Source organism: Zingiber officinale, chromosome 7A (genome assembly GCF_018446385.1).
Source record: "Zingiber officinale cultivar Zhangliang chromosome 7A, Zo_v1.1, whole genome shotgun sequence".
NCBI classification, from domain to species: domain Eukaryota; kingdom Viridiplantae; phylum Streptophyta; class Magnoliopsida; order Zingiberales; family Zingiberaceae; genus Zingiber; species Zingiber officinale.
The window spans coordinates 1,281,206-1,344,888 of record NC_055998.1 but is presented as its reverse complement, the minus strand read 5'-3'; the positions used below and the strand labels follow the sequence as shown (position 1 = coordinate 1,344,888).

Below are 63,683 nucleotides of genomic sequence, written 5' to 3'. Positions count from 1 at the left end.
GAAGAGGTGACTAATCCAAGGATCCAGCCCTCACTCACTCATCCACTATGAAAATACTCCTTTGCGGTAACTACCGAAGGTGGAGAAGCCTTGTACAAGCTCACACACAAAGATATACAAGAAGAACAAAATACAAGATAATGCAATATCAAATCTTATAAGATTTACACGGCAGAAACCCTAGCTTACTTTTCTTCTTGCTTGAATATACCTCTTGACTTACTTGGAAGTGCAACAACACTCCTCTCTAAGCCTCCAACATTTGGTGTGGGTCGGTAAGCTCAGTGGAGAACGGATAGTGATGATCGGAGAGAAAGCGCTCGAAGTCGTGTCGAAGAAATCGCTCGCAACAGCTTTAAACCTACGCAATGGTCGGATCCCAATCGATTGAATGACTCTCAATCGATTGGGGAGGCTTTGAATTGATCGGTCGATCGATTCAGATCACCTTTGTGCTCGCTGGAAATGGATGAATCGATCGACCAATCGATCCAGCCTTTCTCGCATCTGTGCGCGAGAAATCCAGTCCCCAATCAATTGGTCGATCGATTGGAGATGCCCAATCGATCAGCTGATCAATTGGGAAAGGTTTTGTGCTCACGACAAGTACTCCCAATCGATCAACCGATCGATTGGGTCAAATCTTTTTTGCGACACACATCCAATCAATCAACTGATCGATTGAACTATGGTTTAATCGATTGGTTGATCGATTGACCCACCTTTGACTTACCTAAACTCAAGTCCAAGGCTCCCAATTTCAACATCCAATCAACCGTGACTTGTTGGACTCTCATGCTAGTATCCGGTCAACCTTGACCTGCTAGGTCTTCTTCACCAAGTGTCTGGTCAATCCCTTTGACCCACTTGGACTTTTCTCCTCGTGCCAAGTGTCCGGTCAACCTTGACCCACTTGGACTTCCACCAGATGCCCGATCACCTTTGAATCATCTGGATTTCCTCGTGCCAAGTATTCGGTCAATCCTTTGACCTACTTGGACTTCCACCAGATCTCCGGTCACCCTTGATCTATTTGAATTTCCTCGTACCAAGTATCTAATCAATCATTTGACCTACTTGGACTTCCCAACACCAGTCCAATCAACCTTGACCCACCTAGATTTCCACGTGTCTGGTTTCACTCACCAGGACTTTCACTCAGCTTCACTCACTAGGATTTTCACCTCGATTCACTCATTAGGATTTTCCCACTACCCGACTTCACTCACCGGGACTTTCACCTAACTTCACCCACTAGGATTTTCACCTGACTTCACTCACCAAGATTTTTCTCTGTCTGGCTTCACTCACCAGAACTTTCTATCTGTCCGACTTCACGCACTAGGACTTCCCATCTGCCTAACCTCCAGTTAGGACTTTCCCAGTCAAGTATCCAGTCAACCCTTTGACCTACTTGACTCTTCTTCACATCTATCTGGTCAACCTTGACCAGAGGGAAATTGTATCAATAATTTCTCCAAACGGATGATTGCATCTGCAATCTTCATGTATTGTCAAACATCGAAATCCAAACATCAAGACTCAGGCTTAAGCCTAGTCAACCTGGTCAACCTTGACCAGGGGATATTGCACCAACAATAGTGGGTCATATTTTGGAAATACCTTGACATTCGTACACAAAGGAAAAGTAGCACTATAAAGGAGAGTCTCTATCTACAGACGCATGTACTTTATGTTGGAATAATTTGCACTAACGGTTTAACTCAGATTTTGATGAATAACAAGTGAGTTAAGTTAGGTATTATCGTAGTCTAACCTTGTTACCGAATGTGCAGGGTTGACTAACCCTAGTCAAGATGTTTGATTCCTGATTGGTTGAAGACTGGATGTGTGATTCTGGTAAGTCAAGATGTTCGATTCCCCATAGGTTAAAGTCTAGATGTGGGATTCTGGCAAGGGTTGGGATATGTGATTCCTAATTGAGAAGACCGGATGTACGATTCCAATAGATCAGGATGTGTGATTTCTGATTGGAGAAGACCGGATGTGTGATTCCGGTAGATCCGGATGTTTGATTCCCGAAGTCTAGATGTTTGATTCTAGAAAGTAACTCTACAACTGGTAAGTAGAGATAAGTTACTAGAGAAGAGTGACTAAGGGAGGACGCGTCTCTATTTGAAGGGACATTAGGCGTCGGTCTAATGTAAGTTCATTTCGAAAATCTAAATTGAGACTTTGACTAGATCACGATCTCAGGGAGACATGGTCTAATTACTATTCATTATTATTATTGTACTAACATTTATCTTGCAGGTTATTGGACTAACACTTTTTATATGATAAAAGGAGCACAAAAGGCTTCAGGTGAACAATGCCCAAGACATCTTTAAGCAATGGAAGGCGTCTTCGGTGAATAATAGGGGGTCTAAAATAAAGTAAAAGTCAAGGAAGACAGGTGACATGGTGGTCAGAGTCGAGGAGGGATCAGTACTTGAGGCTAGCATGGTCAAATGCCTTGACCAAATGGCTTATCTGATCGAACCAGATGTCCGATTGGATCTTGAGTCTCTCAGGAACTACAGAACCCCGAGCTGCATTAGTGTTCTTCGGAGCTGAGTCTTTTGGGTTACTCAGAGATAACTCGGCCAATTACCTCAACCCGGTGGTCTACCCGCTTGGACCTATGGTTCGATCGGACGTGCTGGACAGATGGCTCGACCAGACTCTATAGCCGAGTTGAGAGGTAGAGCGAGAGGGGGGGGGGCATCATTTCGTAATCGACTAGATCTCGTCCGCAAATGAGGTCCTATCGGACGACAGAGGGGGTTTGATCAGCTTGCCAACAAAGTACATCAGATATCCATCAATTTAACGACCTAATATTCTTTTTTATCGTCTTATATAATAATTGTTGATCCTGTCCGAACGTTGAATCAACGGACGCTGGGCACGTGGCGCTCTCCGAACTGATGACGTGGATCTCTGACCGACCGTATAGATCTCCGGCGAACCTGCAATGAAGTCAGGCCGGGAAGGGGTTCCCGGCGACGACCCTCCGACGCTCAAGTCAGGCAAGAGGAATGCAGAAGTGGCTTCGAATGCGAGAGAATGCGTACCTCCGGCGAAGTGTGAGAACCCTTATATAGAGCTGTGAAGAGGCTTATGCACACATACCGAGGCGAATACGTGTCCTCTTATCATACCTCAATATGGGCTTGTCAGAGGAGCTTGTCTAACACCATACTGCTACAGTCCGAGCACCTCTCTGATGGGACGGCAGAACCTTCTGTCGTAAGGTTCAAGTCAGCATATGACTTGGTCGTTGGACATGCCTGTTGTCAGAAGATGTTTCCCGATGTTTCCCTTGCCATTTTGTCTCTTCTGTTCCCGCGCCGAGCGTCCGACCGCTCGGCAGTCCCATCACATCCGACCGGACGTAGGTACTGATCCGCTCGGGAGATTCCAGGTCGTGTGCTCGGATGAAACTGTTCACAGCAATACTGCTTTATGCCTCGGCCGAACGGGCTACCCGCTCGGCCCGGCGATCCTGTTCACCATGAGCGTCGGAGACCCGACTACCCGTCGGGTTGCCTTTGCTTCCGCTTAGACCCCGTTCGGCCGGTCGGTCCCCCTTTTCCGATCGGCCATTTGACCTTTGACCTCCACATGACGTTGACTTCCCTCAAAGGGATCCCCTGAGCTTACCGGCGGATCAATTGTCATAGAAATAAATGAATATTTCTTATACTTTTTTTCGAGAAAAACTTCTATTCTGTAAATCACAAAATGTTGAGTTGATTTTTGAAAAGTGTGCAGAATCATCGGTCATTTTTTAAAAATACCTTAAGATTCATGGAAAAGGAAAAATACTACTATAAAACAGAATCTTTTTCTACAAATACATGTATATTACATTATGTAAGGTTACACATTCAAATTCTATTATTCTTTTTTAATGTATAATGTATAGGTTCATTGCCCAAATGGTACAACCCATACTGATAGTTTTCCAAGGTTCCTCGTCGTTTTTTCACAATTTCTAGGTTTATTTCGGCTACATATGCCTCTTGGTATTCTTTCTGAGTACTGACACCATATAAACCTCTTTTTTATATCCGATAAACAACAAACTTGGCGACAAATGTGCTAATTTGAGATCCAAAATAGTGAAAATGTGTTAGAAAGACCATAATTCTAATATCAGTGGATATTATAGAACCACATTGATCTATCTGAACAAATGGACTTTGCTACCAATCAGTCCATATATATATATATATGTCGACTGAATTTTTTCCTTTTATTAAAAAAATTATTTTTAAAAACAAACAGGATGATCACGGCCAGTATCAAGTGTTGGTGATTCATGTATTAATTATTCCCGCGTTATATCGATGAACAGTTGCATACTTCCTCACCATTACAATAACTCTCCGCTGCTCTTGAACTTTGTCGTCACCGGCCCAGCCGGAGCTCAAGATCCAATTCTGCGTCCACCACGCCGGACATCCCCTTCTTCTCCACTTCATCCTCGCCGAGGCTCTTCGACGCTCGAGAAGAGGGTGACATGCAAGCGATTCCGTCGGCGGCGGCGACAGCAACGTCGAAAGGGAATTGGGCGCAAGGAGAGGAGGAGTTGAGCCTGGTCTTGCCCTTGCGGTGCAAGTTCATGTGGCCTCCGAGGGCTTGCGCGTTGGAGAACCCTCTCTTGCAGAAGGTGCAGTCGAAGGAGCGAGAGGAGCTATTAGCACTGCTCCGGCCGTCGACGTTGCCGCCGCCGCAGCTCTCTTGATCCGGTTTGTTGTAGAGCCGACGAGGAGTGGCTGGATCCGTAATCTCCATGGCTGGTTTGCGGGCACACTAGGAAGGGAGATGGAGAGGAGAGAAAGAGAGTTGGTCGTGGTTTTGTCTTGTTCTGTGACGTCTGTCGTGTAATTTATGGAGCAGTTGGCAAGAAGTCATGAAGAAAGAGAATGACGTTGTTCATCAATTGTTCACAGAAGTGTGAAGGGCACCAGAACATTATTGAAGTGTAATCCCTACTGTCATCCTCCACCAGATTAAATAGGTGTGTGTGTTTTCCATTTCTCTCGAATCAACTGAATTCTTTTGATAGTATCATCTGTTGTGCTTTGTTTTTCAATTTGGTGGATTCTCCGTAACAATTTTTCGACAACTGTCTGTTCGATGATTTGTCCCTGGCGTTAAAAATTTACACGAAATAGTTATCAGCAGGTATTATATTACAGATGGCAATCAAGGGCTTTCTATAAAACAGAAAACAAAAACAATAGCACAATAAAAAAACCTCCTTGTTGACGCATTCACCTCATGTAACAATATACCTATTCCGATTACTTGTCACGTAAAGGGAGTCTCCTTCGCTAAAATGGTCACGCAATGTTCACATGTCGATATTGGAACTGGCATCTTGTGCTCTCTGAAGATGTACCATCAATGTATAATTACTCATCTGCAAAAGGCAATTGGTGTTTAAGCATTCTACAAAAGAGAATATCTTCGAATCGAGTTGGAAAGTTATGTGAAGAGCGTTTGCCAGGTCGTATAGCATTTGAACTAGAAAACTTATAACGATGAGCAACTTGTTATTACCTCCAGTGCCCGGACTTGTTCTTCATACTGGCCAATCACATGCTTCAAATGTTGCACCTCCTTAATCTTCTCCTCATTCTCTGTATTCCGCTCATGCTGGACTGCAACAGCTTTCTTTAGGATTTGGTTCTCTCTCAATAAACATTGCAGTTGTTCTTTCGAGGAATTGTTCTCGTTCTGCTTGACCCAACAAAAATAGATAAAATGGGCAATTAGCAGATAATATCATGAATGGCATATTTGCGGAGACCATCAACCTCCATGGCGGTCGAGGTGCGGGTAACAACATCTCCTTTAAATACTTCCAGGATCTTCATAGCACGACTTCGAACGTCATCCCAATCCGCAGCATCCATCATTTCCTGTACAAATAAATCTACCCAAGAAGATCCATTTTGGGACTCTACAGGTTGAGAACCTACGCCATTCTGAGAGAACCCAACCTTATCTTCAAATGCCTGAGACCTCGAAGCACCTGAATAGTGTAATGCAATAGAAGGTCAACTTTTAAGCAATGCCCATAGCTTCCACATACCAAATTAGCGTATCACCAGTGAACTCAACTGACATACATATATCGACCCTTGTCAGAGTAAATGAGCAGGTACTACTAACCTTCCAGAGCACTCGATTTTAAGATCGAGTTAACTCCTTCAAGACTCACGGAACCATCACCGAGGCACAAAGCATTGAGACTCTTGATGGCATTGTCAATTTTGTGATCATGAGAATTCAGAACTGTTTCAACAACCTGGGGTAAAAAGTTACAGATAAACACCTTAGTTGAAAGGTATGGAACGGCAAGATAAAATTTTATCAACTGAAAAAGTAGGAAACCTCTCTCAAAATTTGTAATTACTACTCATTCAACACATCTTCAAAAAAAATAACTTGAGTAGAAAAATAGTGGTGTCCCAAAGCAGCAAGAAATACATTTTGAAACATAAAATTTGGCGTTCGTCCATAAAAGCAAAACAGCATTCAATGCCAAATTGGGCATTTATTCATATAAGTAAAACAACATACAAAATGGAGACCACATATAAATATTTGCTAAGAACTTGCAATTAAAAGTTAGGCTGATATATAACAAGTTTTCTTGGCCCAGTGAGTATAAAAAAGTGAATAGCGCAGTAAAATAAATTCGAAATGGTATGGCATATTTTCCAATGAGTGTTTCTAAGTTTCCATTTCATGTAACCTTTTTTGTTTTTTCTAAAATCACACCCCTCTTTTTACTTATCCAAGATACCTCTAGCGTGTGATTTGGGAGAACAAAATAGCACGCATAGTTTTGAAGAAAGTGAAATTTAACTACGACCACTAAAATATCTGCCACGGGATACCCATGGCTTGGAAAAATTAGCCTCCTTTTTCTTCCTAAATATCTTTAGATGGCTCAAATTTAAGTATTTTTTAGTAGAAAATATTAACAGGTTATAAGAGTGAAAGTTGTAAAAAAAAAATCTTATTTAGTTTAATTAATTGGTTAAAGGAGTGAACTTATTTTGGCCAAAAACAATATATACCAAAGGGGGGAGGCATAAGAAGAAGATTCCTCTTCATTCAAGTTGACAGGAGCAATTTTTTGAGTTAAAAATGCTCAACAAGGTGTTTTTGCAAAAACTTCTTGATGACCCTATTCACCCATTTAAAATAATTTCTTTGTATAGCTTTCTGTCTTGCAAATTTACTATTACATTTTTGTTAACAAATATGATTAAGCTTGAACCATCAAAAAAAATTAAAAAGAAAAAGGAGCTTAAACCAGGAGGGCCTCTTTTGCAGCAGATTTTCCAACGGAAGCACCTGCGTTTTCTTTTCTTTCCTCTAAATTCATCCGCATGCTTTGTTTTTTCCAAATCATACACCAACGGTATTCTGGGTATGCAAAACACAAAAACAAAAAAAAAAAAAAACAAAGAGAAGCATGCTCGAAGAAAAAAACAATCTAGGGTGTGTGATTTGGGGAAAAGGAAACTTAAATGCATCAGTTGGAAAAATTGGCATCAAAAGATCCTCATACTTGCACTTCCACAACTTAGCTGTGAAAAGTGTGATGCAGTCAGACGTTGTCGTATGAAGTTATCTCAAGGGTTGCTCTACAACTTGCAAAATATTCTAAATTCCTTGAATCCAAGATGAAAAATAATTAGGAAATTAATAATAATAAGAATACTACAACAACAACCAAGCATTATCCCATTAAATAGGGTCGGTTATATGGATCATTCTACGACATTGGACTCTATCCCCTACTATATCATCATTTATATTTAAATAAATTTTATTTTCTTTTATTGTTGCTAACTAAGTCATTTTTTATTTTCCACTTCCTCATTCAATGTGCACATTTGTCATAGTTTCACATTGCCTAACTGGATTATTTATTGGTCATCTAAGTATACGCTTTCCTTTAAGTCTTGGGGGCATTTTACGCTCATAAAAAAACATCTGACACTCTCCTCTATGTCAACAATTCCGTTTGTATCCTATATAAGACATCTCTTTCAATCCTCCATCATTTTGTAAAAATGATCCTAAATACTTAAAACTCTCAGTTATAGATCACTCGTCATCTCCTGTCTTAACAATTGTCTTATTACGTCTATAATATTACTAAACATAAATTATAGATATTATATTTTTAGTGTACTAAGCCTAAAACTTTTCACTTCTAGTATTTCCCGCCAAGATTCAAGTTTAGCATTTACTCCTTCATGTGTCTCATCTACCAAAATACTATCATATGCAAACAATATGAACAACATTACCATATCTTGGATGTGTCTAATAAGTTTGTTAGAATTAGTGTAAAAAGATAGGGACTTAAAGTTGACCCTTATTTTTATGGGAAACGCTTCGGTCTTCACTCTTGTCATTACATGCTCGTATATATCCTTAATTAGTTCAATATACATTATGCTAACACCTCTCTTTTCTAAAATTCTCCATATAATTTTCCTTAGAACTCTATCATAATTTTTTCTAGGTTAACAAATATCAAATGTAAGTATTGCTTCTGTTCCTGATACTTGCTAATTAGTTGCCGGAGAAGAAGTATTTGGATTGTAAATGAACCGAATGTTCATTAACAAGATTAGTGTTCGATTTGGTAAGAGATTGTTTATATTCGTTCAATATACACAAGATCAATTAAATGAACATGCTTAAACAATTCATTTAACTATACGAACAAGCTTAGACACATATGTATTCATCTCATTAACATTCGTGAATCATGTTCATCAATAAAATTCTTATCAACTTGCTATATAAATAAATAAAGTTTTAAAATGAACAAACAAATTCGTATTATCAAACTCAATAACTAATCAAACAAGCTTAAAATTTAAAAGTTTCAAATAATCAAACAAACTTGAATTGAGAACTCAATAACATCCAAACGATCAAGTTTAAGCCAAACTCAAACCAAGCTCAAGTTCATAATAAAGAAATCAAGCAAAGCTTGAACATTCATTTTAATAGCTTGATTCTCGGTCACCTTATCAAACAAGTTAGACAACCACAAAGCTTGGCTTGATTTTACTTGTTTACAGCCCTAGATTATACCTTTTAGGTGGATGGTAATCTGATTAACTCATAAATCCTGTTTCTCAAACTATTCTCTCTGAAACTTCACAAACCCACATGAAAAGAGAAGAGTGCATTTTCCTCTCATGTTTGTAGCTCAATTACAGAAACCCAAAAAGGTTTGAGACAAAGACGAAAATTTCAACCAATCAACGTTATCGCCAAACTTTCTCCAATTGTCCATTCCTGGAAATCAATGTAATTTCGATAGGATAAAGAGCACAAAAGAAAAAGGGGGTCAAGACATCAGTCGTTGATCTTAATATTACAACTCGTCAGTCAATGACTCATAGAGTTCTAACAATAAATAAAATAGCAAGGACACAGATTGAAGCTAACAGACAAAGGGTGCGAACACAGAGAGATAGAATAAAGAAGAATTACCTCCCGATCCATGGAAGGGAACATGCGGAGGAGCACTGAGAGTAAATCCTCAGATCCGTAGCGTCCGCAGCGCGATCTCTTGGCCGACGGAGGCGGCGAAGCTGGAGATCCGAAAAATTCCTCCAACCCTAGACGCTTCCCGCAGATCCCAGCAGACATGGCAGCCACGCTGCTGACTTCGATCGAAGCTCCTCCCAACTCCGCCCTCCTTCCGCCCCCTCTTTCCTTCCACCTTCAGCCCCCAACTCTCCACTCACCGATTACTTCTCGGCCGCGCTCATCTCCGGTTTATCCGCATCTGCGTCAAACGGGCCGGGACCAACATAATGCGGTAGCCGGGCGGGGGTTTCAGGCCGTGCCAGGTGGCACGCCCTGCACACATCCAGCTCAGACGTCGAGCTCGATCTGTGCCTACGCGGTCCCACACCGTACAGGACCAAGCTCAAGAAAAAATAATTTTTCGGAATATAATGAGAAATTAATAATCTCATTATATTTGGGTAAATTTGTAGGTAGTTTTCATTGACAAATATAATTTTACATGTACTCCTTGTTGGAAAAAAATTTCATTTTTACTCCCTAGTCTAATATACTTACCTAATTGTCTCTGATATTTTAAGTATAAAAAATCTAAAAATAAGTATAAATCCTCTTAAATTCAGTACATTAAATTAGAATTTAGTATATTTCCTATCAAATTGAGTACGATTCTTTTTTCACCTCAATTGGATGGAAAATATACTAAAATTTCTTTAAATGATACAAAATTGGATGAAAAATATACTAGATTTTTTTCAAATGGTACTGAATTTAGGAGAAATTATATTAAATAGGAAAAACGTCGTACTCAATTTAATAGAAAATATACTCGATTCTAGTTTAAAATGCTGAATTTAATAGGAATTATACTCACTTTTAGACTATTTATACCTAAAAAAATATAAAGGGCAATTTTAATAGAAAATATATTCGAATATACTAGATTTTCTTTAAATGATACTCAATTGGATAGAAAATATACTAATGATACTTAATTGGATAGAAAATATACTAGATTTTCTTTTTATATGGTGCTGAATTTAGGAGACATTATATTAAAATAGGAAAAAAATATGCTCAATTTAATAAAAAAATATACTCGATTCTAATGTAAAGTGTTGAATTTAAGAGAAATTATACTTCTTTTTGGACCTTTTGTACCTAAAAAATTTGAGAAGCAATTAGGTCACAATATTTGCATGAGGGAATTGAAGCAAACAAAACTTTACATGCAGAAAGTGGAAATAAAGTTTTTTATGAGTAAGAATTACATGCAAAATTCAAGTTATGATTGAGAATTTTTCTCTACTTTACTGTTGTATTTTTCTTTTTTTTTTATTAAATCTTCGGTTAATGTGCTTTATCCATTTTCCTGAAAAAAAATTCTCGTCGTGCTTCTTTACAAATATAGAAAATTTAAAATTTTCAAATAACTTTTGGAATTAATTTCAAAATTAGGTTTTGATTCTTTTCAAAAAATTATTTTTTCAATATTTAAAAACAATTTTTTTTATTTTAAAATTTAACTTTAATTATTCATTTTACCTCTTCAAATGCTTTATTCTAATGCGAATGAACAAAGTTAGGTGCATATCTTAGATTTCAAGTCCATTTCTACTTAATTTAATAATAGATAAGATCTTCACCTTAATTTAATGAGAATTAAATCTTTCTACTAAATATAAATTAGTATTCACCTCAATTATCAGCATTTTCTGTTTCAACATCACTGTGATACGTACCTGTTAAAAGTTCCAAAGGTATTCTAATTCAAGATGTTCACGGTGGAATTAAAGTGTATATTGTGTGTATATATATCGATCGGGTCGAAGAAGAATCAACGTCCTTTCACAGTATCGCTGCTCTTTCCACACAGATAATCCTGACGCCAATGGCACTCTCGAATCATCCTCTCTTGTCAGCCATCACTTCAGCTTTCCGCCCATCCCCTGCATTTGCCATTCCTCTTTAATCTTATTGGCTAAGGATCTATCTCTCTCTCTCTCCCTCTACTCTACTAAACGCACACTGCGCTAGCTTAATTCCGTGTTATAAAAAGGAGTACAGGAGAGACCCATCGCCTCTTCCTTTTCCCTCTTTCTTATTGATTTCTTCTTCCTCATTCCTTCTTTTTCTCCTCCTCCGGCATCTGCTTGTGGCTGTGATTCAGCACAGCGACTTGTGGCCTCATCATCAAAATTGCGTCAAAAAGGAAAGTCTTAAAGGAACAAAATTAAAGGGAGGAAGGAAGGAAGGAATTAGTAAAGAAGAAGATCGAGAAATCCAAATAGCAAACATGGTTTTTCCATCCGTTCCTCTCTATCTTGATCCACCGAACTGGAACCAGGTGAGTGGAATTACGAGCTTCCCTCCTCCCTCTCTGTTCCCGTTTTCTTCACTCCCAAAATTAAAGCCATAAGAAGAAAAATAATTAATTCTAAAAATTCTTACGACTTTCTTTTAGTGCGTGCCTTAATTATGTATGTGCTGATTGACTATTAATTGCAGCAGCAAGCTCGTCGGCAAGGAAGCAGCGGTGTGGTTTCTCAGCTTCCGCCTGCGGGAATGGCAGCGGCGCAGCGGACGGAGACGGGGATGGCGGCCGGGTCGATCCGGCCGGGGTCTATGGCGGACCAGGCGCGGCTCGCCAAGATCCCGCAGCCGGAGCCGGGGCTCAAGTGCCCGCGCTGCGACTCCACCAACACCAAGTTCTGCTACTTCAACAACTACTCGCTCTCCCAGCCGCGCCACTTCTGCAAGACCTGCCGCCGCTACTGGACCCGCGGCGGCGCGCTCCGCAGCGTCCCCGTCGGAGGAGGGTGCCGCCGCAACAAGCGCAGCAAGCCCGCCGCGGCCAGCTCCTCCAAGACCTCCGCCGCCGCCGCCACGCAGGCCTCCGCCGCCTCCTCCGGTGCAATCGCGTCGTCCCATTTCGTCTTCCACTCGCAGTTACCCTTCATGGAGTCCTCGTTGCATCCGCTGCCGCCGGACTTCAACTTCGGGACGACGAGCTTCTCCGGCATGCAACCCCCCGTCGACGCCGCCGACTACCACCTCGGCGGCGGCATTGGCGCCGGCGTCGTGGGGCTCGAGAGCTTAAGGCTTCAGCAAATGCAACAGTTTCCTTTATTCGGAGGTGGGAATATACTAGACCACCACCTACCTCCGCCGCCGCCGCTGCCACTTCAGTCGATTTCCGGGCAATACTCTTACGGCGGGGAAGGGAGTGGATTCTCCGGCGGATTATTCCCTGGGCAAGCTACAATGTCGAAGCACTCCAATTCCGAGCTCATCTCCCAGCTCGCTTCTGTAAAAATGGAAGACAGCCAACACTCGCATAACTTTCCGAGAAACTATCTCGGTGTTTCTCGCGACGACCAATTCTGGAACGGTGGCGGCGATGTCGGAGGCAGTGGCGGCGCCGCCGGTGGCTGGGATATCCCGGGATTCAACTCGTCATCAGGGTAATTAATTAATTTATATATATATATATATATATATATATATATATATATATATATATATATATATATATATATATATATATATATATATATATATATATATATATATATATATATATATATACAAATGTAATTGTGTGCATGGCTAGCTCCGATCCGATCCGATCCTTTGGTGGCCTTTATACCAGTTTTAACATGGAAGCTTAGGGTTTTTGGAATCGATCGGTTACTGCCAGAAAAGTGAACAACTGGAAATTTTAATTAACTTGTTCCTAGATGTAGGTTCTTGATTTAGATCGTGAATTGGTACTGTTAATTTCTTTTCTTTCCGTGTAACTTAATTACAGTTTGGTTAATATTTATTAGATTGCTACCGTGCATCTTCATTAATTTGGTGTTAATTTCTTTTCTTTCAATGCGTTATATTTCATTGTGTAATATTCATCAACATCGATACGTTCAAAATTCAAGGACATGAACTTTTTAATTAATTAATTAAGTAAGTAGGTATTTCAATCCTTCATCAGCATTTTAATTTTAAAGAAATTACTATGTGAAGTTTTGTTGGATAAGATCGAGGTGGATCAATTTTTTTTTTCAAATTATGTACGTTCATTAATTTTTATATTCTCATGTGGAATCATAATTTTTCTTTAAACTTAGAAACTTCTATATATATGCTGAATTTAAGGCCAGCTAATTCGGACTCTTTCTAGAATTTCCATCTTGTTTTGTGCCACTTCAACAAAAAAAAAAATGATCTCTACTTTCAAGAAAATTTCCTTGGAAAAGCTTCCTTCTTCAACCTTGTTATATATTTATACAAATCTTGCTTTAATGAAACAATATATTGCCAAATGAAACCTTTTTTGACCCTCTTTTTTTCTGTATGATTATTCCTTGCAGATTAAGGCTCTCATGATCCAAATTTTGACCACCATTCCATGCACGCATGCACATGTTCTTCTTCGTGAAAATTAATTAAGAACTTATATTAGTGGTGATTTCACTAATAGTGTAGCAATTGTGTCCCTTAATGATAATATGGAGAGGACAACTGTAAGCTTGAGTATGCACGCAAAGATTTGTAGAAATATTATCAGCACAAGATTAAAGCTCAACTTCTATCATCAATTGGTAATTCAAGCATGAGTGAATAATCTATGCATGCAAACTACACTACACTACACATGTAGATGATATAAGAGACAGAAAGACAACCTCTTTATTTGCTCAGTGTCTTGTTGGTTAGATAATTTCAGGGCTCTTCCTCCAATAAGAGAGAGGACACAACCGCCAATCTTCTTTCTCTCTATATATCATCACTCCGGTCTTACTCTGTTTCCCTTTCTCAGATTAGTGAAAAGGATTCGCCATATCTCACAAAAATCAAAACCCTAATTCCAACTCCTAGGCTCCATGGGGTTGCAGAAAAATTGCACGCATGTATGCTAGGAAGAAAGAAAGGTGTTTGATGAAATGGCCAAGAAGGAGAATGCTTCATGAGGAAGTAGCTAGCGATTTGTTCGAGAGGGGTCCAGGAATCTGGGTCCTCTCGCCTTTCCCAAACACCAAGGCCGTTCTCCTCTCAGCTCTCCCTCAAGAGAGAATAAAGGTGGCCCGAGGCCGTGATAATGAACAAATAAAAGGAAAAGGAAAAAAGAGAGAAGTTGCAGCTCGGTTTTAATTGTCAGATGTGATCAGTGAGGGGTGGGTGTGGCTGGCACATACAAACGTAGTAGAATTGGAAACTGGAAATCTGAGAGGAGATGGAGCCAAGAAAAAGCAAAAAAAGGTCAGGCAATGTTAATGTACGAGAAGTACTGCAAACTGATTCCAAAGCAAGCAGGTGTGCATTGCACTAGTGCATCTCTCTGTGTGTATGTGTGTGTGAGAGAGAGAATTACATCAAGACAAGTTTATCAGCATGGCATGCAGTGGAGTGGGATGCACACAATGTGTCTGAAATAATGTAGTATTCTTCTGCTAGGGAAGCATGAACTTTGCAACTTTTGCTTTATTGATTAACGATGAGTTGGACCTCCTGATCTCCTTCCTACTCTGTGAGACAGGAGATTGGATATTTGTTTAAAGGAAAGTAGTATGTATAGTAAGGCTAGAACATTCGTTTTGTGTTAATTAATGAGTACTACATGTCTTCTTAATTCTGACGTCTGATGTGCATGTACATATATATACTGATATTGATATCCTATTGTAGAGTACTGTTGTATGCTTAACGAGGAAGAAACTCCTCTTGCTTCAACGTGCTCGATCACGTACGTAGTGGGAAGTGATGCAGAACTGGATAAGAGAAACAGTTTGTGTGAAAAGGAAAATCAAACTCGAATTCGAGGTATAGTAGAATTGCAGAAAGCAGAATGGGGAGAAGCTTGTTGAAACAGAAGTTAATTTGATTCATGAACTTCACAAAATTATATCAAGTATGATTCATTAACCCATGTTCTCATAGTGGTTATGTATGCGTTAAGATTAATGAGAAAACCCAATTATTTTATAACAAATGAATTTGAAGAACTTATGTACGTGTTCATTACAATAATGAGTTTAAGAAACGTAAACAAGGCTTAAACATGATTGTGGAAGTCATAGAAGGGTTATCAAGGATATTAAGAGAAAGAATGTCTTATCATTCTATAATTTAGTATTTTACAGAGGTTTATATATGTTAACTCTGTTGGAAAGAATATTAACCACTTTGTTTACAAAAACAAAACAAAAACAAACAACGTTGGTACCTGAGCACTGAAACAACATTGGTAAATGTCTTAAACAATATATGTACGTGTTGTGATGCTTCATGTAAAAGTAATGGCGAGAAGGCCAAGGAAATGACAAGGCATGCAGCGCCAAGACAGAAGGGAAGCTAAATGAAGAATAAACAATTGAAGCTACTTAAGAAGGCTCCTCTATGATTGTCGATTTGATGGTGGAATCTTGGAATGTTGGGAGTAACACTGGCTTGGAATTCAAGGAGGTCCTCTCCATTGTGCCATGGACAGCGTGCTTGTGGAATCTGATGTGATGTGTGGGGGATCATCTTTTACTTTGTTTATGAGGAGGGCATAGCTGGTGTTGGATTTACGTGCATCATCCGCCCACTCAGTTTCAGAAATATATAAATATTCTGACGCGTAGATGATTCGAAACACCAACCAGAACTGAGGTAAATAGATTCAGCTGAGTTGAGGTTTGAGTGTTTAAATTGATTTGATAAGGTAATTATCCTAACTCAAATTTAAAATAAATTAATTCTTTAAAATTATTATTTAAGTTTAACTTGATTTATTTAATTAATTTTATATATATTAAATGAACATATTTCATGAACATGATTCATTTACCGTCCTAACCAGAACACAGTGTTCGTTCATGAATCATTTCTCTTTTCTTTCGGCTGTATAATAAATTAAGTTGTGCTATCTTTTAGATAATGATTATATACATATAATTTTCGTGTATATATATAATGAATCCAGTCAAAAGGTCCACAAGTTTTTCTGTGAGGTCATGATCACTTTCGAGTCAAAAAGACACAAGTAGACAAAGAGCAGAAAATAAACACGCACTTTATCCATGGGGGGCACTGTGTTGTCGAACGGCCAATAAAAATTCCCTTTGAGTCCGACGCAGCCAGTGCTTGCAGCTCGGATGCTCACAGATTTGGTTCTTCTTGTTCCTACAAAAGTCTGATCCTGTGAACGTTCCTCGTTTGATGCAAAATGTGATAGTACTCCTTCCAAGTGTTCTTGGTCATTGGTCTCACCGTGAAATAAAGAAAGATAAATCAGATACTGAACGATTTCCTAAATGATAGAATTATTTGCTATACCTACGACTCAAACTCTTATCTATAAATACAAATTTACTATATACCAACTCAACTACGCCTACCCGTGGAACAATCAACGTTCCTCTTTGTTTGTACAAAGAATTGCTTGTCCGTTTAATATACGTAATTATAACAAGAAGAAAAAAAATATATATAAAAATGTGTACATAGGAGATATTCCTACTTTCTATAGAGTAGTTTTTCTATATAAAAAGAAAATCTATAACAGATATGATGCTGATTGAGGATTACTCAAATCTCCATGGGATTCCTTCCTTAGCCTATTTCTTTAGGAACTATTATAATAATAATAATAATAATAATATATTTAAAACATATATATTGTAATTATATATGCCCTGGTTCCCCATTACTTATTCATCTGCAAATTTAGAGGATAAAATTAAACCTGAAGTTTTATCCTCTGCAAATTTACGATGACTGTGTTGTACATATATATCACGCACATTAAATTCAATGCATTAAATTTGATGTTGAGTTGCTTAGATCGAAATAATATTCTTTAGACTTGCAATAATATAATCAATAATATCATAGTAAAATGTATTATCGGTTCGAAGAGCTGATCAAATATATAATTTTTCTTTAGGCTTAGAGTGCTTATAGTTTAACTTTAATAAAACAATTTAATTATGAAAATGAAAATTTCTATAATGGTATAAAATAGCTACTATATTTTGGTAGGTTAGGAGCTCGACCTATTGGATGTGAACTTGTGTTATTGACCTAAGCTCATTAAAGGATTCAAGATCAACACAATCCAACATGTATTTGGTCAGTAAATCCTCATATGCCTATAGCGAGTACGATTGATTATATCAGTCTAATTTTACAAGAAAGACTTATGTTCACTAATTTTGACAGGCTCCGTTCTATTTTAGAACAGTTGCTTGCGATCTATTTTCGTTTGAACCAGTTGAACCAATCAATCTAATTTTCCAAAGACGGGTGAAAGATGATACAATTAGGTCACTCGGCATGTTACAACAAATCTGGAGCTACTTGGGAATTGAAAACAATTTAGCAGGTGTTGATGAGCAGATGAAAATTACAGTATATGATGTTAGAGGCATGAAGAACACCTGTTTATACAGAATTGAGGATTTTTCCTAACTCCGAACAACAAAGCAATTTTTCCTTCTGTATCTCTCATTTCCATCCTGGTTTTCGATTGTTTTAATATTTGAAAGGGTTAGGGAAAAATAACATTGAGTTGTCAAACAAGTTGTTTGGCCTATCGAATGCCATTCTCAACACCTGGTCGGTACTCTCCAATTCCAAGAAGATCCTACGTAATATAAGCAACCAAAAAATTACAGGATATTAATGCAAGTAGAGAGAGAGATATATCAAAGTCCTAGCAACATCAACGAATCATCTAACATATTTGTTTTTGTTTTTTTTTTGAAAAAGAAGAATATTACTACGATCAGTGCTTAATCCACGTGAAGTAAAAAAGAAAGAACATCTTAAGCTACTGGGATTTTTTTTAGGGCTGTTTAGAAGTTCAACTTCTCCAGCTGTTGAGATACTGGCTTTGCATTACAATGAGCTAAATTGACTACTTTATATCATTTCTCTATTTGCATATTCAAAATATTTTATACTAATGAAGTTTGTAAAAAAGAAGCCCAGGTGAATTAGAAATATCACCTGACAAGCTTTATTTTTAGCTCGGGTTTCAGCTGTACTAGGAATGTCATGATTTGGCTTCATAAACTTCTTTTCACGCCGCTCGCATGAACCCCAGCCGTCTGCAAACCTACCGCATCTAGAATCCGCAACAAGGGAAGTGACATAAGATCGTGTTATGCATGAGATTTGGAGCTAGTTAATTGATTAAGGTTGGACGTACTTCATATATGCACGAACAATGAATTCAGCACGTTGAACATTCCTGTTCTCATCAAACTCAATCGACTTGTCCCTAATCTCAAATGAGAGATTGAAGAAAAATGAGATTTTTCTCCATCCTGAAAAGAAATACATCTGATTCAATGAATGTGAAGCAAGCTTTATTAAAATAACTAGTATGAACTTCCACAAGTTACCTGACTTCTTAATAAATGGATGTCCTTGTATCACGGTGTAATCAGTTTTCTCTAAAATCTGCACATGAAAATACATAAAGGATGTAATTGGTTTCAGTTAGAATTTAACTTCGAAACCAGGTAACATGTGAAACACTACTTGTATTAGAATAACAAAATAACCAAGTGGCCATACAAGATATGTGAAATTTTGAAAGTGGTATAGACTAGAAATTCCTTTGACTTGAGAAACTCAGGATAAACTAGTGGTATTTGCATATTTTCATCAAAACATATACCACAGGATGAAGAAAAACACATATTCTGCTAGGAGAAAAACTAAAGTGGAAGAAGACAGGAAAACAATAATGATGGAATACTTGCAAAGAAGTTATTCATTGAACAAATTGTGATAAACTTTCCTCTCATTTGCATTCCCCTCTCATAGATTATGGTGCTAGAGGATATATATATATATATATATATATATATAGTGTAGAGACATAATCTTGATACATGACTGCTTTTCGAACACAACCCCTTAAACTTAATCTTCACATTCTTTGCAATTGTTTGTACCCCTCCCCATCCACAATAGCCATCCATTGACTCTTGCATTTCTTTAATACCCTAGAAATTGAAATTTGAAAATAATCTTGAATCATATTTCTCAATATTCTTAAATAATATACATCAGTAGACGGATTAAGCTATCAAAAAATAAAACATCTTCCCTACTTCAGTCTTCATATATGGCCCATGTCAGTATCACCAATGTCTCCTCACAATTCTCTAGTTATTAATGAATTGTCTTCCTTTACAATTTCCTTTCAAACAAAGGCAAAAATGCCTTCATAGTTCAATAGAATGAGCTATTGAGTGTTTTTGAGCACTTTCTTATACACTATTTGGTTGCATGCATCAAATACTTTCAATCTTTTCAAATAATTATTCTTAACTCTTTTTCCTTCTATATGATCAAATTTCCCTTCTATGCAAGGTGAATGTAATGTTATCAGATCTGTTTCAGAAAATAGGACTGACTTCCTTATGAGTTCCACTTGAATGGCAGGCAGAGATTTTGTTGAGCCACCATGAAGATTGTATACTAGAACCACCAGAGAATTGGGACTTTGGGAGGGTGCACAACCAGAGCAGTTAATAATGAATTAAGCTTTGGGCTAGGCTCTAAACCTATAGCAGCTTATTTAGTAGCACAATATATTAGCCATGGCTCTAGAGCTTTGTCTGCTATTGCTTCAGCTTTTGAAGCAGGTTTTGGCACTGAAACCTTTGCGCTCTGAAGATGGCTTGAAGACTCAGATTGCTGATCTTCTGAGGCTGCTGACATGTTGAGTTTTGTTTGGTTTTGCTTCGAAATGCCTATTTATATTATCTAGACAGTCTATATTGTTCTCAAACTATCAGTTCTACTATCAACTTTACTTAAGTAAATTGAGTGAGCTGTTCTGTCCCCTCTAACTGTTTTTTGGGAAAAGAAAGTGAGTGTGAATTGCTTAACTAGACATGGCTCCATTATTGCTTGTCTTAAAATCACTTGGTTAGATAGAAACTAGAATCACATAAGTTACAACACTCTGTCCTTCCAAAATTTTGTATCTGTTTTATTAGTTTAGGTTTTCATATGCAAAATACACCTATTCCTCAAAAACAACTTTAGCAGAAAGGTGAAATGAGCATGAACTAGGAATCCAAGGAAGGTACTCCATTGAAACATTCATCTTAGCCTGTATGCTGATAAAGCAAAGATTGGTTTCTCAAACATAAAGTTGGACTGAATGATTAGGCCAACTGATTGGGATGACAGTAGTTTAACTCCACAGATCGTGTGAAAGAAAATTGAAATAAAATAAAACAACCTATTTGTCAGCAGAAAAGAAAGATGGAATTTCGGTCAGGTAAAGCACATTGACAAGAATTGGAGGTCAGCCGATCATCACATGTGCAATAAAACAGAACAAGAAAACAAGACAAAAGATTACCGCCATGGCAGAATTTTGGTATTTCTTAAAGGAAGACACTGAAGGGAACGGCACATGTAAACCGACATTGGGTTCCCTGTTCTCCCTCTCCACGCAGTTCCACCCCTCAGGCGGCGGGCTTTCCACCACTGGAATCATTGCCTTCTTCACGTACTTTGACGGATCTGGAGATGCAAAGGTGGGAGACGACACCGCCATCATTGGGGTCCGCTGCGGGTGCCGGACCACGACCATCGTACGCTCTTCCACAGCACTAGATTCCATGAAGCGCGGCATCTTCTGGGGCCGGCGATGGTCCCAGAGATCCTCCTCCACGACTTCCCCGTCCACCGGAACAATGGAGGACTCTTCCGCCCTCCGGATCGGCCTAGGGTTTCTGAACGGCTTCGAGCCCTCGATGAGGCCGAGGGGAAGCAGCGGCTTCCGAGACCTGGAAGATGCGGCTGATTCGATCGCAGCCCACAGCTCGGCATCGTCTAGGTCAGGATCGTCCATAGGAAAGTGGACGCCGGCGGACATCTGCGGCGGCGGAGACGACGAGTGTTTTGAATTCAAATGGACAGGAAAAGCAGGAGATTGATCCGATCTTGTGCATAAAATATACAAATAAATAAGATCCAACGGCTGATATTTCTTGGCTGTTAGATCTATGCGTACCTGACGATGCACCAAGTTTTTCAGTAGAGACGAATCAGAAGATGGAATTAGTTAAGAAACACATTAAATTAGACAAAAATATCATAAATTCACAACAAATCAATCAATTTTCTCACGTCAAACGGACTAATGTCCTTCTTCTCCATTAGATACTCTCGGACTATGGTATAATAATAAGATATTCAGATTATCATATAAATATTTTTTTTCAACTAAAAGATGTTGGGCTCCTACATTGTCATTACGAGCGCTTCCTGATTTATCCTAATGGTCGATGAAAAATTTTCGTGGGACTAGACCGATATTTCAGACTCCCGCTATGAATATTTCTCGATTTATCCTAGTGATCAATAAAAAAACTTTCGTTAAATTAAATCAATCATCCCAAATTGACATTACCCAATTTGATTAATCTTTTTTATTTACTTCTCCATTAGATACTTCTCATTTCAATGTAGGTATTCCAACAAGTTCATATCTACTTGAGCGAATCATGATAAACTTATTTCTCAACCGTAAATTAAAATTTAACTGAAAATATATTAGTCTTAATGAATTGAACTGAAATTAGTAAATTCCCGTAACGACATTAGCGATTACGTTTAGACCGTCCACGTTTCAAACACGTATCTCGATGCTTATCCCACTACGCCAAGAACGAACCCAAATAAAATCTCCGACTGAATAGCGTCCCCGCTTCGTCTTCCTTCCTCAAATCTCTCTGTTCTCACCCTTCACGCGCAGCGGCCGACGCTAGCCCCTGCATGATGCCCGCCGGCGTAGGTTTAGTCCTCTTTCTCCTTTTAATCCGCCTCTTTCGCTTCTCCTCCGTCTCCGCCCTCTCCATCGGCGTCAACTACGGCGCTAACGCCGATAACCTCCCCCCTCCGGCTCAGGTGGCCGCCTTCCTTAAGCAGAGCACCTTCATCGATCGTGTCAAGCTGTTCGATGCCAACCCCGACATCATCCGCTCCTTCGCCGGCACCGGTATCGCGCTCATGATCACCGTTGCCAACGTGGATATTCCTGCCCTCGCCTCCCGCAACTCCTCTGCAGCCGCCGACTGGGTCGCGGCCCATGTCGCTCCCTTCTATCCCACCACTAACATCTCACTCGTCGCCGTCGGCAACGAAATCATTGCCACCTCGGATCGCAACCTCATCGGCCGCCTAGTTCCTGCGATGCGCTCCCTCTCAGCCGCTCTCGCTGCCTCGGGATTTCACCAGATCCGGGTCTCCACGCCTCACTCCCTCGGCATCCTCTCCGCTTCGGAGCCGCCCTCCGTCGGACGCTTCCGCCGGGGTTATGACCGTTCCATCTTCGCGCCGATGCTCGACTTCCACCGCCGGACGCGCACCCCCTTCATGGTGAACCCCTACCCCTACTTCGGCTACACGGCGCGCACCCTCAACTACGCCCTCTTCCGTCCCAACGCGGGGGTGTTCGATCCCGCCACGGGGATCAACTACACGAACATGTTCGAAGCGCAGCTGGACGCGGTGCACGCGGCGATGCAGCGGCTGGGCTACGGCGACGTGGAGATCGCCGTCGGGGAGACGGGGTGGCCGTCTTCTGGCGACGCGGGACAGATCGGAGTTAGCGCGGATGACGCGGCCTCCTTCAACGGGAACCTGATAGCGCTGGTCAACTCTGGCAAGGGAACGCCGATGATGCCGGGCCGGAGGTTCGAGACGTACGTATTTTCGCTCTTCAACGAGAACCTGAAGCCCGGGCCGACAGCTGAGCGACACTTTGGCCTCTTCAACGCTGATCTGACCCCGACCTACGACGTCGGCCTCTTACGCGGCGGCGACCAGGTGCGCCCGGCCTTTTCTTCTCAGTTTTTAAGGATTTTGCGGCTGCATTCGCAACCGGAGCTCATTCAGAAACGGCATTTGAATTTGATTACAAAACGAAAAAGCCTGCGTGCTTTTCTCTTTCTCTGTTTTCTTTCTATCCCTTTTCCTTAGCATTCACACAAGATGATTCCTTCCTTATTTTCTCGTGATAGGACTCGACGCCATAATTGTTCTGTTCTTTCCCTCAATAGCTGCCAATCTTTTTATCTATACTTGCCTTGTCATCCAGACCTTGTATATTCTTCTTCTCCAGGCTCCGGCGCCGGCGCCGGCCCTGGCCCTGGGGGGTGGTGCCGGGCGGTGGTGCGTGGCGAGCGCGGACACGGGTGAGGCGGCGCTGCAGGCCAACATCGACTACGCCTGCGGTAGCGGCGTGGCGGACTGCAAGGCCATACAGGAGGGCGGCGCGTGCTTCTCCCCCAACACGCTGCTGGCCCACGCTTCGTACTCCATGAACAGCTACTACCAGGCCGCCGGCCGCCACGAATTCAACTGCGACTTCGGCCGCACAGGCGTCATCACCTCATCCGATCCCAGTAAGCATCCATTCCCATATCGTTGATTGATTCAATCTCTGGAACAAACGTTATCGATGCTTGATTTTAAATGATCGCGGCAGGTCACGGGAGCTGCAATTATCCGTCATGAATTGCAACACTTGCACAAGATGATCGAACGGAGGATTAATTGATTTGTGTAGGTTGTTCAAATGATGTTTTAATTATAATGCAGCTTCGATACTTGTTTGCCGGGACATTTAATCATATGTTCTTGGATATCACTGATGAAATTAAGTAAATGACGAGGTTTTCATAATCCCGTGCGAGATGATAATTTTGTAGATGTCCTTGATCTGCTCGCTACAAGAATACATAAACTAAGATGGTAGACAATGAAAATAAATTATAATGATAAGGTGCATAAAGGTGTCAAAAGCTAAGAAAAATGTGAGTCATAATTTAAAAGAACGTGACAGTTGGAGATTAAATAGTGGTGGTAGTCAGAGATAAAGGGGACGTGACAATCAACAGTTAAGAGAAAGGAGGTAGATCGCTTGACATACCTGGTACTTTCACTAAAATAACTCTCGGTCGACCTTCCAGTACTCCAAACGTGAAGGAGGAGATCCGAGTCGTAGCTCGTCTCCCTCATCAAGACTCGGGCTAGGCGCTACACCGTAACAGTCATCCTGAGTTGCCCATAGCTAAACCCGGGCGGAACAGAAGGTACTAGGCGACAACAATGTCAAGGAATCGTAACCGTCTGTCAGAGAATAGCTGTCATATGTAAGGGAGTATTCCAATAGTCTACTGTGATCCACGAATGGAATCTTCTTTCAGTTCATAGGAGGGTGTTACGCGTCCTCCATCACCCGACAAACTCTGACACTTGACATTCTCTGACATCAGTCACGTTCTAGAGGTATACACGGTCATATAAAAAGAAAGGTCCTCTCCTTTGAGCAGGTACTCTCTCTCACACATTCACACTTGTCTTTTATAATTTTTTTCCCTTCGTATACTGTTCTTCTGGGAAAAAAATATCTTATTTGAACGTCAGAGGGTCTACGTCAGGAACTTTTCTCTTGATTTCTGGTCTCTAACGTTTTGTATGTTTGTCTGAGTGTGCGCAGAGCTTAAGTACCACCGGCTTAGTCATTGCCGTTCGTCAGTTCCAGACAGGGGTTCGTTTTCCCAGGCACATGCGTAGGGATATCAAAGTCGTCTCTCCGTCAACGCGAATGACATCTCAACCAATCTTCGTCCTCAAATTCCAAACAAAACACATACCAATTCAATTTCTTTCATAAACTGGACAATTTAAATCTTCCTTTTTCTAGTTTCTTCGTGTTTTTTTTCACTATTTATTTTAGCTCCATCATCAGAATTCAGAAAGCAAGATCGTAAGTTGGAGGGAAAAAGACAGGAAAAAAGGAATAAGAAAGACGGGAAAAAAAGGAAAGGCTCCATCTACTTTGTTGGGAAAAACACAGGAAAGAAGCAATAGAACATTAGGAAAAGTAACATATTTTATAGTTTAAAAAAGGAGGAATAAATAAAGGAAAACAAAGGGGAGAAAAACATTAGAAGAAGAAACATAGTTTAAGAAAGAATAATCACTTTGTGAGTCTCTTGTCAACTTCACTCGTATGCTTTTAAGGCTTAAACTTCGTCCCCGGACATAGCGTAGATGATAGACATATGATATCTCTGATATAATGATCAGGGGTCGATTCTTAAGAATTGACGACCTGAGATTTATCTCGTCATGTGCCTATGGCCTGTGTACTTACATGAACCTCCTTCCATATTCATAAGACCGATACTAAGAGGGGCACTAAGATAACGAATCTATATATGTTTTTTTTTTTTAGACTTTCGTAAGTAATCACTTTGGTTATATTCTTGTAGATATTAGGATTTGATGACTCACTTTGATATCTTCCACGTGGACCATCTCAACTAGATACGTTTGTAAACATTCAAATTTTGGCAACACTAATCCTGCACCATTTAGACTGATGGAAATTCTCTAGGACAAGTTAGCTAACCTACCTTCTTGACAAAGCAAAAGATAAAGCAAAGTGGTTTAGAGAGGATATCTATGAAAGAATTAACCAAATTAAATATCTCGTTAATGATTCATTGCTATTTTCAACTTCTCAATCGGAGAACCAACTCCCTATTCCTAACCGACCTCAAGATCTCATACCTAATAAGAAGTATGTTCACTGGAATTCTCTTGGTCTTAATCTTCATGAAAATCATCATAATAATGCCATGATTATTTCAATCAAATCATAAAAGTCATATAATGTGCGGTAGTTTTATCATCATGGTGGCAAAAAATAAATACGCTTGCCTCCCGCGCCCTCGTCAATCCGTCTCAGGGTCAATATGGAGGAGATAAATTACGAGCGGCTACTAACATTTGAAATAGTGACTAGTACATAAGGGAGACATTTACCTCGACTTTGCCGAGATTCGAAGCCCAAATCTCATGGTTGCAACACCTCATGTGCTAGCTACTAGACCGTCCCGAGAGAAATGTGATAATTTTATAATCATGGAACAAGGTAAAGTGATTTTTTAAAATAATTAAAATATTTTTTTAAATTTTATTTCTAGGATTCATGCTTCCCAATTGGGTTATATTTTGTAATTTTTTTTTTTAGATTTTATCTCTAGGGTTTAGATTTTTCAATTGAGTTATAGTATTTAGTAAAAAAAAAATTTATAAATGAAATATATTTAAATATTTATGGAATATTATAATATGTTTAGGGGATATATTTATATATTAAGGATTTATATATATATATATATATATATATATATATATATATATATATATATATATTGATTTTTTTAATTCAAAATTTTTAAAAAAAAATTAAAAAGAAAAACAAAATACTGATTTTCTGCTCGACGCGTGACTGTGCGCGTCGCACAGGATATCAATACTCACCCGGTCCTACGGAAGTTTTCCATCGACCACCAAGTAAATCGGGAAGCGCTCGCAGCGGGCAGCCCAGGAGCCCAGGATCTTTTAGTTACGCGTCTCATTTGGAGGAAAAATTTCTACAAATTTACCATAGCTGAGGTTCGAACCACGGATACTTAGATAATAGTCTAGATATCCTATCGTTGCACTATAGTATCAGGACAAGGTTGCAAAGGAACTAGTTACTGAAGAAGATGAAATTAACCAATTTGATATTTTGTTTATTTTGATCAAAATTAAATTAGGAATACAAGATAATTAAACAATTGATGATTACAAGTTCAAAACTTTTGGTAAATTGGTATAAAATATATGAACAGTTGACACGATATTCAATAATAAAATGTATGCATTTATGTTTAGAAATTCAAAATTGTTCTTGACAAAATCAGTCTTCTAATACCTCAAGTATAATTGAGTGTCGCAATTAAAAAGGATTCACAATCTTGAAAATAGGAATTGGAAACAATTTGTTGGCTTAACAATTGATACTTATAGAACATCCACAGCAATTTTATTTATCCATCATATTTATTGTCTCACACATCGTCGCTAATGGACCCGCTCACAAGATGCTCGATCGAATGCCACGGTCAAAGTACCAGGAGTTGGTGGCCCACGACAGCGAAGAGTAGGACGTCGGCGACGAAGCACTTGAATGCTCGTACGACGATGCGTTCGAGCCGCAGGGCTTCCTCACCAGCAACGGCACCACGTCTTCGAGCAGACCTTCCGAGCCATCCTCAAAAATTCCCTGCAGCGGCGCGACGTCCGCATCCACTAGCGGCGCACTGATCGGTCGTGCCGTCTCGGCCTTGGGCTGGCATTTGAGCTTCTTAGCCACGTGAATTTCGGCGGCCGTGGAGATGTCCGGCGACCGAGGGAAGAGGAGATGCGAGTAGGTGTAATGGAGGTGGAGGCCATCGTAGGTGACGATCAGCGTCTCTGGGTCTTCCATCGACCTCTCCACCTGTTTCTTGGCATTGCATCTTGGGTTGGTGCATCTGTAGTAACTCCTGTCAACAAGACATGCATATTTATGGTAATCAATTACAAAGTTCAGTGGCATTCAGGTGTCAGCTACGTTGTCAGACGTGACATGGACTATGGTTCGTTTTTTCAAATTTGGAAATCTCCAACAGGTAGGGACGTGTCTGTCACTAGCTTTGACTTCCTGTAAGAGTAACTGTCATCGATCTACCATGCAAGGCACGAGATCTCGTGGTAAATTAGAACCACCTGTATCTGTTCTCTGAAATGATGTTTTAATTTCTACCATTAAGAAGTAAGAAAGTACCTCGGATTGGGGCTGTTCTTGATGGTTTTTTGCCCATATTTTCTCCATTTGTAACCATCATCTTCGAGCCCATTGCCACAGGTCTTGATCCTCATTATGTACTTGTGATCCATTTTCCCCAAACCCTTGTCCGGTAAAGAAACTCTGCCACAGCACCAAACCCACACTTCACTTCAGCTAATTAGCAATAGAAGAATTCTAATTGAGCCAAACATATTGACTGAAAAGGAAAATCTAAATACGACTCACGGTGGCTGAGAATTGCCCAGGCCATTGGACATAGACAATGCCCTTTCGATATTGCTGATGGTTGGACCCGAGTAGATGAGCTTGCTGATATTGGTTGATTCACAGTGCTCATCAGCTTGGGAATCTTCCACGCTCGGCGATGAGATGACCTGAGGGCAGTTTTCCTGCAGTTCCTGCATGAACTCCATTTGGGAGAAGTCAAAGTCATCAAACCAATTGACCTCTGCTTCTTCAATTCCCTCCATCTAGCTTAAAGTCTCAGTTGACGAGGAAGATAGAGAGAGACAGAGGAAGATATTGACTTGTGTCTCCGACCCTGCGTTGCTCAGGCTTTTAAAAGCACAAAACTGCATGAATTCACCACCGCCAATCCTCTGCGAGGTAAAAATTTCTTCCTCTGTCTCTCACACTTTCAATTCTTACTGTTTAATCCTATTTACTGTAAATGATTAAGCGCGACTATGCATCCGATGAGGTCTGCGTGTTCTTTTGATCAGGTCGAACGGGTTAATATTGTTGGAGTAAGAAATTTCTGATACACAAGGGGTTGACTTTGGAGAGGGTGAACTAGAGATGAGATTTAGATGGTTACAAGAAGAAAACAAGGGAAATTAAAGTCGAAATGGGGAAGGAGGGGGGACAACGGGATTGACCTGCAGGCATGGGGGAGCCGGGTTGGAATGTTAGGGGAGCGTGCCGTGGGTGGAGTTGAACACGACCGGGAGAGGGAGTCAGCGGCAGGCGTGGATGTACGGTGACTTGAGAAGTCAACCGGCGGCACTGTTCCACGTGGCGGCAGCTTAATGGTCTTTTGTCGCCTTGCTTCACGCGAGGCGTATGAAGGATTTTTGATCTGTCGCTTGGTTACTGGCAAGTATGTGGCGAGGCGATCCCCCGTCTCGGATGACACAAGGACCAGGGAAACCTACAGTAGAATTTAACATAATTTTCTCTTTTTCTTTAAAAAAAAATTAGGACGGGTGAAGAATCTGGAAAACAAAGTTTTAACTAAGGAAAAAGGTAGTTGGATTCTCTCTTTTCAGGCACTGTATTTGGTGTAATATTTAATGTAAAAATCTTAAGTATGGTAGGTTTAAATTTAGTTTCAAATGATACATTCATTACAAAAATTTTCTGATTTACTGATGAAATATTATTCCGTTCCTAATTATTATACTTACCGACGGAAATTCAATTCCATCGGAAAAGGTCAGGTTTACCGACGGAATTCTATTTCCGTCGGTAAAAACCTTGTTTCTAACCAAAAAAGCCAGAAAAAAAATTGAGGGTTACCGACGGAATTTGATTTCCGTCGGTAACCTTCAACGGAATATGAAATCCGTCGGGGATTACCGACAGAAATCAAATTCCGTCGGTAATCCCACAAATTACTAGGGCACACGCGATCCCTTTCTTTTCTCTCGCGCGCGCGTTTACTCTCTTCGGCGGTGACATGCGATTCTCTTGATTTTCTCCGGGTAAACTTCTTCCTCGTTGACATGACGGCATCTCCGGCCGCTAGCACACGGCTGGCGACGTCTCCGGATCCCAGCACGCGGCTGGCGACGTCTCCGGCCGCAAGCACACGGCTGGCGGCGTCTCCGGCCACCAGCACGCGACTGGCGACGTCTCCAGCCGCCAGCACGCGGTTGGCCACGTCTCCGGCCACCAGCACGCGGCTGGTCGTATCTCCGGCCGCCAACACCCGACTGGGGACATCTCCGGCCGCCAGCACGCGGCTGGCCGCATCTCCAGCCACCAACACACGACTGGCGGCATCTCCGGCCGCCAGCACGCGGCTGGCCGCGTCTTCGGCATTAGACTACTGTCTTGTTTACTTATTTTAGTATAATTTTACTTATTTTTTAATTTATATTTTGTAGGCAACTGTATCTGCTGCTCTCTTCCTATTAGCCTACTGTCTTCAGGTATTTTTTTTTTCTTAAACATTACATTTACATATTTGCTTGGTTAATAATGCATATATGTTTTACAGTTATTGTTATATATGTTTTATGGTAATTATTATAGTTGTGTAAATTTATGCTTTAGATAGTAAACATCTTGATTTTAATAATATGAGTATTAAACATGTTAATTGATTGACTTACATATCTATCAGCACGCTTTAGATTGCTTGTGTAAAAGATGCTTGTTTAATAATATTTTAAATTGTATTCGCATTAGGTGATAATGTCTATGAACAAAGCTTGAATGTACAATTGATTAGAAAATTATTTTATTAGAGATGATTTTATTGCTGAAGTTGAAGAATTTGTCAACTTTGCTAAAAGTCATCCAGAATGCAGCCCGGATCCTCTGGACCGTAACCCCTAGTCCGCTCCTGGACCAGAGGTTGCTGATAGGTGGGATCTCATGGCCCCTATCTGTATAACAGGTAGGGTCCATGAATTTCCACCTATGAGTGAAGTGGTCCATCCTCTGGATTGCACTTTGCGGTCCAAAGGATCCGGCCTGTAACGCCCGAAAATTCTCAAAACTATATTAGAATTATGGTACGATTTTTCTGGAATTATTAGATATTTTTCTGGAATTTTCCGAGTAGCGGAAGTAGCAAAAATAAATAGAATCGTAAAACGGCCTAAGCGGGAATTGAACCCGAGACCTTCGGTTTACGGATAATGTTAGAAACCAGTGAACCCAGCAGGGCCGTGCTGAAAGGAAGGAGAACCAAATATATTTATATTAGAGTTGGGTTCATTAAACCACTTAATATAAATAATAAACTTAAGTGGGGTTTGGTTTATTTTAGAAGTTTGGTTCGGCAAATCTCTCTTCACCGAAGCCCTCACGCCAATTTCTCTTCCAAAACCTCACCGCCGCCTCTCCCTTCTTCTCCTCTTCCTCACGCACGGCACACCAAGGCAAGGGTCCATAGGATCATCTTCCGGCGACGACTCCAACACGAAAGAGGTTCTTCTTCGCGAGAGGAACGCGAAGACGTGAGCGGATCGTCGAAAGGATCAGTTTTCTGGAAAACCTAGCGGATAGAATCGTAAGAAAACCTTACGATTGAGGTAAGAAACCCCTCACCTGCAGTATAATTGCTCTCGCTTGTTAGTTTTGGCATTAGTTCAGTAATTTTATAGTTTTCAGTTTTAGGGTATGCTTTTAGTGCACACCAAGCGTTCGATAGAATGCTCAGTTCCGAAGGATGCACCAATAGGCGTCCTAACAGAATGTAAAATGAATTAGAAACATTTTTCTCAGTTTATTATCAGTTATTACAGCTAATGGATCAGATATCCATTGGGTGGGCTCCCACAGTAGCCTCTAGGTTCAGATAACCTAGCTCTAGGTTCAGATAACCTAGAATAGCAAAGTAAAATAAAACAGTATTCAGTATTTTACTTTTGTTCAATTGGCACTGTACTTGGATCAGATATCCATGGGCTGGACTCCCACAGTCGTCCCTAGGTTCAGATAACCTAGTAACCCTGCTGGATTCGGAACTTGCAATCCCGGGTCTCGTAGGGATGCGCGCACAGTATGTACAGTTGCCAGGGCCCCAGCAGCATGTTTAGTATTTTCATCTATTATATGTATAGTTTTCAAATTTGAAACCAGTGATGAGAACACTAGTTTAGCTTTCAGTTCAGTTCAGGTTCAGTTTACATGATTCGAGTTCATGTACAGATTTAGATATATGCAGGATTAGTTCAGTTTTATGCTCATTTTATAAGTATGTCATGTTCAGTTTAAAGCATGTTCAGTTTTTATGTTATGTCATGCTTTGTATGATACCATGCCATGCCATGCTTGCATATTCAGTATGTTTTAAACAGCATGATTTAAAAACATAATCGCATCGTTGCATGTTTTAGTGAGGTAGATGGTTTCTTACTAAGTTTTAAGCTTACAGATACTATTTTCCTTATACTGCAGATACAGGTAAAAGGAAAATGGACTAGCAGTGGAGGCTGGAGGTCAATGCAGATGAGGATGTGTGTGGAAGGAACTGGAATAAAAGATCCTCTGGGGATTTAGCATTTACTTTAGCACTTTTCAGTTTATTAGTTCAATTTCATGTTTTAAGCAATTAGAACTTTTAGAAATTCATATCTTCATGCACTTTAAGTTGTTAAAATGCCATGAACCAGTAAACCTTGCTTTAGCTTAAGTTAGAATTGTTACTACATGTTGTTAGAATGTTTATTATACATTAGATAGTTGTAGTGGGAGGTTTTGGCACGAACTAGTGCTGAAATCAGAGTTTCTGATTCGAAATCAGAAACCCTGATCGGTCAGCCGACCGATCAGGAATGAGTTGGTGTCACGGGATCGGTCAGCCGACCGACCCAGGCACAAACAGAGAGTTGGCAAGGGTTATGGATCGGTCAGCCGACCGATCCCGTAGCGAACAGAAAGCTAGGAAGTGCACTGATCGGTTTACCGACCGATCAGGGCGCTCCTGGATCGGTCGGTAGACCGATCCAACTGCATACAGAACGCAGCAGAAGCACAGAGGCTCACCGATCGGTCTCCCGATCGATCAGGGTGTTCCTGGATCGGTCGGTAGACCGATCCAGTTGCGTACAGAAGCGAGGTAAGCTTATGGATCGGTTAGCCGACCGATCCAGAGGGTGCCTCCGTGCCAGTATCAGCTGGAACGATCTGTGAATCGTTCCGACGGCTCAATCGACTCACGGATTGGTTGAAATGTCTGATTTCAGTTAGCAGGACATTCGAGAGGCATAGATTGTCTCTCCTAGCATGTGTACAACACTTAGATACTCTTAGAATGTCAGGTTAAGACTTTACAGAATCAGTTAGTGAAATTTTAAATTAGCTCAGTTTCCGCACAGTCGGTATAGCAGTATTGTAGCGATTCGCCTTACAACCTAGTCAGTAGAAGGCGGGTCGTTACACGGCCTCTCCAGAATATATGAATGGTGCCGAATTAAAGTGTCCGTGCAATCATAAAAATTGTCAAAGTAGAGCCTTCCGTGATGAAGATACTGTAAAAATGAATATATGTAGGAATGGTTTTGTGTCAAATTACTACAATTGGTACTGTCTTGAAGAACCTTATTTGTATGAACCAATTGGGTCTTCCGATTGTTCATCATCTGGCACAACTATTACTGCACATCATCAACTTATGATATTGGAATATAATTAATGGTTCATGATGCAATGAATGTCGCAGTTGATTATTCCAATATAAATAAAAGACCAGCACTTGAATATCAGCAACTATATGAAATGTTAAAGGCTAGTGAAGGAGAAGTGTGGGAAGACATTCCCTCAGATCACTCGCAATTATCAGCTACTGCAAGGTTATTAAATATGAAAGCATAATATCATTTTTCTGAAAGATGTTATAATGATATATGTCAATTGATGTCAGAGATGCTTCCTGCTGACAATATAATGACAGATAGTTTTTACAGTACCAAGAAATTGTTTAGAGGTTTAGGTTTGCCTATAGAAAAGATCGATTGTTGTGCAAACAACTGCATGATATTTTGGAATGAAGATAATGAACTGAGTTAATGCAAAATCTGTACTCATCCTCGTTATAAGAATCGTACTCGCATACCAGGGAAGAAGAAAAAAAATATTGCTTGGAAAGTGATGTATTACTTTCCTTTAACTGCTAGACTTCAACGCTTATATGAATCTGTCGCTACAACTTGTCACATGACGTGGCATCATGAACATGAGCATGAAGGAGGAATTATGTGTCATCCTTGTGATTCCTCTGCATGATCTTGATACTGTATAATATTTCGAATTATACATCAATCTCATCATAATTTATTGTATTTTACTTTTTGCAAGATTTTACACTATTAGTTGTTTTTGTAGTATTTGTTATCATGATATGGATTTATATATTTGAGCATAGAAATATTGTGATCTATATATGGATGCTTTGTTTATATTGTGTTTCTTTCTATATGTATGGAGTGTTTGTTTCTATATGTATGGATTGTGTTAGTTTGTTTGTATTTATATATGGATTGTTAAGATTAATTTGTAAACTGTGGTTGTATGAATTGTTAGTATGTGTAAAATATGATTGTGTGTATGGATTGTATAATATGATGTTTATATGTATGAAATACCATCGATTGTGATGGTTTTATATGGATATATAATTTGTATACACGGTTAAATGGGAATACAATTGGGTGTTGTTTGTTTTGTTTTATTTTCTGACTGAATACCGACGGAATATGTATACTGTCGGTATTTTGTATTGTAATTTGTCAACGAAAATGCGATTTCTGTCGGCAATTTCCGACGGACACGTAATTTCCGTCGACAATTACCAACGGAATTGATAGTTCCGTCGGCAATTGCCGACGAAAATCATATTTCCATCGGTTGTTTACGATACAAGGCCTACACCTGGCTCCGACGAAATTAATTATTCCGTCGGAAAAGTTAGCGACAGCTGTCCAGCGGGGTTTACTAACGAGATTATATTTCCGTTGGGAAAAAAAGGTTTCGACGCACATCCTTGCAACCGATTGTTTTCCGTCGAAAATCCATCGGGACAAGGCCGTACCGATGGATAGTTCTGCCAGTAAGCCTGGAAATTTTTGTAGTGATTAATAGAATTTAGTTTCATGAGCAAGAGATCGTATATTGGAGTCTTTTAGTTTTAGGCATTTGAACAGACTACTTAATTCTCCATAGCATACTTTCATGGCGAAGATTTTAGGAGATTTGGAGAGATTGTTTAAGTGTATATTTGGATGGGGTGAGAAAGAAAAGGGATGAGAAGTATTTATGTTCCATAGCAAACGAATCGAGCGGGCTCGCGAGCTTTCCGAGCGGGCTAAAAAAATATTCGATTGGTATTAGAATTTATTGAATTGGAGCCGAACTCGAACATGTTCGAACTTTTTTCGAGTCGAACTCGAGCCCAAATTATATTGTTCAAGCCATAGCCTTAATATTTATTAATATAAGTTAAATATATATTAAATAAATAAATTTTGAGTCTTTCGAACATATTTTTGAGCAATAATTCGAATAGTTCATGAACATATTCGAATATTTCAAACCTAACTCGAAGCCGAGCCCTAATTTGAACCGAACTCGAATCAAATATTTTGTATTTTTCGAGCTTCGAATCAAGCTCGAAATTATTTCGAGCCAAATTTAAGTCTTAAATTTTTCTACATATTCGGCTCGATTCGATTCGTTTACATCTTTAATCGGGAGGGGATAGAATTTATTATTATTAATGCAACGTATGTTATCTTGTATGGGAAAAAATAAAAGAGAAATTAAGATTAAATATATAAAATTATAAAATTATCCTACTTCTTTAAAATTAAATTAATAAAATTATTATTAATGATTTTAATAGATGAAAATATATAGAATAAATAAATATAATTTATCTATAATTTTTAAATTATATATATATATATATAAAAGAAATTTGACCTATTCCTAAGCATGTAAGGTGAAGGCTTACCTTTCTCTCCTCTTCCCCTCCTTAACTCACTCCATCCGAATAAGGGTCAATTCTTCCCTTCTCCTTATTTATCCTTCCCTCCTTCCCTCCTCTTCCTCCCCCCCCAAACATAGGCTAAGATTTCTGGGCAAAGAGTGTTAACATAATTTATGTTGTAATAATGCAAATGCTTATTATCAAGAAAATAGATCATAAAATTTAAATTCTCTAGAAAATTCAAAATGAATGGTGCTTAAATATATCCAGAGTCATAATTCTAAAAAAAGGTAGAATTTAGAGCCCGGAAACAAGCAGAGCAATGGCTTCATCCCTATAGGCCCATGCCATGCCATTGATCTAGTTGAATTCTATTGGTCTCCACGTGATCATGCCCAGTTAACTAAAAGTGACAGATTTGCTATATTGGAGAAGGATGAATTCCATGTGAGCACATGTATTGGAAAAAAATTACTCCCATCTTCCCAACGATCGGTCATAAACTGACTCAACTCTGTTCATGAAGACGGACTGAGGGATGCATGAGCGTAACTGCTAACCGATCGAGCTGGACTGCACACAGCTTAACAGTTGGCAACCATCTACTGCAAGCACGCGTGTAATGCTAGTTATCGTCCCCCACTAGACCGAGGGCGGAGGTCCGGAGGATCTGCATGCGGGACTCCATGGGGAAGGTCACCATAATCTTGTCCACTTCGATCCGCTACACCCGTCCGTGAGCCAGTGCAGTGCAGTCACGTTGTTGCTGCATGCGCGCGACTGGATGCCAGTCTCCAGGCTCAGGCTTTACGATTAACGCAGCAGCTCCGACTGCGATGTGTCACTGTTGCTGATGTTAATCCGGCACGTTCGTACATTAATCTTTTCTCGCCCTCGCCAGTCGCCAAGAGAAGAACAAGCCACGGTCGATCTCAAGCTACTAGTAATTGGCTCTCTCTATATATATGCCCCTCTTCTCCACATATATCTAGCTACATCCTAGCCACTTCTCTTCTCCTATTGTTTGTCTTCTTTTTTTGTTAAGTTCAAGGACTTGGTGCGTGCATGGAATCGACGATTGAGCAACGGTTGCTGTTTGCTGCTGCAGCATCATGGAGATTCACAGGCTCTGGTAAGAGATCTCGGAAGATGTAGGTGAGGGAGCAGTATACTGAGAATCTTGATGATGCTGCATTGGCAAATAATGACTAATTACTAATAGATATACTGAAATTGAGTTGAAGTTGATCTTCTTGATAAGGTACTAATTAGATCATCTCGGCTAAATTAAATTAGCTTTGATTGCAATTAATTGAAGCAACCAATTGCCCATTTATGTCGTCAAGTATTAATTTATTATTCTACTGCTGCATCTCGCAGAAACGTGCAGATTTACATGAGAAGCTTAGCTAGCCATCACAAGTGTTCGTTTTTCCCGGAGACGAGTACAGAGTCCATAATTGCATGCAGTCTTCAGTGCTTGTGCATGACCTCCTGGAAATCTACCTACATTACATATTGAAGCATACATGATTAAATTAGTATAAGCTGTTAAGGCATGCTTTTGGACACCAATCTCTCTCTGTTCCTCAATTCCTCATGCTCACTAATCTCTCCCTGAGCAACCTGCCGGAAATCAATGGCCACAAGCTCGACCTTTTCCTCTTTGTATTATCTTTTTCTTCTATTAATAATGATGCCAAAATTAAAGCAGCGGGGAGCCAGACAACAATAGGTACAACACTGTACTATCAGATTCTTCTTGGGATCCGTGCCTTCGTTCAACTGTTCACTCCATTAATCGCCTTTCTCATAACCCGTTCTCCTTTCCCTCTGACCTCTCCTCAACCAAACCCTGACGTTATCCCTTCTACGTTCCTAGGAATTCCAATTCACCGCTGCAGAAAGCTCGGGAGCTCCACCACCAGAGGGGGTGTAATACGGCTTCCAGCCGCAGCTTCTCTGCCATGGAAGAAGAAAGGTGTGAGCTTTCGAAGAGAATAGAAGTGAGGCTTTGCCAGGATAATGATCCTAAGCCAATAACCCCTTCGATCTCTCATTCAATCGATTTCTCTTACATGCTGTGGCGAGAGGCGTCATGGCTGAGTTTAGCCTCCTGGACTGACAATTCTACTCATGGCAGTAGCATATATATACTCGTGGCAATTTACAGAGAAACATGGAGCCCCATACCTGATGCATTCGGAATCCCTGGATCCCAATTCATTCATGGTGCGATCCAAAGACTTTGTAATTTTAGAATGTTCTACTTGATGCAAACAATAGCTTTTGTAGCAAAATTCCCCGAATGCTATAATTTCCATTCAGAGGTGGAACTGTGTTAGCCCTGTTTTTTCTCTGCAATTGAACCAAGTTCTTTTGCAACACATTTCACTCAAAAACACCTTGATATAATATTTTCAAGAGCATATTGGACAAAATTCCCCAAAGTATAATCACACATCAGCAAGTAAATTCTTCTTTAACAAAATCCACTTCTTAACTTGAATGTAGTAGTTGTTAAACGACTCAATGTACACCCTCTGGTACATCTGCACTTCCATGTGTACTGTCTTCACACGTCTATCAACGCCATCTTCATACTTCCCATACAGTGCTGGGACTGTTAAGATGAGTACAACGCCTGTTAGGAAGAAAAAAGGAAATGAATTTAATTCCAATGTTCAAGCTGAATGTTTTTAGAAATTCAACCTCATTAGATTACTTGTAAAATTATATTGCAGGTATTCATTTTGACGAACGAGGAAAACAGGATTGCCTAATTCACTGATACTAAAGTTTTGATTTCAGTAGCAATTTTAAAGCCACATAAACTCTATGTTCATAAAAAAAATTATATGGTTTACCCGAGAATTGGTTTGGGTATTAATCATCTACAATAAAGTCTCTTTTTCCTGATGTTCCTAGAATATTTCCCAGGTGAAATTGGAAATTGTGTCAACAGAAAACTTAAATATGATGAATCTAGTAAACATTCTCAAAATAACTTACTCGTGTAACTCAATGTAAGAATATCAGCCAAACGACCAATTGTAGAGGCTAGCAATAAGCACATAGCAATGGAATAGAAAAGTTTGGAATCCTTCCCCCGTGCAATATCATTGAACGCAGAGAAGATTTTGTTTGCATGGAATTGACAAAAATCTGAAGCTTCATGTATCATTTCTTCAGTTAGGTACATCTCTGGTATGGGTGGAGGCGGTCTGCATTTGTATCAGTAAATATGTTTAGAAATTTTTTCCAAGACATACTGCAGTAAGGACACAGGAAATGCATTATATTCCTTGCACATTCATATATGAATAAAATGGGTGGTGAGTACGGGTTATCCATTTGTTCTTTATAAGAATTCTTTGCTCAAATTTCCAAGCTTCATTCAGATGTAAACTCAATCTCAGGATTAGGACACTAAAAAAATGTTGATTACGTTTACAGAAAAACCTTCATCTCAGGCTTCTTAACCTACCTTTTTAGTTTAACATATTCCTATTTTTTTCAGACCACATCTACAGAAATTCCATCTTAAACTGAATGAGAATGATTCAGGAGATAAATAAGTTACATATATCAGTATATTATTAACATCCATTTAATGTAGGTTTCTTTTCCAGTTAAGCACTCGTATAAGTTTCTGATATTTGTTTCAAAACTTCAAGAATGCACTGCACTGACTTAAATGTTATAGTTCTGTCTTGAAGCTTTATGAGAAATTATGTATCAACCTTCCACCAGTCCACCTGGACAACAAAGGATGATATTGGCTATTAATTATTCATGTTTCCAAATTTAGAATTCCTTCAGACACTTAATAAAACATTCAGCAATCAGTTAAACAAAATAGATGAATTAATTACAGAACAGAGCCTTGCTACAATACTACAGTCTAAAAGAGCTCGACAAAATAATCTGTGATTAAAAGGTTAAAACATAATTTCACGAAACAAATAAAGTCAAAATGCGAAAACATGGCATTCACCTGTTGAGAACTTCCGCAGCCTTTGCCCACACAAAAAGGATGGAGATCAAGAGAAGCAGAACATTTGAGACAAGCGACAGAAGGGTATATCCAGCTACCTCAAAGATGATCCAAGACGCAAGTACACCAACGAGAATTCCCACGGTTACATTCTTCTTCCTCCAGAGGATCACATCAGCAACTATCAGGCACAATTACAGTGAGTCACTGATCAGGACACAAGCATTTTTTAATTCCACTCCCAATTCTCATTTTATTTCTCTCCATGTAACCCTAATCGAAGTAAAAATATCACAACTAGATTCGCCAATAGTAGAAAGAAGGGAAAAAAAAACGGATCGGGAAACTAATAAAGGTGCACCAAAATCGATGAGAAAACTTCCATCGAGTAGACTCTCACAGCTGAAGAAATCGCATAACACTCGACGATCGGACTGTCAGAATCGAAGCAAGCGACGTGGGAGATGAAACATCCAAACTCCGACTAACATAGAATCAAGAAAGAGAATTGAAAAAAAAAAAATTGCATTCTCGGTGGACATACTCATTCCGCCGCCGAGGATCTGGTGAAGGGATCGATGCTTGCCCGAGGATTCCTGCGCGGATTGATCTTGGACGGCGATCATCTCTTGTTCCGTCCGAGGGCTGGGAATGGGAAGTGAGGAGAGGGTAAAGCGGTAGGTGGAACCGCCGATTAAGGTGGCGGCTCGCTTTTTCAGCAGGCGGAAAAAGACGAAGGCCAGCTAATGGTCCCTCCTCCCCACTCCCCCTCTTCAATAATTTATTTTTATTTTTATAAAATTCTTCTTAAAATATTTAAAATTATTAAAACATCCTTCAAATAAAATAATGTTTTTAATATTCTTTTTTTTTTAAAAAAAATGAGACTTTTCAAATCCATAACATATATGTCAGGTATTAATCTTCCCATTTAATGATCATTAACAACTAAGACCAATTTAAGGACATGCGATTACACACTTTCCTTGTAAACCCTCCCATCGCTGCGCAGCGAACTCAGAATTCGTCCTCGCCTTCAAGTCACCGCAGTCAACAACGAGACGAGCACAATAACAGGAGGCGAAACGTTTCAGGAGAAGCAGCTCTGCAGCCGTCCGATCGGGTCAGATCAACGGCCGTGTGCAATTACACAACTAATAAATAGTCGTAATTATTATATTCATAAAGGCCGTCACCTCGCCCCTTTCCTTCCCATCTTTCATTTTCCAGTCCCTTCGTCTTCTTCAATTAGTCATGGAGGAGGAGGGTGAGAAGAATAGCGCCGATCTCAATCCCTATTGCTCTCTCTGGCAACCGCCTCCCTTTGTGATCCCAAATACTGCCTTCTTGAGTGCATTTCTGCCTGAAGGAATTTTGCTAGACGATGGGGATTTTGTTGCAGAGTCGATGAAGGTGATCAAAAGTGAGGATGATTACTGCGGAGAGAGCAGGCCGGCGAGAAATACCTCGTCGAATTCCTGTAATGGCAGTGCCCCTGCAGCTTCGGCAAATGCGATTGTCAAAGGCCAATGGACAGCTGAGGAAGATTGGTATTCTCTTCACTTAATTTGCGTGCGTGCGTGCGTGCGTGCATGCATGCATGAATTATGTGTGGTGAACTCGTGATGAAGGTTGCTCTGTTTCTATTCGCCTCTGTTTTCGTTCGCAGCATGTTAGTTAGATTGGTGAAGCAACACGGCGTGAGGAAATGGTCTCAGATTGCTAAGAACTTGGCTGGAAGGATCGGGAAGCAGTGCAGAGAAAGATGGCACAATCATCTACGACCGGACATCAAGGTCTCCAACTGATTCGAGTATCAATCTTAATCGAAATTAAAATTGTATTGACGGTCGAATTTGTGGTTTACAAAATGTATATGATTAGAAGGATACGTGGACAGAGGAGGAGGAGAGGCAAATGGTGCAAGCGCACGTGAGGTACGGCAACCGATGGGCCGAGATCGCGAAGCACATCCCTGGCCGCTCAGAGAACTCCATCAAAAACCACTGGAACGCCACGAAGCGCCGGCTCAACGCCAAGCGAAGGAGAAAAGGGTCAAAAGCTTCTGCCGCCAAGGCCGCCGCGGCCTGCAGCGGCGTCCTTCAAGACTACATCCGCACCAAATTACTCGATCACTCGCAAGCAGCCGGCACGGTCGTGATGCATGGCTCCGCGAAAGGCGATATGGAGGGATCCGTGTTCCCTGATGTTTTCCGTGATCCGACATTCGATAGCTTTCCGAGCATCCTCGACGATGACTTGATCCGATGCACGCTGATGCCTGATCACGCGTCGCCTGATGCAGCGTTTTACCGAGCCTTGGAAAGTGGTTCCGGCAGTCACCATCATCCGGACGGAGCCGCGGCAAATGACGTGAATTATATCGAGACGATGGATGGTTACAGTCCTGGCGGTTCCAAGAGAGATTTGGATCTGGTGGAGATGTTGACGCTGCAGTTCTCTTCTCAGAGTAGCAGCGGCAACAGTGCTACTGCGTTACTGAGCGCTAACCGATCATAATTGCTTAGTGTACGTTTGATTAATTAGTGGAATTAATGGTTAACTTAGAACGATGGGGAATGGAAAAAAGAAAAATACAAGTGTGGAGTTTCTTGTGTGCATGTAGATATGGTTTACTTGGTCAGACAAGACGTGGATGTGCGTGTTCTGATTAAGAGTTTGGACGAGAGGACAAAAACAGTAAGAGGGTTTACTCGTCGTACGTTCTGCTTTCAATTGTAATGTTTTGTCTGGTCTTCCGCGCCTGAATTGTGATTCCTATGAATATGATATTAAACGTGAACTAGGGTTTCTATATCTAAGACTAAGCATGCATGAAGAGCATGGTGTGGTCTCTTTAAGATGATATTGTTTAATTAAAGAAAATTTAGATAGAATAATGGAGGAATGGAATAGGAAATGAGAGAAGTCCTATATATTGGAAAGTAAGTTGAACAACAAATATTACAGTTAGATGTTCGGTATATATATTACTCCTCCTCAACATGATGAAAAATGCCTTTTAGATACAGCCGTCTTACTTGGGAAGACAGTACATATATAGGGATTAAAATACTTTCGTATCTAAATAATCCAACGAGATTAACAGAATATTGCAAAAAATTTAAAAATTAAATTCAATGTGTATAGTTCCATTTATTATATCTATTAAATTGTAGCGAGCAGACTTCCAAAAGCTAGAGTCAGGTTTACGACCTACGTTGCCTTCGTCATCCACCGATTATATTGATGTTCAATTAGCGCAAATTGAAAATTAAAAGGTGGTGAATTATGGAAAAGAACGCAATTAAAGGATGTTAACATCCGATAAATTAAAAGAGGAGTAACCGAAAGTCGACGGGATTAATTAAAGGAGGTATGTGCAGTAAATATGTTATCGCGTAACTGCAGTGCATGGGTTCATGAAAAATTTTTCTTGAGGTCTGCTTTTGAGAATAACTATGGATGCATAATATGTAAGGAGATACGAAAGCTACAATTAATTTTTTAAAAATAAAATATTGATGCTGGTCTGGGATTTAAGTTTATGGAAGTAGGATTTTTTCTACAACGATCGATGATGTGAAGTGATGGAACGCATGCTGATGCCTGATATTGCATCACCTGGAGTTGCAATTCACCTGATATTGCATCAACTGGAGTTGCATAAGTCATCGAGATGGATGGTTACGATTCTGGTGGCTCCAAAAGAGATTTGGATCTGGTAGAGATGTTGACGCTGCAACTCTGTTCCTCGTATTGTAGGTGTAAAATGTGGTCTGGTAGCTTCAGCGCCAGAGTTAGTGATTTATAGGAAAAGAAACTTGAACTACTGCTGTGATCAGGTGAAGCGTCAGGTCTACGTAATTAGTTTTGTTTCTTTGATCACTGTTGGCAATTATGAACTTGATACTGTTAAACAAGTTTGAACACAAATATCATTCCAATGAGGAAATCAAACTTTTATACATAACAGGAAATTTTCTTACCTAAGAACAGGACTATTTTTGGTCAGAATGTACAAAAACTCTGATAGGACTTTTGATTGACATGCTGATATTAGCCACTGTGTGGAGCCTTGCAAGTGGGCAAACAGCCAGTGATCAAAAAAATAACTTCTCAGAGGTAATGGCCAGACCGCATCTCTCAAGGATTTGGGAAATATATTATGCTTTAGTTTCCCAAATGGATCAACTCCAAGAGAGCTAAGTCGATATGGTCCTCCAGGCTATAAAAACTTGCACCATATCATCATTGCCTGAACATTCTTGCACTAGATAACAAGAATTTTGCGTCAAAACCACCAGTGGGCATCTTGTGAAAATCTGTTGTACTAAAAATGTTAAACTATTGAATCTAAAAGCAAAAGGTTCGTATTCTGTGTTGCACTGGCAGCAAGTCAGTTCTCTTTCTTATCTGAATTATCCTGAGAGTTGCAATTCTCTTTTAAGAAGCCATTCTCATTCCCAAGCAAATTCTTATTAATGTCAGTTCCCATGCCGTCAGTAAGAGGTCCAATAAATGATACATAATCTCCTATGTAGTCACCAACGGGGAAAAAAACAATGAAAAAGGTTAGGAGTTCTCTGAAATAATAAAATGCAGCAACGGCACTAAAGTAATTAATGGTTGCATGTATTTCAATCACATGAGGTAGTAGCTAGGTAGTATTGCAGGCAATTGAATTGTATATTTAAATCTACAGGCATATACGTACAAGACAAGTGATAAGTATTTAATAATTCTGAATTTCTGATATCATGTTTTCAGCAATACCAATTGGTACACGTGGTTGTGTATTTTGCAAGCAGATGGATGTAAAAGTACTAGAACCAAACACTGAAATACTACAAGTAAATTCTGGTCCAACTATTACTATTTTATTTCAGTGATTTAATTCCATAGAAAAATACAACTGTAACTTGTCTTTATAACCAAAACTGAGCTTAAAACATAGTTTTATTAATATTATCACTGGTAACCAAGATGAACCAAGGCAAGGTGACACTGGGAAAGGAAATCCATCTAGACAGTTTCAAAACCCCTATATAATAGGAAATAATTGAGGAAGACTGAAATTTACTTCAAGCCATGAAAACTCTTAGAAACCTACATGAACATGGTCTAGTCCTATTCACACTCGATGATGGGAATCCTGCCTCATCACCCCAGCAGATGCACATATTACCCTTTGGGAACTGTGGCACAGAAATAGAAGTTGCAAAATTAATTATTAAGAGACCCATGGGCATGCACTCATTCCTAACCTACTTCATTTTGAATCAACTTGTACTAACATAAATCATAATAATGTGAGCAACACTAGCCCATACCTTATTGATTATAGTTAGCTCTAAATATCATAAGTTGAGATCTAATCATAATAATGTGAGCAAGATGATATGTAGCTTTAAATATTATAAGTTGAGTAGATCTCAGTTAGAACAAGATAGCGGTAAAAAAGCATATATAATATTGTCTTAACTTTCCTTTTAAGTAATAAACAAAATCCTTTTCTAACTGTAGAATCTAATGTCATGCCAATCCATGTATGACTTAGGCCCTCAGTTGAAAATTGTGCCTGCTTATATTCACACAAACAACAAGCAAAAATTAACCAACTGAAGGTGACAACAAAAGACTTTGCTTAACCACCATATGATAAGCCTACTAGACAAATGAATGGTTGTGAAATGGACCAAGCAACAAGTTCAAAATAAACAAGACATCAAGTGGACAATCAAAGTACAACAGATACTTTGAGAGTTTAAATACTCGATAAAATTAGCAAGCAAGGCGTCTCCTAAAATAGTGGTTATAGGTGGTGATGTGGTGGAAATATACTACCTCTATTTGCCCCATGAATTCAATAGTCATGCTAAGTTGGCAGTCAAAGTCAAGGAGGGTCAGTCAGACCCAAGAGAAACCCAGTTCGACCTCTGTGGAACCCAAGGAACCCGATTCGAGCAATTTGCACCTACCCCGACTTCTCCTCTCCAAACTTCGCACCCTCCATTGATAACCGACTCCTCTATCTCAGAACCGACCTCCCACGAAGGTCGGCTTGGACTTCTCTATGAATCCCGACCTCCCATAGAACTCGGACAGGCAACCCAGAGATATTTGCTCGAATTGCCCCAGGGAGCCTCAGTCCGAGCTAACGTCTCAGCTCATCTCAAGATACCTTTACTCCTGTAACCACTCCAATTCAGCTCAGGCACTTCTCAACACGCTCGCTCCTACCCACTCTTTTCTAACTTGGTCTTCCGACCTTTCAACTTGGCCATACATCGCCGACTCCTCAGATCGGCTCTACACCGCCAACTCCTCAGCTTGGACACATGATGCTGACCTCTCCCCTGACTCGGCCGGAGACCTCCCGCCAGCAGCTAGCTCGACTCCCTTTTTCACCCCACTTCCGACGTGGCCTATTGAAAATGCGGGGAACAGGGAGAACATGGGACCACGTGGCTCCCCCATGTCCATTGCTAGCAAGAGCATCGGAGATAATGGGGGTCGCGTGGCCACCTCCCTTGGAAACGTAGGCAACAAGGGCACACATTGAGGAGAACATGGACTTCAATAACTCTTTAAGCTCGCCTGCTATAGCGGGCGCAAGTATGTGCACACGGGCCTTTGAACTTGCAAACCTTTCTTCGTTTTCTCTAACACACGCATTATCTTCGACTCAAGCGTCAGAGTGGCTTCGCCGGGACACCCCAACATCATTCTAACCTCTTTCTCTTTGACCCTCAGGTCCACCCGTCTCCCTCGCTGGCATTCCCTCAAGAGTCGTATAGCCCGCCTAAGTTTATTGATCATCCACTGTGTTTAGGCCAGAACAGGTGGTATCTCCAATTAATTACCACTCGACATCCAGAAAATTTTATAAATAAAGAGAGAAAATAGTTGAAGCACAAAAGTGCAAGACTAATTCACTAACATATTTCATATGTGTTATGTAGAAAGTGGTTCTTACTTTCCAGATTACGAAGTGCATTCTCAGCAGCTTGTGATTGAGCTTCTTTCACTGTCCTTCCCATCCCTGTTCCAATTCTTTCGCTACTAAATAAAACCTACAACAAGCATCACAAATCAAACTAATATAAGGATTAAAGTATGCATCCTACTTGACTAAAATAGAAAAATTAAAAAAAAAAGGCAGCCCAGTGCACGAAGATCTCGTCATGCGGGCCTCGAGGAAGGATCCATTATACACAGCCTTACTCTGCTTTTTGCAAGAGGCCATTTCTAGGATTTGAACCCGTGACCTTTAGGTCACAAAGCAACAACTTTACCGTTGCGCCAAGGCTCCCCTTCGACTAAAATAGAAAAATTGAACTAATTAAAAAGACAAATTGAATTAACTAAAAGAAAAAGGGCATCTGTTACAATCTCCAATTAAAATTGAAAAGAAAAAATAGGTGTTTTATTCAAGCCACAAGCTTCACAAACCCATATGCATAAACAGTGTTTCATCAATCAATGGCAAGCTCTATCCGATAAAAGGATATCAAAATGACAAAAAAAATGATAGCACAGAGTTTTACATCATCCCTGTAAAGTGATAAGTGAATCTGATGTTGACTGAGTAAAATATCCTGCACTAAAAATGTTTATGTAACAGGATGAGAAAATAATACTCACCTCAACAGAATGTGGCAAATCCTTCGTAATTCCGTTAGCGAACTTGAACTCAATCTATTCATTAAACCAGTGCAGAATAATAATTATCATAAAAGTCAAAATGCTCTACAGATCATACAATGAAATAACTACCTTTGAGTCACATCGTCTGCCAATCTCTTGCAGTACAGACACAAAGACTGAAGAGACAAGTAAGTTTGACTGTCCTTCCACATTCAATTTTTTGTTGCTTGCAGAAGGTATATTTACTGGCATCTCATCATCTATATCAGAAATAAATCAAGTGAAAAGAAAGAAAGAAACACATCATATCTCAGAGGGGTCGTCATACTGTAGTAGTATTTCATATAGCTTTACAATTCAAAGCAAACTTATTGATCCGGCAGTAAGGTAGAGGGACCCCCTCTGGAGGGGAGTCAACGCCAGTGGAAGTCAAAAGGCAAAATGGTCAGCACGAGGCCCATCCGATCGGAGAAGGGTCGGGTCAACCGGCCGATCGGGTCCGGGCGGAATCAAAAACAACCCGACGGGGAGTCAGGATTCCGACGCTCATGGTGAACAGGGTCGCCGGGCCGAGCGGGTAGCCCGCTCGGCCGAGGCGTAAAGCATCAATGCTGTGAAGGAACAGTCTCAGCCGAGCACCCGGTCGGACCGATACCTACGCCCGGTCGGACCGATGCCTACCGAGCGGATGGACGCTCGGCTCGGGGAGAAAGGAGACAAGGACAAGGGGACATTAGGGAACATCATCTTCTGACAGCAGGCATATTCGACGACCAGGCCATACGCAGAATCGTACGACGGAAGGTTCTGCTGTCCCATCAAAGAGGTGCTCAGACTGTAGTAGTATGGTGTCAGGCATGCTCCTCTGGCAAGCCCATACTAAGGTATGGTATAGGACACGTGTACGCCTCGGTAGATGTGCATAAGCCTCCCCACAGCTCTATATAAGAGCCCTCAGACTTCGTCGGAGGTACGCGATCTCATCTTGGGAGCCACTTCTTCGTTTTCCTCTTGCCTGACTTGAGCGTCGGAGGGTTGTCGCCGGGAACCCCTTCCCGGCCCGACTTCCTTGCAGGTTCGCCAGAGATCCATACGGCCGATCAGAGGTCCACGTCATCAGTTCAGAGGGCGCCACGTGCCCAGCGTCCATCGATTCAGCGTTCGGACAGGATTAAATTGGCGCCGTTTGTGGGAACGCACCTGCATCCGAGCGGAAGAGATGGACAAAGTTAGACGACCGCACACGGTGATGCTCTCCCAGGAGGAGCTCGATGCTCTAATCGAGGCAAGAGCAGCTAAGCTCGTGGAGCAACAGAAACAGAAGGCGCAAGTCGAGCGGCTGGAGCAACAAGCGACGTCAGCATCAGGAGGCCGAGCGGAAGCACCGCCTGCCACGGTTCCATTTCATCGGGCCATATTCCGTACGCCTCCTGAAGTCGCAACAGTTAACCGTGATCGAGGATCTTCATCCGACGAAGCGCCCATGCAAGACAACAGAAAAGGCAAGGCTCCCCGAACGGACGCCTCCCCCGAGCGGATTAACTAGCAGTTTTCAGAGGCCATCCTGTGGGCCCCTTCAAAGTCATCAAAAATCTCCACTCGGGTGCCTATTATTTGGAGGATAAAGACGGACGACAACTGGATCGACCATGGAGCGCGAACCACATCCAGCCTTACCGGGCGGGGTGAAAGGTGCGCCAATGCAATGTATGCTGTATATTTTCCGTTCGGTTGTATATTTGAAATGCAGGAGTAAAAAATCGGAAAATTAACAAAAGTATGGGGCATCGTCAGCCGAATCGGAAGACCGTCGAGCTCCGACGTAAAAAATCGAAAGTCGTGCCGGCGACTATAAAACCTCCAACCGGAAGAACCGTCGAACTCAGACGTTAAAAATCCAGAGTCGCGCCGGTGACTATAAACCCTCCGGCCAGAAGAACCGTCGAGCTATAAACCCTCCGGCCGGAAGAACCGTCGAGCTCCGACGTTAAAAATCGAGAGTCGCGCCGGCGACTATAAACCCTCCGGCCGGAAGACCGTCGAGTTCCGACCCGGCGACTATAAACCCTCCGGCCGGAAGACCGTCGAGCTTCAACGTTAAAAATCGAGAGTCGCGCCGACGACTATAAACCCGTCGGTCGGAAGAACCGTCGAGCTCCGACGTTAAAAATCGAGAGTCGCGCCGGCGACTATAAACCCTCCGGCCGGAAGAACCGTCGAGCTCCGACGTTAAAAATCGAGAGTCGCCGGCGATTATAAACCCTCCGGCCGGAAGGCCGAGCTCCGACGTTAAAATCGAGAGTCGCGCCGACGACAATCCGTCCGGAAGACCGTCGAGCTCCGACGTTAAAAATCGAGAGTCGCGCCGGCGACTATAAACCCTCCGGTCCAAGAGCCACGAGCTCAGACGTTAAAATCGAGTCGCCTATAAACCCTCCGGGAAGACCGCCGAGCTCGGCGTTAAATATCGAGAGTCGCGACTATAAACCCTCCTAAAAGAATCGGCCGAGCCCGACTATAAACCTCCGGGAAGAACCGCCGAGCTCGACGTTAAAATCGAGAGTCGCGGGCGACTACCCTCCGGTCGGAAGAACCGCCGAGCTCAGACGTTAAAATCGAGAGTCGCGGCGACTATAAACCCTCCGGGAAGAACCGCCGAGCTCCGACGTTAAAAACGAGTCGCGTCTATAAACCCTCCGACGGAACGACGAACTTCAACGTTAAAAATCGAGTCGCGGCGACTATAAACCCTCCGGTCAAGAGCCGTCGAGCTCCGATAAAAATCGAGAGTCGCGCTGGCAACTATAAACCCTCCGGCCGGAAGACCGCCGAGCTCCGGCGTTAAATATCGAGAGTCGCACGGCGACTATAAACCCTCACGAAAAATCGAGAGCCGACCCGGCGACTATAAACCCTCCGGCCAAAAGACCGTCGAACGTTAAAATCGAGAGGCGACTATAAACCCTTACGGAAGACCATCAAGCTCCGACGTTAAAATCGAGAGTCGCGGCGATTATAAACCCTCCGACCGAAGAACCGCCGAGCTCCGACATTAAAATCGAGAGTCGACGACTATAAACCTCCGGAAGACCGCCAAGCTCCGGCGTTAAAAGAGTCGAGCCGGCGACAATAAACCCTCCGGCCGAAAGACCGCCGAGCTCCGACGTTAAAATCGAGAGTCGCACCGGTGATTATAAACCCTCCGGCCCGAGCTCCGACGTTAAAAATCGAGTCGTGCCGACAACTATAAACCCTCCGGAGGAGCCGTCGAGCTCCGACATTAAAATCGAGAGTCGGCGACTATAAACCCTCCGGTAGACCGCCGAGCTCCGACGTTAAAATCGAGAGTCGGCCGACTAAACCCTCCGGGGAAGACCGCCGAGCTCCGACGTTAAAATCGAGAGTCATACGGCGACTATAAACCCTCCTACGGAAGAACCGCCGAGCTCCTACGTTAAAATCGAGAGTCGCGCCGACTATAAACCCTCGGTCGGAAGAACCGCCGAGCTCCACGTTAAAAATCGAGTCGGCGACTATAAACCCTCCATCGGAAGAACCGCCAAGCTCCGACGTTAAAATCGAGTCACCGGTGACTATAAACCTCCGGTCGGAAGAACGGAGCTCGACGTTAAAATCGAGAGTCGCTAGGCGACTATAAACCCTCCGGTCGGAAGAATCGTCGAGCTCTGACGTTAAAAATCGAGAGTCGCGCCGGCGACTATAAACCCTCCGGCCGGAAGACCGTCGAGCTCCGACGTTAAAAATCGAGAGTTGCGCCGGCAACTATAAACCCTCCGGCCGGAAGATCGTCAAGATCCGACGTTAAAAATCGAGAGTCGCGTCGGCGACTATAAACCCTCCGGCCGGAAGACCGTCGAGCTCCGACGTTAAAAATCGAGAGTCGCGATGGCGACTATAAACCCTCCAGCCGGAAAACCGTCGAGCTCCGACGTTAAAAAATCGAGAGTCGCGCCGGCGACTATAAACCTTCTGGCCAGAACGAAAGACGTTTGAAGATAAGCGGCAAGGGAAAGTAGTGACAAGTCGAATGTCACCTACACCCGCTCGGGAGGCCTAGTTGGCCAAGTGTGTCAAAGGCCCCGACCAATCACCCACTATCATGCAAAGTAAAAACGAAGTTGCACAAAGATAAATTTTTCATAGAAACTAGAGGAATTAAGGCCGAGCGGCCGAGTTACAAAAAGGAAAGTTTTTTGGCCGAACGGCCGAATTACATAAAGACTTCTACTCTAAAAAATCATAAAGGTCCTTAGGGATATTGTTGAGGAGTGACGCATAGTCTTGGGCCGGGATGCTGGCGTAGTCAGAGAGCTGACCCTTGGACTTCAGATAGTCCGTCGTGGCGGTGACGGCCAGCTCAAAAGCATTATACATCCGCTCGCATACTTTTTCTGAGAATTCGACCGAACGGATGTAATTTAGCCTCAAGACGGCGACCTGGCCCGGTTCAGCCTCCTGGTATTCTTTGAGGGCCACTCGAGAGGCGGCGGCGGCGGCCTGGTGTTCTTACAAGGCATCTTCAAGCTTCGTCACCTCGTCCGATCGGGCCGCCTTCTCGCCGGCCAGCTGATCCATCAGCTCCTTAACTCGTTGCTCCAAGCCCCGAGCCTCGACGTTCTTCTTCTCCAGATCGGCGATAGCCGTTTTCTTCCGATCGGTGGCCAGGCTAATTTTTCAGTCAAGTGATTTGACCTGTCGATCGAGTTCGGACAGAGTATGCGCTTGGTCGGCCGTCTTCTTTTGCTCAGCCGCCAACAGAGCTTGGGTCTTCTTGAGCTCTTTCTGCAACTCGGCGTATGAAGGACCCTGGGAGGGCGCGCCGCCCGAACTCCTTAGCCTCTTTAGCTCCTCATCCGCCATGGCCAGACGATTGGAGACAGCGATCTCTGACATAAGAAAGATTGTTAATAGCCGATCGGAAAGAATGCGGAAAGGACTTGAGAAAACACGCTTACCCCAGTGGCCTGCTGCATATGGCTATTGGCCAGATTGCTGAGTGGAATCATCGCGACACGTGCCCGAGCGTCGGCCCACATCTCCGCTAGGGGACCCTTCATGGTGATCATGTGCTCGGGCGCGGTTGGCCGATCGGACTCCGGCATCAACTCTTCGGTGGGGAGATGCAAGGAGACCCTGATAGTACAGTGCCGACCGGGAGTCGTCTGAGTGGAAGCTGGGGAAGGATCAGAGGCCGGCGCCGAAAACTGGGACAAAATGGCCGAACGTTGGACTTGGCGTGGAGCGGGCGGAAGGGCGCTGACAGGAATGGCCTCGAGAGGGTCCGCGGACGCATCCAGCTGAGATGGGGACCGATCGGACGAAATTGCCTCAACTGCTGGGGCTTTGCCGCGAGAATCGGCGGTGGTACGCTCGGACGGCTGGACCGCGGAAGTGGTCAAGCGAAGTGGTGTCTCCGTTCGGCGCCTCTTTTGTCGGAGAGGGCGCTCTTCCTCCTGAGCGAAGCCTTCCTCCTGGACAGTTGGCCCCCTGCTAGGGGTGGCGCCTTCGGCCACATCCCGGGCGGAGGCTTGAGCGGCCGACTCCTCATGAGTCCCGCTCTCCCCTTCGTGTGAGCCGACCGGCTCAATGCCAAGCGTCTCCATCTCCTTGGCAACTGCGGCCTCGAGTGCCGCCGCATTCCTCTTCAAAATTCCGGCCATTACGGACTCCATGACAATGTCCGCTGCAAAGGAAAAAGGAAAAAATCAGTTAGCAATCAAAGCGAATGCACAAGTAAAATTCTTACTGAAGCCGCTCGAGAGGGGGGTCCTGATCGGACTCAGGCCAAATATGTACATCACCCCTTCAGGCAAGAACTTATTGATGTCAAACTTCAGACCGGCTAGCATGTTGGCAGCGTGAAGATAGTCCGGTCAGGTCTTGAACCTCTTCAACTCAGGGGAGATTGGCGGTCCGACCTGCCACTGGGTCCGGAAAGAGGCCCGTTCGGGAAGACGAAGATAGAAGTAGAACTCTTTCCAATGTTTATTGGAAGAGGGTAGTTTATTGGAGAAGACTAAACCGGACCGAGCCTGGAACATGTAAGTGCCCAGCTCGGACTGTTTAGGATAATAAAAATAATAGAAGACCTCTGGTCGAAGGGGAATGTTGTGGATTTTGAACAAGACGACAACGTCGCATAGAAGGCGGAAAGTGTTAGGGACTAAGCTTCCGAGCGGAATGCCGAAAAAATTACAAACTTCTACGATAAAGGGATGGATTGGAAAGCGCAGACCGGCTGTGAACTGGTCGCGGAAAATACAGAAAGCTCCGCGCGGCGGTTTGTGTGGCCGAGCGGAGGGGGAGGGTAAGATAAGTTCAAAATCAGAGGGGATGTCAAAATTGTCCATCAGAATATCGGCATCGCGCCGATCGAAGCGCGACTCCATGGTAGTATACCACGGGCCGAGGGCTTGGTCTTGAGGCTGAGAGGAACTAGCCATTGTCCGAACGGACGAAACCACAATAGGTGAGGAAAGGCAAACGATAGAAGGAAGAAGATGACAAACAATGCAGTGACCCGAAAGCGAGAACTCGACAAAAAACACGAGGATAACAGAGAAGGGGTGAGGACCTTACAAGGAAGCAGACGAAGATCGAAGGAAGAGTGTGAGAGGTCGCCGGAAGAAGCAGCAACAAGATCACCAGAGCAGGAACGGCAAGGAAAGCTTCTGGGCACGCGAAAGCACAAATGCGGCGAGGAGGGGGAGAAGGCGAAGGCTTTATAGGGTTGAGCTCGGGCGGCCTCCACCGTCGGATGCAGGTCACGGGAATCAAAGCACGCATCGGGCCATCCATTTCAAACCGCCTCGGTCTCGTCGCCCGCAACGCCGCCGCCGTACGATGACGACAGCAACGCCACGTGACATTCGGCCACCGGAGTGCATTTAATGAGCGCGTGCTCGGCCTTATTGACGGAGATTGGAGCAAATTCCGAGGAGATCCGAGGGAGGGTGGCGTTGACTAAGGCCGTATCTACCTCCACACGGGCCGAGCGGAGGATGGTTTCTTGGATGCGCCGCTCGGCGCTACGGGCGTCCAGTCAGTCGGACTATGCGCCTCCTTCGACTAGACTTGAAGGGGAGGCAAGTGATCCGGCAGTAAGGTAGGGGGACCCCCTCTGGAGGGGAGTTAATGCCACGTGGAAGTCAAAAGGCAAAATGGTCAGCATGAGGCCCATCCGATCGGAGAAGGGTCGGGTCAACCGACCGATCGGGTCCGGGCGGAATCAAAAACAACCCGACGGGGAGTCAGGATTCCGACGCTCATGGTGAACAGGGTCGCCGGGCAGAGTGGGTAGCCCGCTCGGCCGAGGCGTAAAGCATAAATGCTGTGAAGGAACAGTCTCAGCCGAGCACCCGGTCGGACCGATACCTACGCCCGGTCGGACCGATGCCTGCCGAGCGGATGGACGCTCGGCTCGGGGAGAAAGGAGACAAGGACAAGGGGACATTGGGGAACATTATCTTCTGACAGCAGGCATATTCGACGACCAGGCCATACGCAGAATCGTACGACGGAAGGTTCTGCTGTCCCATCAAAGAGGTGCTCAGACTGTAGCAGTATGGTGTCAGGCATACTCCTCTGGCAAGCCCATTCTAAGGTATGGTATAGGACACGTGTACGCCTCGGTAGGTGTGCATAAGCCTCCCCACAGCTCTATATAAGAGCCCTCAGACTTCGCCGGAGGTACGCGATCTCATCTTGGGAGCCACTTCTTCGTTTTCCTCTTGCCTGACTTGAGCGTCGGAGGGTCGTCGGAGGGAACCCCTTCCCGGCCCGACTTCCTTGCAGGTTCGCCGGAATTCCATACGGCCGGTCAGAGGTCCACGTCATCAGTTCGGAGGGCGCCACGTGCCCAGCGTCCATCGATTCAGCGTTCGGACAGGATCACTTATAAAGACATTTAATTATTTATCCATTCAATATATTCAGATTGGAGATAATTTATTAAATAAAAGGTGTTCTTCATGCATGCTTATGAATATGAATCATCCTTGAACAGGGACCCAACAAATATTTTGATGGAAAGAATTTCTTTAGCATCCTATATTTAGGAAATAGAAAAGAGTAAAAAAAATTATGGGAGCAAAATATGAAGAGACTGTAGTTAGGGTAAGCAAAAATTCGGTTAAACCAAACAAATGGACCGAATTTTAAAATTCAGTTTGATTTATTCGGAAATTCATTTTTTCCTAAAAAAATCAGTTAATTCAGTTTGGTTTTAAAATTTCATACTCGATTAAACCAAACAAACTGAATTTTTAAACCAAACTGAATTTTTTAGACCAAAATCGAATTTATGTAAAAAAAAAACATTTAAAAAAAAAAAAATAGGTTAATTTAGTTAATTCGGTTTTCGACCGAATTAATCAATATTTTATCGGTTCGATTTGTTTGGTTTTTTAAAAAATATTCAGTCGATTCAATTTGTTCGAAAAAAGAAATCGATTTGGTTCTATTAATTTAGTTTAGTTCGATTTTAACCGAATATTTACCCCTACTTGAAGTTAGGCAATTGTAAGAATTTCACAGCAATAAAACAGTAAAGTTATGCTATTATGAAAAATATCTGCAAATCTAGAGAACCCTATACTTTACACTTGAATAAACAAATATCCAAGTTCAGATCTTAACCAGGGATAATCATACTCTTACCCTAAGCATCTTTCCTTTTCAACTTTTTCCTTGGACCACTATTTAGTCATATCTTGGTTGTCTCAACCATTGTACGCATATTAATGAATGCAAAGGTAGCATAGTGACTGATATAAATAATCTCTGGTGTGAAATCTCATTTGAAAAAGTATAAATCTTGATGAGCATTCATTTAAAAACAAGGAAATTAAAACATAGATAAGTTACCTGTAGAAGAGCGATTCGACTGTGTTTGAGGTTTTGCTTGTCGTTCATCAATTGGATATGCCTAAATCAGAAAATTTTGAGTTTTGAATATCTTGCTCAATAGGGACATATAACAAGAATGTTCGAATCCACAATCACTTAGCCACCTAGTAACAATACAAGTAATAATTTCCTGCATGAGATATCTTAGGACAACCATCAGTTCCAAGCACATGGTACATTGTGCAACTGTGTTCGAAGCTCTAAACCTCAAATTTTAATTAGGGTTATCATGGATTAGAGGAGTTAGTCAAGGATTAATGATGGAATTGGAGATTGAATCAATTCATTCAATGCTGAATAGTTATGTTTAGGGGCTAATTTTGTCGTAATTAGACTTGTCAGTGGTTTCAATTAAGGTTTGTTAGGCTCTGAGATTGTGCTTAGGATTATTTGGGCGAAAGTTGGGTTCAAGGTGGGCTCGAATCTGAGTGAAACTGGTTGTAATTAAGAAAACCAAGATTAAACCCAAGATAAATCATTGTCACGTGTAGGAAGTTAATTGATCGTCTCTTTTATCGTCTCTTTTAGCACGTTTGCTATTTGTTTCGATATTGAGTATGTCGTTGGATATATTTAGTGCGTAGATACCATTGCATAACATTCCAGTCGCATAAAGAACATCATTTAACATTATGTAGCAATAATTGCTAATAAAAGTTAGATAAAAACCTTTTCTATTTAAGTAAGAAATAGAAATAATATTTTTATTAAAGAAACATAATAATAATTATCCAATTCTAAGACTAGTCCACTAGGGAGTTTCAACAAATAAGTTCCTATGGCTATAGCTGCAACCTTTGCTCCATTACCAACTCGCAAATTTACTTCTCCCTTCCTTTGACCAGTCTTCTACTATTCCTTAGCTCCTGTACGTCATTACATATATGTGAGACACACCTTGTATTCAATACCCAAGTGTTTAAAGAAATTGTATGACAATCATTATGAAGATACCTGAAGCAGATGGGGCATCAGATGTCGTCTTCTTCTTCAATGACTCAAGATAAATCTTACAGTTTCTTTTCCAGTGCCCCATCTCGCCACAATGGTGACATGAGCCCTTTGGTGTCGATTCTCCTTTTTTAGCCTTTTTCTTCCCTTTAGCTTCAGTTTTTAACTTTCTCTTAGAACCTTTCTTTGAGGAATCAAATAACATTACAACTTTCGATTCCTTCTTAACCGATAGCTCCACTATCTTAAGCATGTTGATCAACTCAGGAATTGTGGATTCAATTTGATTTATCCGGTAGTTCATCACAAATTGTGAATAGCTATTGGACAAACTATGAAGAATTAAGCCAATACTTAACTCATGATCCATAGCAAATCCAAGTGATCTCAACCGCTCAATATAGCCATTCATCTTTAGTACAAATTGCACTGCAGATGAACCCTCCTGCATCTTTGAGCCAAAGAGGAGCTTGGAGACTTTGAACCGTTCGATTCTCGCTTGCTCATCGAACAACTCACGAAGATGATAAACAATCGTATAAGCATCCATATGCTCATGTTGTTTTTGTAGTTCAGGAGACATCGAGGCTAGCATGATGCAGCTTGCAAGTTCAGAATCAATCATATGCTTCTGATAAGCCAACAATTGGTCAGAAGTTGCATCATCAGCCAGACTCGTAGGAAGAGGCCCTTCGAGGACATAGGCAATCTTCTCAACCTTGAGAACAATTCTCAGGTTTCGAAACCAATCTAAAAAGTTTGGCCCAGTCAACTTGTTTGTGTCCAAAATTGAATGCAAATTTAAAGAAGACATTCTGATTCTTTTAACCTGGAAATACAAAATTGAGCACACATAAGAGAGATGAATTATACATGTAATGCAAACTATTTATACAAAATGAAATCTCACTTGCTTATCGAATTTAGGAATTCTTACTTTGAATTAGGAAGATGGTATCTTTTCTCCAAGTGGATGATATCCACTATAGATAAGAACAACCTTGGAGAGTCCAATAAGCCATTCTTAGTTCTAGGGTATCGATTATACCAATTATATATCGCATATATATAACTATCAGATTATGATATTTGTATAAACATCATGTTGTTAACTCATTAACACATATACATTGTATGCATATCACTCAACTTCACCTCTATCCATATTAACCTTGGAGAGAGTCCAACAAGTCATTATTAGTTTTAGGGTATTGACTATACCAATTATATATCACATATATATAACTATCATATTATGATATTTGTATATCATCAAGTTGTTAACTCATTAACACATATACATCGTATGCATATCACCCAACTTCACCCATATTCATATTAACCTTGGAGAGAGTCCAACAAATCAATTCTTAAAGTTAAAACCGACCCATTAATCATGAGATTATATCTCAATGGTCTGAACATGTCTAATTCCAAGTAGAGGGGGGGGGGGGGGAGTCCAACAACCCAAACTTAAAAATTAAACTTTAATTCTAACCATATTAACAAAAAATGTAAACTTTAAAATTAAATAAGGAATTTATTACTTATTTGGTCTAGTCAATTACATGCAAAATAGGTAAACTATCTACATGCATACATGGCATAAATCATGGCATAAAATATGACATCAATCATAGCATTAATCATGGCATAATTGTTATAAATTAATTAGGAAATCAAATATTGTAAATGATTTGGTTTCCTATCTAATATTTTATTAGGAACCAATTTCCAAAATTACAAGTCCCTAATTAAATTAGGAAATAATTTTCAAAATTGGAACTCATAACAAATTAGGAAAGACATCCAAGATTGGATTTCCTAACAAATTAGGAAATGTTTTTCGAAATTGGAAATTTCCTAACACGTCATGAAACTATTTCCAAAATTGGATTTTCTAACAAATTAAGAAATAAATTCCAAAATTGAAAATTTTATATCGGATTAGGAAACAATTTCCGTATCCGAATTTTCCTAAAATTTCAATAATAAAATTACAACAATCTACAACCTGAAAAACTAGCTCTATGATCTATGTCGAAACACAAGTGGCTCGACACACATTTTAAATTTTGTTTCCTAAACATGCAGCGAAGGAATAATAATTTCCTAAATTATTAGGACACACATCACACATACAACCATAGGGCATACGTGCGTGCGTCCGACATAATTATAGAAAATTTATTCGTTAGAAACATACCTATTGGAAGACGTGAAGCAGAAACGACATTAACGAGCAAGCCTAACTAGACTTGCCTCTACTCATATCCACACCGAAATATCTTCGAGACGACTTTACTAAGTCACGAGTCATGTCTCCGCTTCGATACTAGTAGAAAAAGGAAGACGAAAATGATCCGACAGAGGGACCACACCTTGACTTCCGGCGACACAAAGCAACCTAACAATACCAATCAAAGTGAACAACAACAATGAAGCCGCTGTTCGTGGTCGTAACTCACTGTTATCGTCAGTATAACCGGCGACAGGGACTCTGGAGGACCGGTGGAGGACGGGTAAAGCCAATAGCCAAGCCTTGCGGCGGGGCCAGGGATGGCGGGGCTCTTTCGGGAGGGGTGGTGTTCGAACAAAGGGCTGCTGGCGATCATCAGATGTCCATCAGCAGGGGTTGTAGTCGGGGAGGCCGGCAACAGCAGGAGCACCGGCGCCAAGCAACGATAAGCTCCCTTGAGTCGGCGGCAAGAGAAGAGGGAGAGAGAATCAAAAACCTAATAATTAGGTTTTAATTCAATCGTTGTTATTTTCTCTCCAATCTATATCAATATATAGATCTTCTATCGAGTTTGAAGATATCCGTTAGCATTAAATTTGGTTCAAGACCAAACCATCTTGGTTCAAAACAAAACTCTTTTGTTTTAAACCAAACCATTTTGCTTTACAATTAAACCAAAGAAGGTCCAATTTGTCTTCAAAAACTTGGCTCATCCGCGCTTCCTTTCCAACAAACATCTTTCCATATTTGCCTCAATCTCTCTCAATCTGAGAATCCAATTCTCAAACTCATTTTATGTCTTTCGGATAAACTCATAATGTGTGTAACCTTAAAAGTTCCCGATTATATTGGTCATTCATAATTAACCATTAATTACAAATAGATATAACACCTAATAGTATATCCTGACCCCAATTGACCGCACAGCTGATTCTAGAATCCCTTCCGAACCCATCAGCAGCTACAGTTATTCATGCGTCTGTTCCTTTTACTTATCTTATACCCACTTGGTTCAATACATGATCTATCAATCCCCACTAAGTTGATTACGTTACACCTAGCCCAAGTAGTAGTTCTTTGTCATGCGGATTCAAATTCCTCAAACACATTGTTCAAGAGGACGATCCTCTTAGCGTGTTCTGCTTTGGCCAAAGACTTACGAGTAATAATCCTAACAAATGATTATAGAGTATACATCTCCTTATCAAAGAAGTGGTAAATCCTTGGTGGGCTATTCAAATATCTTCGGACATCTTAACTTATACCCAATCATCCAAGGGTCAACCTCAAAGGGAGATGCTTGCTTAAGATGTCAAAGTATATGTCTTCATTACCAAGATGACTTGAATACCTCAAGTCGAAGGAAACTTGTACTTGAGCTGCAATGAGATCTTCATAGACATGTATAAAACCACATGAAGTCTCGTAGCAGATCACATTTAATGAACTAGTTACCCTTAACCAGCATCCATACACTAACTTTCAACATCCCAATGTTTCCAGCCAGTAAAGAACGGTTGCTTGAATAAACCAAGGAGTATAACATATGCTAATCTTACAAAATTGATGATCTCTAGTCTCATCAATTCATCGACTAGGGAATATTTCAATATATACATAATTACCCATAAAGAGACACCCACTAATTGTGATCCAATAACAATTTCTCTCATGCTATGCATTGTATTGTGGACTTCATTAATTGAGTTTAAGATTCAATCACAATTTCTCTCATGCTATGCCAATATTGTGAACTTCATTAATTGAGTTTAAGATCCAATCAAATAGATAGAGAATGCACACTCAAATAGTGATTTATTAATCCAATAAATAGTACATTATCTAAGGCGATTTCCCTCTCAAATAAGGATAATTGTGCATGAATGAATTGTGAACTTGATTTATAGCTAAAAGTTGTTGTCCTGCTTTTAAAAAAGGTTAAATTTATAAATTAAGAGATGAAATTGGGAGGGGGATGTAAAACCTTATAGATCAATAAAGAGCTACAACATGAATAAGGATAACTAGGGAAATTTTCCTAACTTTAAATGTTATCATATGGAATGATCATATTGGTTATAAAATCTGGCAGACTAAATACCACAAAAGTGACAGACTATCTAAAAAGCAGACTATAGTAAAGACAAAAAAAGTTAGAGAATAGATAAGGTACCGGTTGATTCAATCTATGTTCTGTTTCCAAACCAGTCATTCCCTCAACAATAGGAGCTTCTCTATTGTTGTTTTGTAAGTTATTAGCATCCTGAGAGTCCATCCAACAACCAGTATCAGGTATGCAAAACTCCCAATCTATTACTGCAAAATACAATAAACTCAGAAACAAATACCTCAGAGATTAAATAGTAGCTCACATCAGGAGCACCAGGTAACTCAACTATCTCATTCTCATAATTCAGTTCAAATATCTTCTGAAGAAGATTTTCATCAAATTCTCTGCCATTGACAACAAAAAATGATGGCGGGGTTAAATAGTTTCCAGTACCTGAAATTGGTATCCTATGTTTTGTGTAGCAGATAAAAGGAAAGAAAGCAAATTCACCACGTTTACTTACTTGAAAAAGCCACCTCGAACATTGCATGCAACATTTCTTGCAACACATAATACTGGAACTGCATTGGCCATCTGCACAGAGTATTTTGTAGTAAATATGTAAATTTTTTCATGTGTAGGGAACAACTGTGCATTGAGTTTAGCAAATAAGATAGGGAACACTCTGCTGTGAGCGTAGAGAATAAGAAAGATATAAGCAAAAAACCTCAGCTTGAGGAGCATAATATGGAGTATATGCTGGGACAACATGAACACGAGGCTGATCCTTGTCATCCCAAACCTGCAATCGGTCATCAATCACCATAGCCATTCTAGGATGGCACACTTTATCCTGGAAAACATGTTGCAATGATTTCTTCGAACCTAGCAAGTATAAACAAATGCATGATTTGTTTGAATAAGGACAATTAAGTTGAGAATAACATATTCAAACCGCACATATATTGAATTAAATGCTGGAGAATAGTGCAAAATCACAGAATTTACTTGGGTAAATCAGCATTAATATTTGATTTTGGGGCCAAATTCCTGTCATGCACTAAATTTCAAAATTGAGACTCTAATCTTTAGTGACATTAAAATTGGACATCTACTTTGTGCTTTGGATTATTGATTAAAGAAAAAGTTTGCATGAAAGAGAATTAATCAGAAAAACAAAATCTAGCAGTAGAAGAACTTTCTATATAGAAATTTGCTAAATGCAAATGCAAAGGCAGGTAAAGTATGAGATTGACAAACAAGAATGGAAAATATGTTTCTGTATGCTATCATCACATATGAATCCATCATCATCATCATTATCTTTATCTGCAAGGAATTCGTGCCTGATTTTGCGCATACTATGCGATCCATAAGTTGTTTTGCATTGATCAAATAAGAGTCTGGATCAAGAAGCCTCCAGATCTCCAGAGCATAGTCCCTTTCAGCCATTGTACAGACAAAAACTTCAAATCTTCGTCGTCCTTTTGCAGTTAGGTAGCTCCTTAGATCCTCCCATGCAGGCCTTAGCCTTACAAAAACACTAGTATCACGGTTCTGTAAAAGGAAGTATTTGATCAATTATGTTACAAAATGGCTGCATTGACTTTTGGATAATTACAATGCTAGTCTACATTCTAAGAATGTGAAAAAAACACATGCACATGTAGAAATCAAATGACATTTACAAGTAATGAAAAAACATGTGAACAAAGAGGGGGAAAAACCATCAAGCTAGAGGGAGACATCCTACTTCCCCTTAATAGTATTTATAAGTACTAAAAAAATTTTGACTCAACATTCATAATTCGCAACTCAAAAGGTATATAATTCTCCATGATGTCTGACAATCAACAAAAAGGATCAAAGAGTACAAAAAGAATGTTAAACATCCACACAATCAAT

At 41.1% G+C, this 63,683-nt stretch overlaps 9 protein-coding genes across 13 annotated transcripts in view; 3 read left to right on the top strand and 6 right to left on the bottom strand.

Annotated features, from left to right (window-relative positions):
- Positions 1–4,242: 4,242 nt before the first annotated feature.
- LOC122000696 lies at positions 4,243–9,855 on the bottom strand. 2 transcript variants are annotated; one of them, XR_006117205.1, is made up of 6 exons: positions 9,553–9,855; positions 6,190–6,325; positions 5,832–6,049; positions 5,575–5,751; positions 5,307–5,434; positions 4,243–5,159 (listed from the first exon to the last, which is right to left on the bottom strand). XR_006117205.1 is itself a non-coding variant. In XM_042555119.1 (5 exons), exons 1-5 carry the CDS (start codon positions 9,709–9,711, stop codon positions 5,366–5,368), a joined length of 759 nt encoding a protein of 252 aa, XP_042411053.1. In that variant the 5' UTR covers positions 9,712–9,855; the 3' UTR covers positions 5,143–5,365. The 2 variants fall into 2 exon arrangements, 1 of the variants encoding a protein (XP_042411053.1); XM_042555119.1 differs by having other exon boundaries at positions 5,143–5,434.
- Positions 4,417–4,803, bottom strand: LOC122001926. Its single transcript, XM_042556922.1, has one exon. The coding sequence runs from the start codon at positions 4,801–4,803 to the stop codon at positions 4,417–4,419; it is 387 nt and encodes a 128-aa protein (XP_042412856.1).
- Positions 9,856–11,623: 1,768 nt separating the features above from the next.
- Positions 11,624–15,177, top strand: LOC121999831 (dof zinc finger protein DOF5.1-like). Of its 2 annotated transcripts, none has more exons than XM_042554463.1 (3): positions 11,624–11,938; positions 12,103–13,055; positions 14,411–15,177. In XM_042554463.1, the coding sequence occupies exons 1-3, from the start codon at positions 11,888–11,890 to the stop codon at positions 14,454–14,456; spliced, it is 1,050 nt and encodes a 349-aa protein (XP_042410397.1). In that variant the 5' UTR covers positions 11,624–11,887; the 3' UTR covers positions 14,457–15,177. The 2 variants fall into 2 exon arrangements, with proteins under 2 accessions (XP_042410397.1, XP_042410396.1); XM_042554462.1 differs by having other exon boundaries at positions 11,625–11,938; positions 12,100–13,055; positions 14,411–15,175.
- A 1,396-nt stretch (positions 15,178–16,573) lies between these two features.
- Positions 16,574–21,562, bottom strand: LOC121999830. Its single transcript, XM_042554461.1, has 5 exons — positions 20,963–21,562; positions 18,981–19,038; positions 18,785–18,902; positions 18,583–18,700; positions 16,574–18,217 (listed from the first exon to the last, which is right to left on the bottom strand). Exons 1-5 carry the CDS (start codon positions 21,479–21,481, stop codon positions 18,164–18,166), a joined length of 867 nt encoding a protein of 288 aa, XP_042410395.1. The 5' UTR covers positions 21,482–21,562; the 3' UTR covers positions 16,574–18,163.
- A 733-nt stretch (positions 21,563–22,295) lies between these two features.
- LOC122000694 (glucan endo-1,3-beta-glucosidase-like) lies at positions 22,296–24,277 on the top strand. The gene is made up of 3 exons (XM_042555117.1): positions 22,296–23,436; positions 23,732–24,014; positions 24,098–24,277. Exons 1-3 carry the CDS (start codon positions 22,384–22,386, stop codon positions 24,124–24,126), a joined length of 1,365 nt encoding a protein of 454 aa, XP_042411051.1. The 5' UTR covers positions 22,296–22,383; the 3' UTR covers positions 24,127–24,277.
- Positions 24,278–27,463: 3,186 nt separating this feature from the next.
- Positions 27,464–28,981, bottom strand: LOC122000695 (probable WRKY transcription factor 49). The gene is made up of 3 exons (XM_042555118.1): positions 28,529–28,981; positions 28,280–28,423; positions 27,464–27,998 (listed from the first exon to the last, which is right to left on the bottom strand). Exons 1-3 carry the CDS (start codon positions 28,771–28,773, stop codon positions 27,548–27,550), a joined length of 840 nt encoding a protein of 279 aa, XP_042411052.1. The 5' UTR covers positions 28,774–28,981; the 3' UTR covers positions 27,464–27,547.
- Positions 28,982–38,352: 9,371 nt separating this feature from the next.
- On the bottom strand, positions 38,353–40,721 carry LOC122000693 (reticulon-like protein B12). 2 transcript variants are annotated; one of them, XM_042555116.1, is made up of 4 exons: positions 40,505–40,721; positions 39,961–40,141; positions 38,976–39,187; positions 38,353–38,586 (listed from the first exon to the last, which is right to left on the bottom strand). In XM_042555116.1, the coding sequence occupies exons 1-4, from the start codon at positions 40,584–40,586 to the stop codon at positions 38,420–38,422; spliced, it is 642 nt and encodes a 213-aa protein (XP_042411050.1). In that variant the 5' UTR covers positions 40,587–40,721; the 3' UTR covers positions 38,353–38,419. The 2 variants fall into 2 exon arrangements, with proteins under 2 accessions (XP_042411050.1, XP_042411049.1); XM_042555115.1 differs by having other exon boundaries at positions 38,353–38,607; positions 40,505–40,720.
- Positions 40,722–41,214: 493 nt separating this feature from the next.
- LOC122001924 (transcription factor MYB30-like) lies at positions 41,215–42,480 on the top strand. Its single transcript, XM_042556919.1, has 3 exons — positions 41,215–41,510; positions 41,630–41,756; positions 41,845–42,480. Exons 1-3 carry the CDS (start codon positions 41,215–41,217, stop codon positions 42,478–42,480), a joined length of 1,059 nt encoding a protein of 352 aa, XP_042412853.1.
- Positions 42,481–43,875: 1,395 nt separating this feature from the next.
- The window catches only part of LOC122000692 (RNA polymerase II C-terminal domain phosphatase-like 2), a 21,276-nt gene continuing 1,468 nt past the window's right edge, over positions 43,876–63,683 (bottom strand). Inside the window, exons 3-12 of one of the 2 annotated variants that reach the window (XM_042555114.1) lie at positions 63,125–63,335; positions 62,506–62,663; positions 62,302–62,372; positions 62,077–62,182; positions 61,902–61,991; positions 56,497–56,557; positions 47,740–47,870; positions 47,608–47,661; positions 46,940–47,036; positions 43,876–44,496 (exon numbers count right to left, since the gene is read on the bottom strand). In XM_042555114.1, coding sequence (XP_042411048.1) covers positions 44,360–44,496; positions 46,940–47,036; positions 47,608–47,661; positions 47,740–47,870; positions 56,497–56,557; positions 61,902–61,991; positions 62,077–62,182; positions 62,302–62,372; positions 62,506–62,663; positions 63,125–63,335 — 1,116 coding nt within the window. In that variant the 3' untranslated portion in view covers positions 43,876–44,359. Of the gene's footprint in view, positions 44,497–46,939; positions 47,037–47,607; positions 47,662–47,739; positions 47,871–56,496; positions 56,558–57,195; positions 57,405–57,492; positions 58,319–61,901; positions 61,992–62,076; positions 62,183–62,301; positions 62,373–62,505; positions 62,664–63,124; positions 63,336–63,683 lie in introns of those variants that run through there. The other variant, XM_042555113.1, reaches the window with a different exon arrangement.

Excerpts from the sequence above, each read along its gene's own strand:
- LOC122001926 (XM_042556922.1), bottom strand. The coding sequence starts at position 4,803 with ATGGAGATTACGGATCCAGCCACTCCTCGTCGGCTCTACAACAAACCG.
- LOC122000696 (XM_042555119.1), bottom strand. The coding sequence starts at position 9,711 with ATGTCTGCTGGGATCTGCGGGAAGCGTCTAGGGTTGGAGGAATTTTTC. Across the intron at positions 6,050-6,189 it reads AAAATCGAGTGCTCTGGAAG|GTGCTTCGAGGTCTCAGGCA; the intron begins GTTAGTAGTACC and ends TACACTATTCAG. Across the intron at positions 5,752-5,831 it reads GCACCTCGACCGCCATGGAG|AACGAGAACAATTCCTCGAA; the intron begins GTTGATGGTCTC and ends TGGGTCAAGCAG.
- LOC121999831 (XM_042554462.1), top strand. The coding sequence starts at position 11,888 with ATGGTTTTTCCATCCGTTCCTCTCTATCTTGATCCACCGAACTGGAAC. Across the intron at positions 11,939-12,099 it reads ATCCACCGAACTGGAACCAG|CAGCAAGCTCGTCGGCAAGG; the intron begins GTGAGTGGAATT and ends TATTAATTGCAG. Across the intron at positions 13,056-14,410 it reads GGATTCAACTCGTCATCAGG|ATTAGTGAAAAGGATTCGCC; the intron begins GTAATTAATTAA and ends TCCCTTTCTCAG.
- LOC121999830 (XM_042554461.1), bottom strand. The coding sequence starts at position 21,481 with ATGTCCGCCGGCGTCCACTTTCCTATGGACGATCCTGACCTAGACGAT. Across the intron at positions 18,701-18,784 it reads ATTGTTCGTGCATATATGAA|ATGCGGTAGGTTTGCAGACG; the intron begins GTACGTCCAACC and ends TGCGGATTCTAG. Across the intron at positions 18,218-18,582 it reads CTAAAAATAAAGCTTGTCAG|GATCTTCTTGGAATTGGAGA; the intron begins GTGATATTTCTA and ends TATATTACGTAG.
- LOC122000694 (XM_042555117.1), top strand. The coding sequence starts at position 22,384 with ATGATGCCCGCCGGCGTAGGTTTAGTCCTCTTTCTCCTTTTAATCCGC. Across the intron at positions 23,437-23,731 it reads TCTTACGCGGCGGCGACCAG|GCTCCGGCGCCGGCGCCGGC; the intron begins GTGCGCCCGGCC and ends CTTCTTCTCCAG. Across the intron at positions 24,015-24,097 it reads CATCACCTCATCCGATCCCA|GTCACGGGAGCTGCAATTAT; the intron begins GTAAGCATCCAT and ends TGATCGCGGCAG.
- LOC122000695 (XM_042555118.1), bottom strand. The coding sequence starts at position 28,773 with ATGGAGGGAATTGAAGAAGCAGAGGTCAATTGGTTTGATGACTTTGAC. Across the intron at positions 28,424-28,528 it reads CTGGGCAATTCTCAGCCACC|AGTTTCTTTACCGGACAAGG; the intron begins GTGAGTCGTATT and ends GTGCTGTGGCAG. Across the intron at positions 27,999-28,279 it reads AAGAACAGCCCCAATCCGAG|GAGTTACTACAGATGCACCA; the intron begins GTACTTTCTTAC and ends TCTTGTTGACAG.
- LOC122000693 (XM_042555115.1), bottom strand. The coding sequence starts at position 40,586 with ATGATCGCCGTCCAAGATCAATCCGCGCAGGAATCCTCGGGCAAGCAT. Across the intron at positions 40,142-40,504 it reads GATCCTCGGCGGCGGAATGA|TTGCTGATGTGATCCTCTGG; the intron begins GTATGTCCACCG and ends TGTGCCTGATAG. Across the intron at positions 39,188-39,960 it reads GCTGCGGAAGTTCTCAACAG|ACCGCCTCCACCCATACCAG; the intron begins GTGAATGCCATG and ends ATACAAATGCAG.
- LOC122001924 (XM_042556919.1), top strand. The coding sequence starts at position 41,215 with ATGGAGGAGGAGGGTGAGAAGAATAGCGCCGATCTCAATCCCTATTGC. Across the intron at positions 41,511-41,629 it reads TGGACAGCTGAGGAAGATTG|CATGTTAGTTAGATTGGTGA; the intron begins GTATTCTCTTCA and ends TTTCGTTCGCAG. Across the intron at positions 41,757-41,844 it reads ATCTACGACCGGACATCAAG|AAGGATACGTGGACAGAGGA; the intron begins GTCTCCAACTGA and ends GTATATGATTAG.